Source organism: Pteronotus mesoamericanus, unplaced genomic scaffold (genome assembly GCF_021234165.1).
Source record: "Pteronotus mesoamericanus isolate MK-2021 breed Mesoamerican mustached bat unplaced genomic scaffold, CSHL_Meso_final contig_84, whole genome shotgun sequence".
Classification (NCBI taxonomy): domain Eukaryota; kingdom Metazoa; phylum Chordata; class Mammalia; order Chiroptera; family Mormoopidae; genus Pteronotus; species Pteronotus mesoamericanus.
The window spans coordinates 1,620,261-1,681,208 of record NW_026555267.1 but is presented as its reverse complement, the minus strand read 5'-3'; the positions used below and the strand labels follow the sequence as shown (position 1 = coordinate 1,681,208).

Below are 60,948 nucleotides of genomic sequence, written 5' to 3'. Positions count from 1 at the left end.
GGGCCCTTAGGGAGGGGCAGAGTGCAGGCAGCTACCACATTGAGATATGGGGTAGACGTCAGGAGCAGCTCCCAGGAGACTGGTCTGGGCCTGGGGGCTCTCAGAGGAGCTTAACTGAAGACCTGCCTCTGGCTGTCACCAAAGGTCACAGCCTTAGGGAAAATTAACAGAAGGACCTGCGCCACAGTTTAGAATGAAGTCATGGGAATAGCAGCCTTGCTCCCTTCCCTAGGCCTGGAGGGACAACCTTAGCACAGCGGAGGGAACGGAGGACTCGATCCAATGCTGTGTGGGGACCAATCAGCTCAGTACTGATGCACCCCGGGGGGGGGGCGCGTTTCCAGAGGGACTAAGGCTCCAGGCATTCCTACCTGGAGGCTGCAGAATGGGACTATGACCTTTCAGTCCTTCCAGCTAAAGAGTCACTTGGTCACCTTCTGATTAACTATCTACTCACCATGATACCTGTAGGCAGTGGTGGACAGTTTGAGACAGAAAAGCCAGTCTTTACTGGAATTCAGCCACCGGACTGGGACTCTTGGCTCCCCACCCCTGCACCCAGTCTTCCTCCACCGTGGTGCAGAACTACCTGTTACTACAGCACATAGTTCCCTGTCTCCTCCAGACTCTCTCATCACCCTCTCCCCTCCTCCTCCCCCAGAGCCAGGTCCCTCGTCGCCACTTTCGATTCCATCCCATCTACTCGGGTCTCTCCCCTCATCTTATGTTCTGCATTTCAATTCCCTGTCTATGATCAGCCCTTAGACTGGGGCATCCCTGAGAGCAGGGGCAGGTACCTGCTCCATAGATCTTCACCCTCCCAACGTCTAAGGCTCCTGCCTCAGGCTTTGTCCACCTGGGGGTCAGCTAGGTGTCATTTTTCCATCAGAATGAATGACCGTGGTGAGGGGTGGAGGCAGGTGCAGTGTGTACAAACTGGGAGCTGTTTATTGGTTGATGTGAGAAGCCTATGTACAAAGAAGGCACAAGGAGGGAGAGGGAGCTCCCCTGCTACAGTACCGTGGAAAGAGTGGGGGGCCCGCCAGCAGGCAGCGGGCAGGAGAGGGTTTCTGGAACCAGCTTCAACTTCTAGAATGGGCCTGGGGACTCTGCCCAACGGGGAGAAGGCAGAGCCGATTGGTGATGAAAGCCAAGGACAGCCAAGAACTCCACGTCTAGGCTTCTAACCCATGGTCGGTGGGGAAAGAGTGGAGTTTGGCCAATAGGGCAGGGACAGGGCTCCCTCCCTGTCCTACATTCAAGTGTCGCTCCCTCTGTGATCTCTCCAGGCCCTTCAGAGGCCAGGATGATAGTGGTAGGTGAGAAGTGGCATTTCTTCTGGATCCTTCCAACATCTTGGCCCAGGACCAGTCCCCTCCTCTGCTGAGGATTCCACTGTGCTCCCAGGGCGGTCCCGGTGCAGCGTGTCCTGGCTGTCTAGCGGTTTGTCCGTCTTTGTTCCTTTAGGCTGCATTCCCCACTAGTGCATGTTTGGCTGAGGAAAGAGGTTTCGCAGCGATCCATGAAACAAAGCCATCCTGAGGACCTTCCTTCTAGTTCATTCTGCTCTTGAGTCTGAGTGTGCCAGGTACTGCAAACATCCACTCGGACAAACTCAGGCAGGACCCCTACGCCTGTGCTCTGGCATGGGTGCCAGGAACTACAGCTGGAGGCCTAGAGGGCTCTTCCTTGTCAGTAGTTTTATCTCGAGAGCAGAGTCCATCCAGTGACTATGGCTCAAGATGGGTCCAGTGTAAATGGTGGAGGTGTCACCACTTTGGAGGCCTTTCCCTCCTGGCTCTGGCAGAGGCCTTTGGCTTGGTTTTGGCATAGGCAAAGGCGGGGACACGCATGTCCACACCATCTGTGGTGCACAAGCACAGCCCACAAAGAGTGGGGCCCACTTTTGTCCACACGTGTCCCCACACACAGGGCCGCGGCGTGCTCGGCATAGCAGGGCCCACAGCCCCCGCCCTCCTGCAGGGAGAAGCCTGTGGCCAGATGGCATATGCATGTACTTGAAGAGGTGTGAATGCCGGAACCTACTGGTGCCAGCCAAAGGCAGTGGCCCCTGTGGACTGTCGGGGCATAACTTATGACAAACAGAAGAAGGGGACACTGGGGGCGTAGGGGTGGGATCTGGGAGGACATCAGTAGTATCGATCCCATGTCTGCCAGCTGGTCACCCAGTGCTTCTTGGTGGGCAGCGTCCCCCCTGGAGGTGGGTAGCGTTCCTCCTCCCGGATCCGCACTGCGTGGTACTTGGGCATGATCTGGTAATAGCGGGTCCGCTTAAAGAAGTCACACTGGAGTTGGGGGGAGAAGAGGACAGACATCAGCATCTGGCTCTGGAGCCAGTGAGAAGATGTGCCCAGCTCCTTCCTCCCCCGCCCAGAGGTCCTCAAAGCCAGGACCTCTGATGCAGACACAAGCCTGAGACAGGGAGGCGAGGTTCCGCACCCCGGACCCCAGAGGAAGGAGGAGCTGAGGGAGAGAGGAGTGGGAGAGGCAGATGGAGGTAGGGGGCCGCCGCCAAGGTTGCTGATGGGATGGCCAGGAAGGGTGGTGATCTATCCTGGCCGGTGTGGGGAGGGGTCAGTTTCACCCTGGCAGGGGTTCCCCAGAGGAAAAGTGATGGTTCCCAGGAGGAAGGACTCTACTAGTCTCCTGTTTCTCTGGAGGTGGGAATGGGGGTGTAGGAGCACTCTGGAAATTTGCCTTGTGAACGACAGAGATGGGGCCTAGCCTTGGTCCTGACACTTTTCCATTCCCAGAATGCACGGGGAGGGTTTTATGGCTACCTTTTGGGGTCTCAAGTCCTTGAGGAGCCCAGTGGGGAGGCTGGTCAGAGAAGACACCCCAAGCTCTTAGGGCATGGAGTGGAAGCAGACAGAGTGGCCTGTTCTTTGCAGTGGTAATGGGGACAGAGTGAGGTACAGAGAGGTCCCATAAAGGAGGATGAGCAGACAGGACAGAGTCAGAGGCCCTGGCCAGCTGGGGGGCTCAGGGAAGAGGGCCCAGAGGCCAAGTTACCCAGGTGGGGTGGGGGCAGGGGCTGCCCCCCTCAGTAGTCTTCGGTCAGCCTCTCTGTCTCTGACGGCTGGCTCTTCATCTCCGCCTTCTGCCTCTTAGCTTCATACAGGGCGCGAGTGCGGGCTCGCTTGAAGAAGCCGCACTACGGAGGGGAGGAGGCGGGGAGGGGCCATCAGGGGGAGCTGAGGGTCCTTGCCGGCAACACTCATGGACGGGGGGCTTAGGGCCGGGGAGCCTGGAGCCCTGGGTTCCAGCACCAGCTGGGTGGTGTGGCCAGGAGCCAGAGTTCCTGGATTCCCCTTTCCAGCTTGCAGGTCCCCCCATCAACCCAGGCGGAAGCATCCCAGTGGGTGAGGTGAGAATGGGCAGGGGGTGAGACTAAAAGCTGGGGAGGTGGGAGGGCCTGGGAGAAGGGTGGGGGTGAGATAGATGTGAGGGATGGGATGAAGGGAGAGTCGCGGAGGGTCTGCTGGCAGGAGGTCCCAGAGCAGTCCAGGTCGGGGGCTGGGACCCTGACCTTCCACAGCAGGAGGATGATGATCCCCAGCAGCAGCAGCCCGGCAGTCACAGACACAATCACCAGCCACAGCTCGATCTCGGCCGGCATCTCCTCCACCAGCTCAGAGTCAATGTCCACCGAGAACTGGAGAGGGTGAGAAGGGGCTCAGCTCTGTGTCTGCCGCCTGAGACCGCAGGTGCATCCTTCCTGCCCCAGCTTGGTCCCCAACGCTGCTATTTGACCCATGGCCAGTAGGGGGTACTCGGGGATTGGAAAAAGCCCTTGTCTGACCACTGAGAGCCGTAGATTCATCCGTCCTCTTGATTCTCCAAAGCAGCAGCCTCAAACCTGGGAGGCAGCCTAGAACCTGGGTTTGTGACCCACACATCCAGGATTGGGTACCAGCTCCACCCCTGACAAGCTGCGTGAACTTAAACAAGTAATTTCACTTCTTTGAATCTCAATTTCATGGTCTCTGATAAGGGGATCATAATGCCTGCTTCATAATATGGACACAGCCGAGTGTCCAAAAGCATGTGTGGAGCCAGGCTACCTGGGTTCAAGTCCCAGCTGTGCTATTCACTAGCTGTGTGACCTTGGGTAAGTTGCTTAACCTCTCTGTTCAACTGTAAAATGAAGATTAAGATAATAATACCTACCTAATAGGTTGCTGGGAGGACTAAATGCATTCAATATGAGTAAACTACTTTGAGCAATATCTGGTACACAGCAAGCAGTCCATAAATATTTACAAAAAAAACAAAGAATGCATAGCATATAGTACCCCTTTTTTTCTTCCTCTATGATGGAGATATATAAAAAAAATATTTATACATTACATATATTATGATATATTTTATATATAAATAGAAAGTTTTTTCTGACTATTCATTTTTTAAAAATTATTTTGGTATTTTTCTAAATACAGGTTTTTTCTCTCTTTCTCTCTTTCTTTCTTTCTTTCTTTCTTTCTTTCTTTCTTTCTTTCTTTCTTTCTTTCTTTCTTTCCTTCCTTCTTTCGTTTTTTAGAGAGGAGGGAGGAGGAAAGATAGGGAGAGAAGCTTCAATGTATTGTTGCCTCTCACATGCCCCCTACTGGGGACCTGCCCCACAACTCAGGCACAGTGCCCTGACTGGGAATCAAACCAGCGACTCTTTGGTTCGCAGGCCAGCACTCAATCCACTGAGCCACAGCAGCCAGGGCTAAAATGCAGATACTTTAAAGAAAATCAGATTCTTAGTAATTTTACCCCTAAGAAATAACTATCTTCAACATTTTAGTGAATCTCTTTCTATATCTTTAATGCATATGTTAAATATATATATTTTTCTTCCACATAAATGGGATCTATGCAGACTGCACACGCTCTTGTGCGACCTGCTTCCCTTTTCACTTAATATCATTATCTTTTGATGCCAATTAATAAAGGTCAACCTAATCTCTTCTGATAACTGTATAGTCATTTAGATATGTATCATAATTTATTGAACCAATCCACTGAAAGACACTTAAGGTTGTTTCCAATTTTATGCCATTATAAACAATGTTTTAAAATATCCCCATATATTTATATTCACATACTTGTCCTATTAGCTCCTTAAGATATATTGTCATGTGCTGGTCAAAGGAAATGGGCATTTGAAATTTTAATAGATATTGACAAATTTATCTCCAAAAAGAATGCATCAGTTTATACTCCAATCAAAAGCATTTCTTCCCACCTCATCAGTACCAGACATCATTACTCTTTCTCATATTTTCCAACCTGATCGGATAAAAAGTCTTGTTGATGTTATTTTTATTTCTTTACTATTGAGTTAAGCATTTATATTTTATATTATGTACAATGCCTGTTTGTTTTTATGTTGCCCTTTATGTGTTAAATATATATCAATACTTTGTTATATGTGCTATAGATTTCTTTTTTAAAGATTTAACTTATTTTATTTTTAGACAGAGGGGAAGGTAGGGAGAAAGAGTCAGAGAAACAGCAATGTGTGGTTGCCACTAGCACGCCCCCCACTGGGGACCCACCCGCAACTCAGGCACATGCCCAACTGGGAATTGAACTGATGACCCTTTGGTTTGCAGCCGGCGCTCAGTCCACTGAGCCACACCAGCTAGGGCTGCTGCAGATTTTTTAAAAAGCAATATATCACTTGCACTATGAGTTTCCTTACTGTCTCTGTGCTGTACAGACATACTTTATTTGCTTGCGCTTCATGTTACTATACTTTGCAGATATTGCATTTTCTTTACAAATTGAAGGTTTGTGGCAACCCTGCATCAAGCATGTCTATCAGCACCATTTTTCCAATAGGCTCCGAAGTTGGTTAGCATTTTTAGCAATAAAGTATTTTTTAATTAAGGTGTGTACATTGTATTTATAGATGTAATACTATTGCACCCTTAAGAGATTACAGTATAGTGTAAACATAACATTTATATGTACTGGGAAGCCAAAATATTCATGTGACTCACTTTATTGTGATATTCACTTTATTGAGGTGGTCTGGAACCAAACCTGCAATAACTCCAACATATGTCTGTATATAGCTTTAAAATTTCATATAGTCTAGTTTTTCAAATTTTCCCTTTGGGACGTCTAGGTTTCATGAAAGAACTCCCTCTCCACATAATTAAAGATTATCATTAAATTGTTTTCTGAATTTTCTTCTGGTATATTAGGTTTTATTTCCTATTTTAAATATTTAATCTAATTCAAATGTATTTTTGTTTATGGTGTGAGGTAGGGGTTTGTCTTTACCTTCCAAATGTGCTCTCCTAATATGACTTAATAATCTACCTTTCTCTACTGATTAAAAATGCCATCTGTAGCCCTGGCTGGTGTGGCTCAGATGATTGAGGGCCGGCCTGTGAACCAAAGGGTCACCGGCCGATTCCCAGTCAGGGCACATGCCCGGGTAGTGGGCCAGGTCCCCAGTAGGGGGCATGCGAGAGGCAACCACACACTGATGCTTTTTTCCCTCTGTTTCTCCTTCCTTTCCCACCTCTCTAATAATAAATAAATAAAAATTTTAAAAAATGCCATCTGCATAATAAAATAAATTTCTATACTATTCCATCAATCTTTCTGGCCCTTCCTCCAGTACCTTAATTTATTTTAGGAAATGTACCATAACATATTTAACCAACCTTCCATTCGTCTTCTATATGTATTTCCTATATATCTACATTTACATCCTTTTCATAACAAATTATTGACAACTTTGTCATATTTATTCTTCCAGATATAACTCAGAATCAAATTTGGGAACTTTTTTTCAAGTTGCCTTGGAGACAGGACATCTTCATGAAGATGTCATGTGGATCAAATGAGCTCAAACAGAGGTTCTCAACCATGGCTGCCCTTTAGAATCAGAGGAAGGGAAGCTTTGAGACAAGCCAGTACTGGATCCCACGACCATAGACTCAGATTTCAGTGCTCAGGGTTGTGGTCCAGACATCAGAAGTCCTCCACACACACACTGATTTGCTCTTCCACTTATGTACGCATTCAGTGGTTGCAATGTACTGCCGAGATTGAGAACCACATAGCTAAAGTGTGTGAATGCTCTGAAAAGATGCCCTGCGCTCCCTTGCCCTGGCCAGTTAACACACTCACTCACCGGCACAGTCTTGTTCTCCATGTTGATGGTAGGGACGCTGGTTCGGAGGAACAGGGTGGCCCAGCTGGATACCCTGACTCGGTCAAAGTCTTTGTAATCCTGGAGGGAAAAGGAGTGTGTCAAAAGAAGCAGCTGGGCCTCCCTCCTGACCCTAAGCTTCCCCTCCCCGCAGGGGACCCTCCCACCACACAGCATCCTAAAGCAGCACACAAAAAGGTCTCACAGCCAGACCTCCCTACACACAAATGGACAGCATTCATTCATGCATGCATTGGATCCTGTGCTGGATGCTGAGGACAACAGAGACAGTGAAGGTCACAGTCTAGGTCAGGTTTGTGGGCTAAATCTGGCCCACCACCTGCTTTTTTGTTGTTGTTGTTTTAATGTATTGATTTGCGAGAGAGACACACACATTGATTTGCTCTTCCACTTATGTATGCATTTGTTGGCTGATTCTTGTATGTACCCTGACTGGGGACTGAATCCGAAACCTTGGTGTGTCGGGACGATGCTCTAACCAACTGAGCCACCTGGCCCGGGTCCACCTTCTTTTGTAAATAAAGTATTTTGGGCACACAGCCACGCCTGATTACTGACTATGGTCTATGGCAGCTTTGTGCTACAGTGGCAGAACAGCTCAGCTGCAACAGAAACTTATGGCCCACAAAGCTGAAAAGATTTATAATCTAGGAGGAGAGATCATTTTCAGCCAGAAAAGGCCTCGCTGGTGGTGAAGCACCTGAGGGAGACCTTTAAAACTGAATAGGAGTTTGCATGCAGAGCTAAGGGAGGAGTCTGGCATTCTAGGGGGAAGGAGCAGCACGTCAAAGACCTGCAGGCGGGAAAGTCGTGGACACATGCAGAACAATGGACACACGGGAGAAGGTCATTTTGGCTGGAGACAAACATGTCATGTCCACACAAAGGCACACAAACTAGCACAGCACAAGTCACAGGTGTATAACCTGTCATGCACAAAGCACAATGCCGTTCCCCATGCGCGCATGCGCACCGGAGACCTTGCTCTGACCCTGGCCTCACCCTCTCCCTGTTGTTCTCTCCACTCAGATGGTGGCAATGGGGACCGCCAGTCCCAGGCACTGACCTCAATGAAGGTGCTGTTCCACACTCGAGCCCGCACTGTCACGTTGGTGATGACGGGGGCATCAGGAATGGGGCACTCCAGCCACACACAGTGGGTGTGGACACTGCCGCAGCTCTGAGGTAGGCAGGGGACACAGGACGTGAGACAGGCTGGGCCTCTAGATTCTTCATGCTTTGCCCCTTACCTTTGATGCCTTCCCTGGCTTTGTCTTACCCATGGCTGGCCCAAAGGATCCTGACCTCGTCCCTTCAACTCAGCCACATGCCCCCACCCCCGTACTTACACATTTAAGGCACATTCTTTGGGCCTAGTACATACGGATGCCAGGGACATGGATAACATGAAATCTGATCCCTGCTCATGGAAAGGGGGCCCCGTCCGCAACCTCCCCTTCCCAGCTCCCTCCACCTACGATACCGACTGCCTCCTACCTCTCCATGCAGCTAGGCCTCAACTTACTTCCCAGGCCTCTTCCTCTCTCGCTTTGTCCTGCCCTTCCCCGTTCCCCAGTCCTAATGTCCAAGGCTTTGAACAGCTATGTCACCCCAAAAGGTTGGGGCTCCTGCTGGGGACAGAGCCAGTGTCTCTTCCTTTGGTCCATTGTATTGGCTGCTCCCAAGGGCAAGGGCAGTGAGAAGCGATCTGGGGCAGGAGATGAGTCTGCCCGCTCTGACTGGGGGCTCCTGAGGGCAGGAGGCACACCCCCTCATCAGGTTGGGGTCTTCTGGTGAGTAGCCCCTAAGCCCCTTGCTTTGTGAGCCTACTGAGTGTGTGGACATAATCCTCTCCAGCCTGGCCACTCACCAGTTGGGTCTCAGACTTGGCTTTTTTGGCAGCAGCCAGAGTAACAGGTGAGGGGCCCTGGCCTCCCCCTGGGTCCAGCTGCCGCCGCCTGCGCTGTGGAGATGGCCGTCTGTCCTCAGGGACCTGAAGAGGGAAGAGGAGCTTTGCTGGGAGGAGGGAATGAGAGCAGAGGTGAGGAGAGAAAGAAAGGGCGAGGGGAGAGGCAGGCTCCCTAAGGGTGTGAGGGGAGGGATGGGAGACGCTGGCCTCTCTGCCCTGCAGCATGCAAATGGTGCAATGCAAATGCTATGCAAATAAAAGATCCCTGTGGTGTCCTTACGGAGAGAGTGAGGTTGAGAGGGTTAATAAGGTCTCCTGGTGGTTGGCAGGGCCAGGACCCATTGCCTTGGATGGCGATCTCCGTGGGGTACAGCAGCCACTTGCCATTGGCGACTTCATAGGGCCATTCCAGCCCTAGGACCAGGGTCCCCAGGGATGCCAGCCCTTCTCCCATTGGGCCCACCTGTGGGCACAAAGGGTGTCAAGGCTACTGTATCATAGAAAACCCCCTCCATCTCACCAACCCCCAACCGTCACAGCCTGAGACCCCAGACCCAGAAAGAACGTCCCATCAGCCTTCCCAGGAGTCTCCAGCCCAGGGTTCCAGAGGTCCCCTTACCTGGAACTCATACTTGAGAGGGCTTCCCACGTCCTCCACAGTTTTCATGCCAGACTCACCCATCACTGCTCCTCCAAAGTAGCTTTGTAGCCGGTGACTCACCCTAACAGTAAGAAAGACACTGGAATCATAGGAAACAGGAAGGGCTCTGGCAGAGGGTGTGGGCACCAAAGTTGGTTAACTACCTCTGACATCAGGCAGATCTGAGATAAATCCCAGCCCTGCCATAGCTGTGTGGCCCCAAGCAAGTTATTTATCAATTTTGAGCTCCAGCTTCCTCTCTGTAAAAGGGAGTTAATAATCATTGCTATATCATGGGCTGTGGCAAAAAGTCAATGAGATGATGTACCTAAAATCTTCAGCACAATGAGCTGTCAAGAGATGGTAGGTCCACACTAACACCTTATTCCCCAGAGTAGCGGATCCTCCACCGCTGCCAGCTTTACAGGGGGAATAATAACAACAACAAGAATGACAGCGATTGTTGTCGTTCAGGGGAGGGAAGACCCAAGGGAAGTGGAGGCCTTGGGATACCAGGCCAAGAGAGGTGCGTCAGCGAAGCTTGGGGGCTACCTCGAGGACAGCGATGCCCTAGCTCAGGAACAGCAGACTGGCGGGAGGCAGGGGGTATGTGTTGCAGGAGGGAGTACCCACATGCTGAGTGAGGCCTGGAGCGTGTAGTCCACCAGCAGAGTCAGGGTCATGGGCCACAGGTTGTCCTGGTGACTTGACCTGGGAAGGAAGTGCAGGGAGTCAGCAAGGAGATGTGTCAGCTGAGGCTGGGACTGGGGAGGCCCCAGCTAACCTTAACCCCAACACAGACTGGCTTTGCAAAGCCACTTACGTGGAGAGCTGCAGCTGCGCCTGGAGTTCCCTTGTGTGCAGGGTCACCCCAATGACCTCAAAGGCGATGAGCAGCTCCATCTGCCATGAGGGCCGGTGAGGTCGAGAGGGGTGTTTGGGGCCAGGCAGGGGTGATGCGATGGGCCCGGGGGCGCTGAACGCTATGCTGGAGAGTTGATTGTCTGGCCTCCTCTTCCCCCAGGTCTGGGTGAGGGGTCTCCACCTCCCCACCTATCTCCATTATTTTACCTCCCCAGTCTCATCTTTGCTTCCATTTTCCCCTCCTCTGTCAACGACATCTTTATTACTTTTGAGCTGCATGACCTTAAGCAAGTTGCTAAAACTTTCTAAGCCTGTGTTTCCTTTCTGTAAAACAGCATCTACCAGCTCAGAAGGTTGTGAGAATTATATCATATAAAAGAAGCAAAGTATTGGGCTTGGGGTGTAGCATATAGTAGGTGCTCAGCAAAATTGGTTTCCTCACCTCCACCTCCTCTCACTTTGTGTATGGCTCCCTAGTGGCTGCATTTTTCTCAGCCTCTGGATCTCTCCCCACCCCTTATTTTATCTCCTCCTCCCCCACCCACTATGTCTCTTTGCTTCGAGAAAGGCTAGGACATAGGCAGGCAGAAGCAAGAAGAATAAGGAGTAGTCTGGGCGGGTGTGGCCAGGGCTTACCCTCTGGTTCCGTTTGAAGGGATTGCCCAACTCGCAAAGGATGGTCTCGTTGGCCTGGCAAGCCCCAGGCTGAGGAAGGAAGATAATCAGGTCTGAAGGGTCAGAGTAGGGCTTGCCCCGCCCCTTCCCTTTGGCACAGGGTCTGTCTGGAGCTCTAGAGGCTTAAGAAAAGGACTCCCCTAGCAACAGAAAAGCTGTAGGCACATGAAGGGGCCCAGCCCAGAGAAGAGGGAACACAAGACAAATGACAACACGTGTCAATGACATGCATATAAGGATGTAAATACGTGGTGGAGCCCGGATTGGGCACTCACAGGGCGCACTGAGGACAGCAGCAGGGCCGGGGGAACTGCCAGGGTGAGCAGCGCCTCGTGGGCATCTTCCCCAGCCCGCTCCCTGCTTGGGGCGTTGGTCACGTTGATGCTCAGGAGCAGTTTCCTGAGGTCTTTGCTGTACTGGAGCCTGAAAAGAGAGGAGCCAAGGACTGAGCCCAGAGCCCCACCCCGGACCCACCCGGATCAATTAGGCCCCACCCCTCAGGTCCACTAGGTCAGGAAAGCCCCTTCTCGGGACAGCCAGGCCTCGCCCTCTGGTCTCACCTGGTGGGGGAAAAACCCCGTTTCTAATCAATGAAGGTCTCACACACCCTACCCGGCCAATTAAGGTCCACTGTCTCAGCCCCGCCTCTGCCTGAGGCCCCGCTCCCGGCCGGTGAAGCCCCACCCCACAGATCTCCGCCCCTCCACTCCCATTAGCCAATGAAGGCCGCCCCACCCTTGGCCAATCGGTGCGGCCCAGAGTGCACCTGCTCATCTGCTGCCCCTGCTCCGACACGAAGGCTGCCTGCATCTGCAAGTTGCTGTCGCACTTGTTGTCCTGCCCGCACTCCTTCTGGAACTGGACCTGGGGTGGCCAGAGGTGTGAGGAGCCCACCGCCCGCCCCGCGGCACCTTCTCCTCCCACCGCCCTTCCGGCCCCTCCCTGCTGGTCCCGGCCTCACCCACCTCAGTGTGGTTCTCCAGAGCCTGTGCCTGGTTAAGGATTGGGTAGGCGTCCAGGGACCGCAGCCCCAGCCGGGGGCGCTCCGGGAAACGCAAAGGTAAAGAGTAGTTCATGGAGATCACAATGGGGTGGAGTTTGTCACGGATGTTGTCCTGGGAAAGACAGCAAGCTGAGCCCATCGCTGCACTGCCCTCCCTGCCGACTTGAATCCTCACACCACCCTGAGCCCCCAAGAAGGAGCTTAGGCCCCTCTCCGCCTTGAAAGCCCCCCAGTACGGCCGAACCTTTTCTTGTTCTATTACCAAACTGACCTCATTCCTACCACCTTGATCCACAAGTGAGGAGATGGGGGCTCACCCTCCCCAGATCTTTCCGGGGAGGTTTGAGTCTCCCTTCATCCCAGGTATCCCCAGGTTGAACTCTCCCTTTCCACTCGGATGTCCCAGAGAGTGGCTAAGCTTGCCCCCCACTCATGGACCCTTTCCCCCGAGAGCTGAGCTGAGGCTCACAACCCTCATTCTTCTCAGAGGCGAGGAGCCCTTTGGCCCCATCCCCACTCCAAGGGTCTCTGTCTCTCCTCTACCACATGCTGGATGCTGTGTATTCTGCCCCCTGGAGACCTACGGCCTCCAGGCAACCTCCCCCATCTCTTTCACTGGGGAGACTCCGGTCCCTCGCCCTTGACTTGGAGGGATCCTGGCTTTGTCTTTGAGGGATGGCTCCCTCACCATCAGGACCAGCTCTAGCTTCTGGCAGCGCATCTCAGGCATGGAGAAGAAGCCATGGAACACAGGTGACTGGCTCTGCACAAAGCGAAGCCGGGGTGGGCGGCGGTCCCGGTCGGCCTCCAGAGTGTAAGCCAGGGCTGCAGGCGGAGGATGGGGCGGTCAGCAAGTGCGTAGGTGAGCATGCCTCCCCCACCCTACACCCCGCACCCCAGCACTCACTGATGTTTCGCTTGTAGTTGGGGTTCCCAGCACTCTGTTGGTAAGCAAAGCACAGCTCCACCTGCACACTGGTGAAAGGGGATGCGGAGGACATAGAGGGGGTCACAGTGTGACCCAGATATCCAAGCCCTAGCTTTTGCTCCTTTTACTGGGCAAGGGGACACAGGGCCCTTGAGGGGAAAGGCAGGGCACAACTGGGGAATCCACAGTCCACAGAACTGGTCTGGGGGTTCCCTGGCTTCTCCCCTCCCCACTCCCATCAGAGCCATAGATAATAGGGAAAGAGGTCCCAGGGGGGGAACTAAGGCCCTGAGAGCAGAAGGAGTTGCCTAAAGTTGTGGCGCAGCCAGGATCTCCAGTCCAGATCTCCTCGCACACCCCCACGGCTCTGCCCTGTCTCCCTCGGCCTTCTAATCCAATATCCTCATTCACAGAAAGACTTTGAGTCACCATCTCAGCACCTAACATATTTTGAGCATTTAGGGTATACAGGGTGCCATGCTAAGGGCTTTTTGTACATTATCTCATTTAATTAGCAAAACAATCCTTTTAATTGGTTATTATTAACTTTGTTTTATAGGCAAAGAATCTGCCCTGGCTGCTGTGACTCAGTGGATTGAGTTCTGGCCAGCGAACCAAAAGGTCCTCGGTTCGATTCCCAGTCAGGGCACAATCCTGGGTGGTGGGCCAGGTTCCCAGTAGGGGGCATACGAGAGGCAACCACACATTGATGTTTCCCTCTCTTTCTCCCTCCCTTCCCCTCTCTCTAAAAATAAATAAATAAAATCTTTTTTTAAAAAAAGAATTTGAGACTCAGAAAGAGTAATCGTTTGCTAATAGTGGCTCTCTTCTTCCCTACATCCAATGAAGTGTCTCCCTCGTTCCTCCTCCCCTGGGATCTCAACTGCCCAGGGCCTACCCGTACCCCTACAGCGGGCGCAGCTGTCATTTGGAGCAGCCAGTCCAGAGCTCCCACTGCTAACCACCATGCCCTGCTGCCCCCTCCCCTCTTCATCCACTACCTCCTGCAGGGAATTTTGCTTTTTAATGAGGTTGGGTAGGCTGAACAATGCTTACCCCAAGAACCCACCCCCTAGTGGTAGGATCGCAGGAGATGCCAGGGAGAGGTTTGGGAGCCAGGGCCCCTCCTGGTTTGTCTACACATGAGGAGGAATCGGTGGGCAGGGCAGGGACTGAGAATCTCACCAGGAGGTGGCTGTGCAGAGCACAGGGTCCAGCACAGATGGCCTGGCCTCCAAGGTCCTGTGAAGGATGTTGATGACAGGCCTGGCCCTGCATAGAAAACATGCAGATATCAGCACCTCCTGCCTGCCCCAGGCCAGGCAAGGCCAGGGCTCAGGCTTGCGTGGACCTGGTGGTGAAGGTGGACAGAGATGGGGCTCCACACAGGCAGGGTCGGAAGAGAGAACGGGCCCCTATTCGCCGTCGCCTTGGCTCACCGCAGCAGCACGATGCGGTCTGACAGGCTCCCTACTAGCAGGTCTGGGTAGAAGTTCTCATCCACGTCCATCTTTCCGCTCAGGGAGTAGCCAAAGGACGCCAAGCCAGGTAGTCCCAGGTTCTCTCCATGGATTACCTTGGGGCAGGGGGAAGCACGGAAGACAGGCTCTAGGGCAGGCTCCAGGGAGCAGGGCCCATGGGAAGGAAGGGGGGCTGGGTGAGCCAAAGAGGGCAGGTGCCCTTCCCTGGCCATTCCTACCTGCTGGGGCTGTTGGAGGAGCGCCCTGGAGCTGCCGTGGTAGATGTACACTGCGCCCAAGCCCTCAAATGGAGCTCCCACAGCGACGTCTGGGGAGGAGAGGCAGAATGGGGTCATCGCGGGGGCTGTGGGCCCCACGCCTCCCCAACCCTGTGCTCCAGCCACGGAGCCCAGCATGGCCTTGACCTCACCCTGCCAGGTAGTACTCAGACCATCAGGGAACACAGCTCTGTGCCTCAGGATTAAAACTGGGACCATCGGTCACCCACTTGCCTCCTTTTATATGTGGGGAAAGTAGGTCCAAGGGAAGGAAGTGACTTACTCAGTCACATAGCAGCTTAATGTCTCAGGTGGCCCACACTCCAGATTCCTGACCACTGGCTGGTGTTTATTTTCCCTTATTATGGTGCCTGTCATGTCCCCAACCCATCTCCCCTCCAGACACCTGTTTATTCTAATGTCATATGCAAGCAGCGTCACAAAAACATGTCCCCCATTGGTGACTTTGCCAGGTAGTTAGCAAGTACTCATCTCATTTAATCCTCACAAGGGTGCTGGCAGTAAGTACTACTGTCCTCACTTTATAGATGAGGAAATAAACTCAGAAACCCCAAAGTCACACAGCCAATTAGTAGAGGAGAGGATGCTGAAGCCCCTGTATGTCTAACTTGGGGGGCTGGGATTTTAATCAAAACACTATAGTGAACTTTACTAATTAAAATGTCCAGGCTTCTAAAATTCTAACCATTATTTCCACACATGAATCCAAAATGTTTTAGCTTCTTAAACTTTACTCAACTCTTCGTCTGCTGCTTTTGATCTGATAAGGCCTGAGTAACCAGAATGCCAAGCTTGTTAGAAAAGTATGTACGGGAAGAATAAGTAGGCCCTAAGTGGAAACTGGACGACTCACATGTCAGTAAGTGCTTTAGGCTCCATTAGCTGAGCTTTCTGTCACCTGTTTTGACTCTTAGAGGCTCCTTAGCCTTCCTTTTGGTTTTCAGCTAAGTTCTAGGGTACTGAGGATGCCAGAGAACTGACTTCCAGACCAGCCGGTGCTCGCATGACAACCAGGCTCGACCCCTTGATCTGTCCCTCTCCCTGACACCCAGGTCTGACTGGTCCCCAAGTGCTGCAGAGTTCTGATGACATCCTCTATATCCAGGGCTCCCAACCTTGTCTCAGCTCTTAACTTCCCCCAACTGATACACTACATCCTTGATTTTAACACCCCAGCCTTGCTCCCGACATCCATCCCACACTTCCTTCCAGAATGATCTCTCAGTGTACCAAGGCACCAAGCTATCATATCATATCCCTGCCCCCAAACCTTCTCTGGACACCCTTTTCCCATTACCCACATAGAAAGCCCTCGTTCCCCTGCCTGGCTTTCAAAAACATCCATCCCACCCTCACACTCCTTCTCTAGCCTCATCTCTGAAGTGAACACCCACTAGATTTGGGCACACTAGGCAGGTACCCCATCCTCACATTGTACCCCTTCTGCTCCTCTCTACCGGGCACTCAGCCCAGCCTTCGATGCCCAGCAGTACGCTCCCTCCTCGCCTGCGGTGGCTCTCTTCTCGTCCTCTCTCCAGTACTGCTCTAGCTCCCTGGGGCCTAGGCCCCACCCCATCTCCTCTTGGCCCCTGTCAAGCCTGGTATGCAGCTGGCACTCATTCAGTGGGGGTGCTGGGGCGATAATGCTAGCTCATACCCTGGAATCCATCCTGGTTGATGTCACCAATGCTGGCCACGGAGAAGCCAAAGGCAGAGCGACTGGGGCCATGAAGAAGGAGGGAAGGGTGGGCAGGGAAGGAGGTGCCTGCCTGGTTCATGAAGACGTAGATGGCACCCCCTACCTCCTTCTTCCGCTCAAAGTAGTAGGGGGCACCCACCAGGAGGTCCTGCCACCTGCAGAGGAGAGAAGGAGGGGGAAATGGGAATGTGAGGTGAGCATGCAACATGCAGCATGACTCTTGTTTAGCAGGCACAATTGTGCCAGGGCACACGACTCTACAGATGGCACCTCCGGCCATAGGTCTTGGGAAAGCCATGGAAATGCCATGACCTGGCATGACCTGTCTAACAGAAAACACAAGGGGGAAGCCATGCAGGTACAGATCATACCCAAACAGCCCATATCCACTAGAGCCATAGGAACAACAGACATAGAGATGCAGGTGTCATGCAATTGACATGCAAATACCCAGAATCCCATAGAATCTGATGGCAAATCAATGGGCACAACTGATTTGCAATCCCCGGGATAGCATGCAAACAAATGCACAAAGGCAAGCCTCCATTCCTCTGCCTTGGCAAGCCTGCCCCCCTCACCATTCTCCCTGGCCCCAGAGAATGTCCCTGGATTCTCACCCATCATTGTTCAGGTCTGCCAGGGCAATGGCGCTGCCAAAATAGGCGCCCACCTGTGTGCCCTCCAGCACCTGCCTCCTCCGCAGGTATCCACCTCCCTCCTGGCTCAGCAAGAAGACAGCGCCTATATGTCGGTGCCGTGGGGCACCTGCCACAATGGTGATGTCTGTACGGTGAAGGATGGCGCTTCCCACCTGCACCGTGTACCCTGGGATGGGGGGAAGGTGGTCAGTCAAGGCCCTAGTACACTTTGTCACCTTCTACTCTGGACCCACCTCCGAGGTTCCCCACCCCCCTTATCTTCTCCTCTGTTCTAAGCTGGGCAAAAAAGTGGCTTCTGGATGCCCATCCCCAGGCCTCTCTGCACACTGGGCTGTGAGCGCCATGAGAGTAGGATCTTTGCATCTTGGTGCTCATTAAGTTGCTCGTTGAACTTAACGCCACTATTCGCACTTGCCCCCTGGCCTCACTGTTCCACCAGGCACTGAAGGTGAGAGGGCCAGCCTGCCAGGGACTGAGCACCCCCTCCCCTTCCACCCGTTGGGCACCCGCAACTGGACTCACCAATATAGAGGTTTCCTTGGTCTCCCGGGTCCTTGTAACCGTATTCGGTTAAATCCCAGTCCTTCCGCTGAATCATGTAGCTGTTTCCTTCACAAAGATTTGGGGAGAGGGAGTGTAAGTCCCCACCCCTGTCCTCTGCCATGTCCAGGCCTCTCCCCAGAGAAGGATATTAATAACCTTTTGAAATATTTGTGAGCACTTTGCCATGTGCACATCATTTCCTCTTTACTTGAACGATTCTGTGAAGTAGAATGATGACTCGCATTTTGGAAGTGAGAAAATAAGGCTCGGGGACAGGGAGCTAGTTGTAGAGACGTGGCTGGAATCCAGTCACCCAGGCTCCTGGATACTAGATGACACTTCTGCCACTCGACACTGAGGCCAGACTTCAGGCCATTATCTCCTCTGGGACCTGCACCCACACTCGGGCTGCCTGCCTGGCCCCTGCTCCCTGGGGCTGCTGCTGTCTAGTCCCTGCCACTCCGCCAAGGTTCTGAACGACCAGGCAGTGGGAGGCAGGACACTGGAACAAGCAGGGGCCTCAGCCTCAAGTGAGCCCAGAGCTGCAACCACATCCGGGTCTGGAGGGAGGGCGAGGCTCTGGGCTCCTTCTGCCTGTTGATTCTACAGCTGAGTGCAGTAAGGGGTTGCTGTCGCTGCAACCCCTGCGGTGGAGAGAGGCAGAGAGGGACGGGGTGTGGGCCCTCAGGCTCCTGTGCTCTGGTTGTTACAAGCAGGGGTCTTGATACAAGGAAATACTTTGCAGCTCTCAAAAAACTGCCCTATAAGCACTGGCATGAAAAAAATGCCCACAGTTTATTAAAACGTGAAAAGGGAAAGTAGAGCAGCATGTTTAGCGTGATTCTCTTTGTGTGTGTTTTAAAGGTACCTATAGAAATTCTAAAATAAGTCTGGATGATCCACAAGATACAATATACACTGGGAAACTGATGAGGAAGATGGGGGGGAGGTGGCAGGGAAGAAAGGAGGGGCACCTTTACTCTTTATTTTACCAAATCCTACCATACCATTTAGCAGTTGTACCAGGAACATGTTTTACTTTCTAAACCAGTTTTTAATGGTTAAACTGGAGTCGGGTGGACTTGTGTTCTAATTCATGTTTCATAACTTATGGTTGGCTTGAGCAATTCACTTCTCTGAGGCTCAGTTTTCTGTAAAATGGGTATAATAATGCCTGCCTCATAGAGTATTTTAAGATTAATAAAATGATATGTGTAAAGCCTCTGGCACATATTAAGTGCTTTAAAGCAGTAGAAGTCGTGGTGGTTGCTGATATGGGCAAAAAGGCCCTGTCTCTTCTGCCCTCTAGCGTGGAGGGTCTCGGCCAGCTGTTCCAGTGGCTACCTGGGGTGGGCAGCCTCTGCTCCTCGTCTCCCCCCATGGTCCTCACCTCTCCAGTTGTAGGCACCGGGAGCACCGAAGTACACAGTGTTCTTGGTGAAGCCACCGCTGGTGCCCAGCTGGCACATGCCAGTCTCCAGGTAGTCAGTGTTGCTGTTGCACATCTCGTTGTGGTATGTCTGCCAGTCATCATTGGAGTCCAGCTCTAGGTTGTTGCCCCGCACATAGCACTTGCCCACCATGCGCCGCTGGTCCTCTGACCCCGACCACAGCACCTGGGTGTAGCGGTGGGCGCAGACCTGGGGACCCCACCCCAACACACAGCCTGAGCCTGCAGCAGGGACCCAGGACTGGTTGTCTCCTTGGCCCTGTGCACCTCTGGCTCTGCAGGAGAGGATTTGAAAGGGGCCTCCTTCTTTTTCTTTCTTCCCCCAGTGATGCCTGGACCTGCGTCTCCTTTCCAAAATTTAGAAATCTGCTCTGAAAGTTGGAAATGCTTTGTGGGAAGACGGAAGTTACTGGATTTGAGAGTGGCTCAGAGATCTTGGCAAAACAAAATGGGAAAGGATGAGGGAATATGGGTTCAGGCTCTCTGGTCTAAAAGGAGCTGGATACCAAGTAAATTAAGGAACTTGCTTCTCTGCTGTCCCCCAGTAACCCTGCCCTCTTTTTTTCTCGTAAGCTTTATTTATCTTTTAGAGAGAGGGGAAGAGAGGAATCAGTTGCCTCTGGACACCTGGTCAGCAACCTGGGCATGTGCCCTGGCTGGGAATCGAACAAGCAACCTTTCAGTTTGCAGACCAGTGCTCAACCCACTAAGCCACACCAGCCAGGACACCACGTTGCCCTCTTAATGAAAGGACCACTAAGAACAACAACAACAACAATAATAATAGCAGTTAAAACTGAGTGCTTACTATATGCCAGGCACAATTCTAAGCTCTTCACATATTAGCCCTTTTAAGCTTCCTAACAACACTGTGGAGTAGGGACAATTACTTTCTCCATTTTAGACAGGGAAACTGAGACACAGAATAAGTCTCTCTGCCTAAGATGTCTCATCTAGAGAGAGGCAGAGAATGTTCACACCAAGGCTGTCCGGCTTGAAGTCTAAGCTGTTAAACACTGGGCTGTGCTGCTTCTCTTGCAGCTTTTCCCAGCACGCTGGAGGCACTCAGTAAATAGTTATTGGGCAAATCAATCAGAATAGGGTGTCTGTAGAGCAGTCACGGGCCAGGAAAAATCCAGAACCAGGTCTAGTTTTTGTTGGCTTACTTTTTTTGTCCCTTCCAACTGCGAGCTTCACTCCCACCAGCCGAGCCTGACTTGTCACCACTAAGTTCCTAGTGCTGGCACCGTGCATGGCACAGAGTAGGTGCTCACTAAAAACTTGTCGAAGGAATAGGTAGGGGGGGTGAGCTGACAACACTGAAGGACCCTGGACCTAGAACTGCCTTCAGTGGGTCCTAGACGCACACCGCCACAACAGTGGTCTGAAAAAGGTCTATGAGCGAATCGATGCAAACCTGGAACTTAAAAGTGTCCAAATGTGACAGAGCACAGCAGTGATGGCTGTGGGAGTGATGATTTATTGAAAGGGGGCACATTGTCTAGAGTGATATAAATATGCTGTTTCGCTAACGGACCTTGGTTACACAGGTGTGTACTTTTCAAAACTCATGGAAATTTAAAATCTGTACATCTCACTGTATGCAAATTTTACATCAATTTTTAAAAACTGTCTATCTGGAACTCAGAAATTGAGGTGCTGCCCCCTCCCCCGCCCAGGGCCAGCACTGAAGAATGTGGGCAGGAGGTAACAACTGACAACAGCAAGTGGCCCCCAAACCCAATCTAACTGAGCTGGGGTCAGCAGGATTATGCCTCTTCAGCCAGGCAGCCTCCCAGGAAGGGGTGAAATCAGGCCACATTGCCCGAGGCCGGATCTGCCCTTTTCTCTTGCAGATCCAGCAGCTCAACTGAGTTCCTTCCCACGAAGGGTGAGCAACTCAAGGGGTGGCTGGGGTGGGGCAGGGAGGAAGTGTGATTCAGACGGACCCAGGTCATGCTGGGTCTTGGGAGTGTGCCAGACCCGCCCCTCCCCAATAAAGGCAGGATTGAGGGACACAGTTAGCCACAGAAATGGACATTTGCAAACCACCCCCCTTCATGCACCAAGGACCCCCTCTATCCTCTGCTTTCCCCCCAGCTCCAGGGAGATGAAGGAGAGGGCCAGAGCCGGGGGGGGGGGGGGGGCGGGCGCGCAGCCGACTTGAGTGCCCACTTACCAGGACTCTGCCTGCAGGGCCCTGGCTGGCCACAGTCACACCAAGCCACATGTCCTCAATTATGTGACGGTCAGGGTCACCTGTGGGAGGGATCATGAGCCACGGCACCCCACCCTCCCAGTGCCTAGAGCCTCCAGAGGGCCGGGGTTGGTCCCTCCCCGGTCCTCCACTGCAGCAGTGCAGCCGTCCCTACTCCCCGTCTCCAGCCCCCGCCCCCCTGTCGGAGCTCCACAAATCCCGTGTGGTCCCGCTCTAGGACCCCCTCTTCTCATTTGTTCAAGAAGTGACTAGAAACTGCCCAGGGGAGCCTTTTATCCCCTCCACGTTTTTCCTCTCTCGGCCACCCCCGCCCCCGCCAGGCTCCCGACCTGGCAGTGGTCCCCGGCCCCTTCCCCTCACTTTTCTCTGTGATGTCAATCCTCTCACAGTCGTCCTTGTGGGCAGTGAGTGGGCACAGGTACACAGCACCAGTCCGGTTGGTAGAGCCATCAGGCATGGCGAGGTCCCGGGGGGCACCAACCAGGAGCCTGGGGGGCAAGGAGGCAGGGGGCCTGGGCTCAGACTTTCCACAGCCCACTTCAAACAACTTGCTGTTTCACTTGTATTTACTGAGCATCTGCTCTGCCAGGCTTTGTGCCAGGCTCTGGGGTTGGGAGATAAACGGAGCCCAGCTGCGGCTCTCCAGGAGCACCCATGCGGGGGAAGGCAGGCCAGGAAGCAGACCTCCGCAGTCGGTGCCTTGTGAGAGGAATGCAGAGAGCAAACCAGCCCAGGTTCTGTGTGAGGAGCAGTCAGGGAAGAGGGGACCTGGCCTGCGTCTGACAACCAGGGTTCACCAGGTGAGGAAGGGAAGGAATGGCACTTCAGGCACATGAACGGCACGAGAAAGGGCCAGAAAGCATGAGCCAGCAGGGCGACTTAGGGATCTGCAGGGCCCTGATACAGCTGGAATCCAGGAACTTGGGGAGGGATGAGAGGCCGGGGTGGGAAGAGCCATAGGGGAGCCTTGGAGGGATATTAAGCAAGGGCGTGACAGCGTCAGAGCTGGGTTTTGGAAGGAATGCTTTGGCCTCTGAGATGAAGATAGACCAAAAGAGAGCATGACTGGGAGAACCCTGGTGCAGGGTGCAACTTCCGGGGGGCCCAAGGGGAGAGCGTGTGAGGAGAGGGCTGGGGTCTGTCCTTGGGAACCTGGGTCCTGCCACTCTAAGTCATCTGAGGACTTAGATCGAGACATGGACCCCTAAGTGCTCTGGGCGATGTTTCCCTGCCCCGCCCCCCGCACCTTAAGACAGGCACGCAGGTATTGGGGGACTGGGTACCTGGCATTTTGAACAATGTGGCCCCAGGGCAGTGATCTTGGAAGGTGGGCACGAGAGTGGGGATGGGCGAGGACTATCACCTGGTCCCCAGGCTGCCCATCTTCAGGGACACTGGCTACAAGTTCCTACAAGGATGCCTAGGGTCCTGGCAACCCATCTCATCCCAGAGAAGTGACCAGAGGTCAGAAAGGGGATCAGCCTTGGAATAATAGGTCTAAAGAGTCCTTAGGCCACCAGCATCAGAAATCCCTGGGATATGTGTTAAAAAGGCAAATTCTTCAGCCCATGACAGACCATCTGAATAGAATATGGGTGGAGCTCTGGAATCTGCATTCTTGGCATGTACACCCAGTTTGAGAACCCAGCTCTACCACTCTTTGCTCTCCCAGCATCATGTCACCTCTCAACAGCCTCTGGACCTTCTGCCAGGACTGCCTCCCTGATCCTGGTGGACCCAGCCTCCTGGGTGGCAGGCACCTCTGAAGAACCCCTCCATCTGAGCCCAACAAAGCTATCACCACGAGGCTCCCAGCTCAGAAATGGGGCTCCGGGCCACTTGCCAGAGTCTGGAAGTGCAGAGCCATATCCCGCCTGTGGCTCCTGCCTGGGACCTGGGAGGGAAGGCTGCAGGGAGTGGGCAGGGCGGGGGCCTGGGCAAGCCAGGGCCTGGGTACCTCCGCCCAATGGGTGTCAGGAATGCACTGCCTGCGGGTGCTGGAAAGGGGGCGGAACCTCTGCCTGTTCCTTACACCTCATCTCAGACCTCACTCAGGCCTGGGGAAGTGCTAGGCATGGCTAGGCAGAAAGGCTGGCGGGGGGCCAGTGTGGCAGCCAGGCCCACTTAGTCACCCTCTTCGAGGTTCAGGAGGGTGCCTGGTGAGTGGCTTCCTGACCACCCATGGATGGCCACCCCTGAGGCGCCTGGCAGGTGAGAGAGAGGAGGCCTAGGAAAGAAACATTTCAGCCTGGGAGCCTAAGGGCTTGGTTTTAAGGTTTGTTCTGCCTCAAGGGGCACCTCCCTTTCCCTCTCTGAGCCCTGAGTGCCTCATCGGTAACAGGGGGACAGCAGCTGTCCCTGCGATCTCCAGGGTTATGGCGGGGAGGGGAGGTTCTTTCTTTCAAAGGGGCTTTCTGACAACGAAGCTATGGCCAACAGGAGCGCTGTCATTCCGATCCCTGAGACACCAGGACTGGCCCTAGGCACATCCCTAGTCTCGCCTCAGGAACCCGCAACTTTCTACTCCAACCAGGTTAGGAAGCCTGAAGCAGAGGGCAAGTGGCCCAATAGTCCGGTTATGTAGATGGAGCAGAGGGTGGGACACAGAAGCACTTCCAACACCTAAGGAGAGGAGACCAGGCAGTCACGAAGGGGGCCGTGGGGCCCTGAGAACTAGAGCCATTCTACGGTGGGAGCTCAGAGATGGCGGGAAGGAGAAGCCAGAGGCTTGTGGGCCAGAGGCGCCCAGGTTGCTTCCCAGGGTGTGCAGTGGAATGGAGGTGTCGTCGCTCCCACTGCTGCCTGCCCAAGATGTCCGAGGCATGGGCTGAGGGACCCCTCCTCTTAGCCTCCTGGGGAACCGAGCAGGCAGAGCTGCACACAACGGGCAATTGGACTGAAATGAATCCCCTTACCACCTATAACCTTCCCCGCCCCGCCTTGTGCCTCCTGATGGGCAGTGGGGCAGGGCCAATGCCCTAATCCCAGGCCCACATCCTAAGCCTCTCCCTTCCCAGAAATTCCACTGGGAGCCCCCACCTCCACCCCCTGGAGTATTTTTAGCTCCAACTTGGCCTGCTCGGAGGCCCTTTAAAGCCCTCTGGCTCCCAGCCCGGGATCCAATGGGTCTACAGCCAGAGGACTGGGAGTAGATTGGGGGGGAAGATGGGTGTGCAGAGGTTCAGGTCCAGCTGCCTCCAGCCATAGCCAGGTGTGGGAGAACCCAGAGGGTAGGAGAGACCTTACTGATATGAAAATTAATATGCAAATGAGCACGTAACTGTCTGCTGTCCGACCTGGTCCAGATCAGAGAATCCAAAAGCTGACCCCCTTCTAGACCACCACGGAGCCCATCCTCCCGGAAGGAGTCAGAAGGAAGGAGGCCAAGCGGGAGGCTTTGCCCAGCTCTTGGAGCAAGGAAGAAAGATCAGACCAAACCTGTGCTGGAGGGAGGCTGAGCTGGGGGGTGGGCAGGGAGCCCCTCTGGGAGGTTGGTAGATGGGTAAAATGACCACTTAAGGGCTTTCAAACAGCTAGCTGCCTCCTCACCCTCTCCTTTGGCTCCAGCCAGGCAGCCCCTCCTAGACTCTGGGGAGCCCACCGAGCTCCAAGTTCTGGAAAAGCACTTCCTCACCCTGACCCATGACTCGGTTCAAAGCTAATGGAACAGCCAAGTAGAAAGCAGGAGAATGGGAAGGGGCCAGGGTGCGAGGCCCATGTGGGTCAGGGCACCCAGCTGGCTCATCCCAAAGAGAAGGAGGCCTCCTGGGGCGGGGTGATGCTCAGAGACGCAGCCAGTCGAGTTAGCTTCCCAGACTCCTAACCTCAGGGGGGCGCTGGTGTGGCTCCAGTAGGAAGATTTCAGTTAACCTGGAGAGGGCCACAGGGTCCCCTACTCAGGCCAACGGGCCCCCATGCCTTACTCTTCAGGGTTCCCTTCCACCTCAGGATGGGCAGCAGGTTGGGGAAGGGGCTGCCCCAGCTCAGAGCCCAGGGGTAGGGGCGAGGGGGCAGTTCTCAGAAGCCTGGATCCCAGCTCTGTGCCAATCCTGCTGCCCAAATTAGCCATCTCCCTAGAGGCTGCTCCTGTGGTAGCTGAAACTGCAGCCCTTTCTGTCCTCCCCCTACTTCTTATGCTGCCCACCCAGCCCCCTCCCCCTCCGGTGACTCAGCCCTAGAACTAGAGCAACAAGCTAGGGAAAGCGATAGAACGAGAGAGAACAGGAGAAAGAGGCCTTGGCCCAAGCCTCAGATTAAAAAGAACAAGGCCATTTTTCTCATTTCTTCTCCCTCTCCCTTGCTCTGTAGTATTTTTTCCATATTTGATCCCTTAGGGCATTCTTCTTGTCATCTAACCTCAATTCCTCTTGCTGCAATGGACACGCTCTTCCTCCTTTGTGTAGCTCTGACCAAGCCCCTTTCTTTTTCTATGGGATCAGGCTTCCCCTGCCTCCTGCCTGATTCAAAGCTCCTTGGCCCGGACTGGTCATTGGAGAGTGTCAGAGGAAAAGGACACTACAAATGCAGGCCTTCTGCCTGCAGCCACAGCTGCTGTGTCCGTTCCCTCTGGCACGAGCCTTGGAGGCGGTCAGGTGGCTGCTCCGCCCAGGGAAACATGTTTTAGGAGAGCACATCAGGTAATCCTGATTCCTGCCTCCCTCGGGTATGACCTCATCTTCCAGGAGCCCCAGCCGCCCCCACTGCAGACTTCCCAGAAACACTCATTGTCAGGCCTGGGTGAAAGGGAGAGAGGGCCCCCGAGGCATCTCCCATAGCCCACGAGGTCAGGCCAGACCAGGGCACCTGGATTCCCGGGAGGGAATAAAGAGCAAGTGCCGGGGGCAAGGGAGCCAGTAGCCATCTCCCTGAGGAACAGTCCCTCTGCTTCCCCAGGGGTCCTCATGCATCTCACCAAGGAGCCCAAAGCACTTCGTCCTCTGCCCTGCTCCTCATCCCTCACATCAAGAGACAGAAATTGTGGCCTGAGTTGAGGTAAGCATCTAATGTTGCGGGCAGGAAATCCTGGTCCAGAGATGGAGGTATGGGGAACAAAGAAGGTCCGCACCTGGTCTTTTAACCATTTTTGGAATAAGCCCTTCTTTGAGGATATGGCGAAAGCTACACTCTCTCCTGCTCTCACCCCCCAGAACAACGCACAAATACGCGTGATATTACACCTACTTTCAGGGGTCGCTCCACCTCCAGAAAACCTCCTATGAACCCCAGCCTAAGAGTTTGTTCAGGACCATGAACCCTCGCTCTTTTCCAAAGGGACTTTGAGGCTAGCAGAATATAAGACTGAGACTTGAGTTGCTGGTTCCCCTGAGCTGTGCACTCAGGCAGCTGTTCACATCTGGCTGCACAGCTGGCTGCAGCTAAGCCCAGCTGGGTCACTTGGCTCTCCTAAAGGGCCAAGGAGCAGAATTCAGTGAGATAAGCTAAGATCTAGAACCACCCCCTGGGAAAGGCTGAGGATACCCAAAAGAGTAACCCAGAAGTCTGTCTAGATAGAACTGCCCGCCTCTCTGAGGTTCCTCAGTTTTAGAACTTCTGGGCTCTTTTCAGGCCTAATGCCATCTCTAGCTGCCTGGGAAGAAAAGTAGAACTTCTCTGCTCAGCCACCTTGGGCGAGGCCCGTGAGTAGTGAGGGTAGAGCCAAGTCCTGGCTTTGGTACAAGAGCCCTCAGCTGTGCCTTGGCATATGCAGAGTATTTTACATGCATTATCTCACTGAAGTGCCACTATCACCCCATGAAGGAGGTGTGTTCTTCCCCTTTCCCTGGCATGTGGGGAAATTAAGGCTTAGGTATTAGTGACAATTGGCAATGGAACTCTGTAGGTCCTTCTCTCTCCACGATGCCAGGGTGCCTCTTATAGGGCCACAGAGGCAGGAAGGAGCCGACAGATCCAGGTCCAATCTCTCTTTGGGGAAAACTGGCCCAGAGAAGAGAAATATCTTGCTCAAGGTCACAGCAAAACCAGGACCCCCCCCCCGGCCCCCGCTTTCCTCTTGCCTTCCTGATCTTTTCTTTACACTATGTTGCCTTAGCATAGAAAATCTTTTTTCTGGAAGGGGGCAGAAAGAGCACCAATAGAGAAACTTGTGTTGATGGTTCCTTAGAGCCTCCAAAAGGTGGAGGATTGGTCAAGGCCAGACCGAATCTCCTGGGGCCAGGCTGGGAAGGGTGTGGTGGCCCTGGCCTCTGCAGAAACTAGATGGAATTGAGGCCAAGTTCAGGTAGGTAGACTGAGTAGGGCTGGGCTGGCAGGGCAGGAGCTGAGTTTGGACTTTGGGCATTCCAACCTTCCTCAAGTTTCTGTAGGCCCCAGCCAGAGCTGGGCGAGGTTTCAACACAGTTTTTCTGACCATGTCCTCTTGCTCAGCGGGGGTCAGACACCAGTTGGGGGCAGACATCTGGCAGGTCACCCAGCTCAAAGTGACGGGGCCGGCCTGACCTGTCCTAACCACCTTCCCTCCAGGGGCAGTCTCACCTCCCCCAGTGTCCTCTTCCCGAACTGCTGACCTCATGAGTCTATGCAGAGAAATATCTGAAACCTAGACATGCCCCTGCGGGTACAAGTGTGTATGATGGCAGTAGGCGCAGGGGTGGGGGTTGGGGGGGGGACAGGACACACAAGCAGCTGGATGCAGTCACCTTCCCCTTTCTCCCTATGCCTAGCTCTTCCCCTCCTTGCAGCTGTTGGAGGAGAACAGAAGAAAAAGAAAAACACCATTTCCCTCTTCAAACCAAACAAACATACTCAGGGTTGAAGATTCAACATGAATCTGTGGAATGCAGGAAAGCCATCTGGTGGGAGGGTGTCTCTGCTGGGCTGGAGGGGCAGGAGACCAAGCAGGATTTGGGACAGCCCCCCCCCCCCATCTTTAATTCCTCGGCCTCAAGAGATCAGAGGGAGCCCCTGGACAGCTCCGACACACAGACCACGGACGACACACAGACCACGGACGCATCACCTCACCTTCCAACCACCAAGAGGCTGAGAAGAGCCTCCAGTCTGGCTCTGCAGAGGGTGTGGCTGACGCCGCCGCAGACTAAATGCGAGGTGTAAAGGGAGAGGGCTTAAATGCATGGGCCCATAGGTTCTTCCCGGAAAACGAGGAAGAGGGAACCACTAAGTGTTATCTTGCAGTTTTCCCAGCTCCCATCCCTGGAGAGAAGAGGTACTCAACTCAGAGAATGGAAGGGGGCTTGGAAAGCGGGACCCCATTCTGCTCTCCTGAGGGGCTGCGTCTAGACAGGTTCTGGCTGGGTCAGCACTTGCCAATGGTTACTGCCCCCCTCCTCCCATGCCTAATCGCTCCACTTCCCGCCAAACCTGGGCAACAGGAGGGCTGCCCAGGTCCCCGCCCCCTTAATCCTCGCTCACTGTAGCCGGCGGCCCTAGACTCACCTGCGAATCGTCACCCAGCACACACACACTCGTTCTCACCCCACCCCCGCCAGCCTCACTCACAGGTAGCGCAGCTCCTGCTCCGTCTGCCGATGGAGGGCGACCGAGTAGCCGAAGAGGCTGCCCGGGTTACGGGCCTCCTTCACCACCAGGAATCGGGTGTCCAGATTGAAGGCGAAGGCGAAGCGACCGCCAGGGGCCACCATCAAGGCGATCGCGCAGAGCATCGGGCGCAGGACGCGGATGGTGCGGCGGAGACTGGGGCCCATGGCTGCGAGCGGGAGCGGAACCGGGGCGAGAGCGCGTGAGGACGGGGAGCTGGGAGTGAGGACCTGTTCACCTGCTCTCGGCCACACTGGAAAACACTCTGGCCCGCCGCGTCGTTAAGCCCCGTAACGCTGATCAGTTTCTGGCTCCCAGCCCTGGTCGGTTTCACGTCTGCTCAAGGTCTGCGCTCTCAGATTCCCCTCCGAGATCCGTGGATCTATTCTCCCGCCAGCCCCGCGTCGGGTCACCGCGCCCCTGCCCCGGACACCCTGCCCAACAGCTCGTCCCGGCCGCGCCCCCTTGGCCGCACTGTCGCCTTCGATCCTGGCTCGGTGGCGGATCTGGCTGGGCAGGCAAACCGGTAGACCGCAAGGAGCGCGGGAGGGAGGGGTGCCCCTCTCGCGCCCCGCCTTTCCACGCCCAGCTCCGCACCTCCCCACCTTGCGCTCCCAGCCGCCGCTCCGCTCTCCTTCCGGGGAAAAAGAAAAGGTCCGGGCTCCGCCACCGCCTCTTAAAGGGGCAGCACCGCCCCTCCCTCCTCATCCTCCCCCAAACGGCTCCGCCCTCTCCCCCAAACACCTGTCCAGAGCCCCCAAAGGCTAGGATTTCCCATCCCCGCCCCTTGCGTCTCCCGAGAAGCGTCGCATTTTTTAGCAAGATGGATTGGACGGGCGGAGCCGGGGTTGGGATTTGTCCAGACGCTTTGCTGCGGCAGCTACTGCTGCTGCAAAGGCCGTTCCAGTCGCGGCCACCTCTGCCCGCCTGGCTGGAGAGCGCGGGCGAACTGAGCTTCGCGCACCGCTGCCTGGAAAGCCCTACTCGCCTCTGCCGTGCTGTGAGTCCCTGGGGGGAGGCTCACGGTCTCTGGGCATTCTTTCTGGCTCGCAGCCCCTTCCTGTCCTCGTCGTTTTTTTTTCTTCTGCCCACCCGCCCCCATCCACCCTGATCCCAGGTGGGAATGGTCCCTCAGCAAAGCCAGACTGATATTTAGCAGTAGTAAATAACCAAGCATTCTTAGTATTAGCAACAAGACAGCGTTTTCCCCCAAAAGACTGCGTCTTCTGGTATCTCTTATAAGCCTATCGATGTGGAAATGAATCCCTTCTCCTAAGAGTGCCCTGCGTGACCAGGGAGCTGGACCCAGACAACAGCCACTTCTCAACCACCCCTGCCTCCAGGGACTAGCCCAGCAGAATCCCGAAGTTGCTCTTCTCCCACCCAGGCTCAGACTGAGTGGAGGCTAGGCGGGGATGCCAGCCCCGACAGGTGTGTGGTAGGTGGTGCCAGTTGGAGTTCGGTGGGCGGCGCGTAAAGGTTATTCGCAGATGGGCGGTGCTTAAAGGTTATTCGCAGAAGAACCGACTGAAAGGGAACGTCTAATGGTCACCGTGCGGTTTAAGTCAGGTTTCCGTTACAGCAGCACAAAGACCCATTTCCTGAGAACATTCTTTTCACTAAGCTAAAGGAGCTTTCTTATTTGGTCCAGGGAGTTCAGCCCTCAGCGCTCACTCCCTTCAAATTCAATTTAGCGCCCCTGTCTCTGAGAGTTTATAATCATCAGAAAACTGCCGCCCTGGCCGGTGTGGCTCAGTGGATTGAGCCGACCTGGAAACCGAAGGGTCACTGGTTCAGTTCCCTTTCAGGACACATGCTTGGGTTGCGGGGCCACGTCCCCAGTTGGGAGTGTGCGAGAGGCAAATGATGGGCGTTTTTCTCACTTTCTTTCTCCCTCCCTTCCCCTCTCTCTGAAAATAAATAAGTAAATAAATTTTGTTTAAACGTCAAAAATAAAAAAAGAGGAAACTACCATGTGGTGTCCTTATACAGCCGGAACTGTGCTAACTCCTTTACAAATATTATCAAATTAAATCCTTACAACAATTGATTAGATGTTATCTCTGTTTTAGGGTGAGAAAACTGAAGCTCGGGGAGGTTAAGCAACTTGATGAAGGCCACACAGCTCAGATTTTAATCCTGTGTTATCTGACCACAGAGCTTTCCTCGGCCGCTTCAGCTAATAATTAACATTTTTGTATAATGCTCTGGGCTTGTACAATTTGGAGCTCTCTTTAAAGAAAAGAATAAAGAATTAGGAGTACGAAATTAGATTCAGAGCTTGGGAAGGGCCAGATCCACACTCGATGACTCATGTCACACACAGCCTCTCATTTCACCCTCCCAGCCTCCCTGCGAAGTCAGGATTATCATCTTCGTGTGATTTATGAGAGAACCTGGATGTCCAAGATCATAAGGCTCATGGGAGGCAGTTAGGACGGGAAGCCGCTTACAGCAGCTGTGTCTTTGAGAGGCAAACTCCAGGCAGATGTTGATCAGAGAGCCAGATATGCCTAAACAAAAGCAGCTGAGATAACAGTGTTCTCTGAGTTTTTGAGGTCCCTGCCTGCCCTTAGGAGAGCTTTTGTTCCCAAGCTGTGACTCCCAGAGCCATCCAGCCTGTCTCCACGGTCCACCTGTGGCCGAGCCTCCAGGCATTAGGAGATATTGAGGGTCAAGGAACAGGAAGCTGACTTGGCTAGAAGTTGAACCATTCATTTTCTCTCCTCTTGCCTAGCTGCTGGGTCTTCCACCTTGTCCCAAGAGAAAGGGTTCAGCCAGGGCCAGGAGCTCCGGGGCCAGGGTGCCCACTCCGCGTGGGTAGGGGTCCTGCCTGAAACAGCTTTGAGACTCCTGTGATGACATAGAAGGGCTCCATGCCAAGCGTTATCTCTTTGGCCATCCCCAACAGGAATGACCAGCATGTCCGATCCCAGGGCTGGGAGCAGGAAAGGGATGAGGGATGGTTTTTCCACTCCAGGGGAGTGTCCAGAGGGAATGTGGGAGCGGGAGCTCGGGCGCCTGCTAGGGGGAGGGCCGAAGCTCAGGAATGTGGGGGAGCATCCAACAGATCTGAGGAAGATGGGATGGTGGAGGGAGGCTTGGAGACTGGAAAGGCCTCTGGGCTGGAGCGTTCATGCCTAATACCTAAAATGCTCTGGTTTCGGTGACATCAGCCACAACCTCATCTGGTTCCTCAGTTGACTTCATCCTGTCAACTCCTCCCCATGGAGAAGGGACTCATCTAGAAACAGAGAGAGCGAGAAATAAAGAAAGGCCCATGAATAACATGTGTAATGAGGAATCTGAGTCCAGTTTTTGATGTTTGACTGCTGACTGCTTTTAAGCCATCACCTCTCCCTCTTCCCCTTGTGCCCACACCTGGAAAAGCTGATGTGCCCTGGGTGCTGCGCTCCCCCCTTTGGCATCCATGGGAGGTTTGAACCCCGCAAGCCCTTCCCACACGATTGGTCACCCTGACCTCATTTCCTAACCACAGTCAAAATCCTGGGCCCATCTCCTTTCTTGGCCCTCTCGGACCATTTAAAACCTGCTCGGGAGGCCAGCCCCGCTCCCCCAGAGACCTCAATTACATAAATAAAACTTGTCATGCACTCTCGGTATGTATGTGGTGTCATCAGCCTTGACACTGAACCAAATCTTTGGATGGGGTCTCTCTACCTCTGCAGGTGACCACGACAACATGCCACTGCGGATTCTGCTGTAGGCCAGGGAGGCTTCCTGGCGGAGGAGTATCCAGACAAGGAAGAAGAAAAGGACTAACAAGAGGGAGCTGCAGGAAAAGAAAACAGAAGAGTGGGGGGCCTCGTTTGGGATGAAGTTTTCCCAGTTACAACAACAACGTCAAAATCCTATAAAGGCACCTTTGTTTATTCAGAGCTTGCCGTGTTCACGGCAGCCTTCCTGTGCCTGCCTCCCCGCTTCCCCGCATCTTGCTCTCCCAGAGCCCAGACCACACCACTTGTGCACACACTCCTCACAGGAAGGTCAGGGCATGGATGTGAGGTACACGTCAGTTAGCGAATCGAACAGATAGTGATGGAGTGGAATTGTGGTGCCAGGGGCGTTAAACGGGGCCTGCCTTCTGCCCTCTCGCCTTGGGCGAGCTACTTTCCTCCTCTAGGCCTCAATTTCCCCATCAGTGAGTGGAAAGGGCTGGAGACATTTTTTTTTATCATTTCTTTAACGGTATCCTGTGTGTCCCAAGGCCCCTAGTATTTGTTGAATTAAGTGGACCAAATAGGGCCTATTGAACTAAGACTCAGGTCTCTATCTCTGCCTTCAATTGAAAATGCAAATAACTGAGGAGATAAGGAGGAGCTGTGAAGCTTGAATGGGTTTATCAGATTTCCTTTTTCCAGTGACCCAGATACAGGCCTGGGGTGGGTGGGGCAGGTGCCTAGTCCTGGCAACTTCCCTGGCTCAGAATCTGTCAGCTTCAAACCCTCATTGACAAGCTACTATCTGTCAGCAAAGAGGCTGGGAGCCCCGAGGGAGGTCAGGGATGAACCTGGGCACGTTCCAGAGGCTGGGGTGTCACCCTGGCCTCGCATGCTGAAAGCTCTCAAATGTAAACCGGCCAACCCTGCATTGCATTGTATTTTAGGGCTGGTGCTCATGGGGCAATGGACAGCGTTAGAAAGAGCATTTTGGCTATAGCATGGAGTCGGCATTGCTAAGACGGAGCCGGCAGGAAGGCGCTGCTGTAGTAATTTGGGCAAGGGGAAGAGGGAGAGAGTATGTGTGAGCTCCCCAGGTCACAGATTTGACTTGTACTTCAGGTGCAGGTGAGGTAGGGCATGCTGAGGCGGGAGAGGGAAAGGGAAGAGGGGTTCTGGGAATGAATAGGCAGTGACCCCCGCAGGGACCTGGGGTGCAAGCTCCAAACATCAGTAAACCTCCCTGCCAGCCAATAGCTGAGTTGTTCCCATTATTCAGGCATTGACTGGTTGATTTTTGCCTGTGCCCTGACTGGGGATCACACCTGTAATCTTCGCACATGGGGATGATGCTCTAATCAACTGAGCTGCCCAGCCAGCGCCAGGTTCCAGCCTTGATGTTCAGTTCTTGTCAGCCACTTGGCTGGCCACCCACAGGCCCCTCAGATTCTGTGTCTAGAACGGGCTCAGCATCTCCTCCTGGTCCCCACAGCCCCGTCTCCTGTAACGGCCTCTGTCACCAGCACTTCATTTCTAGCACGATTCCACGAACACATCGCGGCCAGTCATGTCACTTGATCTTTGCACATGTTGGTCCCTCTGTCCGGAGTGCCCTTTACCCCCTTGTCTACTTGGAAAATACCACTTGTTCTTTGAAAATTTTCAGGAGTTTTCCTACTCCTCCCTCTCCCCTGATCCCTGTATCACCCCCGCCCCTTGCATGTAGTGCCTCCTGAATATTCCAGGCCTTGCGCTGACTTGTAACCTGGACTTCTAGTGTGATTGGAGGCTGGCAGGGCTATGACTGTGGACAAATCCTTTTGCCTTTCTTTGCCTCAGTTTCTTCCCTGTAAATTGGACCTAAAGATACCAGACTCACAGGTGTATTGAAAAAGAGAACTGGGACCCAGTAGTTACGCTCATTGTTGATTACATCTGGATTTCCAGCACCCATGACATGCCCTCATGCACAGTAGGTCTTCAGCCATTGTGTGCCCAGCCGAATTCAGTTGGCCACGTACTCTTTATGGTCCTAAAAAAGGAACCCAGTGGAGGTGAGCTGGAGGCCACCTCTGCCTTGTAAATAACTTCTTGCTCCCTTCCCCTCCCCCACCACGGGATCCTGTTGGGACCAATGTCTTGGCTCAGTGGGTTGAAAAGGAAAATCAGGATTCCAAGGCATGAATCGCTGTGCCCACTGACTCACTTCCTCCTCCCCACCTGTTCCGGACGGACGGATGGGCCAGGGCCCTGAGTAACACAGGTTGTAGCTTCCTCTCTGCCCTCGCCCCTCATCCTGGCAGCCCTTCCCTGTGGACCTCACCTCTGAGGGGCCAGCAGCAGAAGGGGAGTAAAGCCAGTTACCACTGGTTTGAAACCTGCTGTGAGCTGAGTAGATTACAGGGCAAATGGGGACGCACCAGCTCCACTCTCTCATGGGCAAGCTGGGCGCCCCTCTGGAATTTGATCTTTGGGGGGCAGCAGAAGTTACCCCTTCCTTTCCTGCCGGGATCACAGAAGTTCTCATGGTTGGCCAGCCCTGCAGCGTTTAAGGCTTCCTCTCCAGAATGCTCCTGTAAAAATGCAGGCAGCCCTACCTAACAGGAGCGGGGACACTGTAACAGCATCACCCACAGAAACCAGGGCCCTGGGGGGGTAAATGACTCAGGCAGATGTGAAGGTGGGGGCAGGGGAGGAAAGGGTGCTGCGGGAAGAGCTGGACAAAGGATGACTTAATGGAGGTGGGTGGGGCGGGCAGGGGTTCCAGATGAGCCCCTGGCACTGCCCTCTCCAGTTAACTGTTAGCAGGAGGGTGTGATGATGAAGGACATTTCACTTGCCTGCAACACAAGCCCCCAGGGTCTTGGCCTTTTCCCCTGGGGGTCCCCATCCCCCACCTTGTCCTACACGCAGGCAGGGGTTCCTCCAAGAGAAGGAGTCAGGGGGATGGCGAATGTCAGGCCACTCCTTCAGGGGCAGAACTGCTCCGGGCAGCCCAGGCCAGGCCTGGCAGTGAGGCAGTGTGCGGGGGCAGCCCACCACCACTGCTGAGAAGGGAACTCGGGGTGGGGGGGGGCGGAGGGGACGGCCAGATCCACTGAGAGCACAAGGGGGCAGTGAGATGCAAGGGTCGCGGGGGCAGCAATCACAGCATGGTTGGCTGCACAGGCGCCCAGGGAAGCCCCAGGGCCAGGAGCTGATGCTTCAGCTGCTGGCCTTGGAACAGAGGGAACTGACGGGTTCACGCCCAGGAGTGAGCTGATAGCCTTCGTGGGTTCAGAAGCTTTCTCTGGTTGGAGCCAAGGAGACCCACCTGGGCACAGATCTGGGGATGGAAATGAGAAGGAGGGAGGCCTGCCCCGTTGTGGAGACATAGATGGACGTGGGAGGTATGTGGGAGAGGGGTGGGGGCAGGCGCCGGGGGCTGTGGGAGGCAGGGGACAGGTCAGCATCGAGGACAGCCAATGAGTCTTGCGACCTCTAGGGCCACCAGGGTCGGGGTGCAGGTCTGGCTGGTAACTGCCTGAGTCCCCAGGACAGGGGTGGTCACAGATAAGGAGGCCAGAGCCCAGGAGGGATCCCAAGGTGGTGTCCCTCCAAACCCATTAGCGGGAGCACCAGCCTTGGCTTTGATGTTGATCAGGACATACCAGCCTGGCTCCAGATCAGGCTGGACCCCCAGCAGGCTCACCCAAGAAAGCCCCCTGGGGCCCCAACCGCCGTGGGCTGCTCACCACCTGAACCTGGGCTTCAGCCCCTCAGCTCTGCCCCGTCCTTCCTCCCTTCCTTCCTCCCTTCCTTCCTTCCTCCCTCCCTTCCTTCCTTCCTTCCAGCCCCATTGTTGCCCTAGCTTTTTTGGTGACACAGATATAACCCCAGTGGTTCCACTTAATTCACCGCATGCTCATCCTCTTCTTTGCAGCCTCAGGTACACTGAGAGGACCTCACAGCAGCACTGTACACCCACCTTTGGTGCCAGTGCACAAACATGGCTTGGGCCCTGACCCCACTCCAGACAGCAGGGTCCCCCCACCTCAATGACTCTAACTCACCTCTGGTCAGATCTGAGCCTCAGTTTCTTTATTTGTAAGGCATTGATGATGGGGCCCAACTCTGAGAACTGTTGGAAGGTTAACTGAGACTGTACAAGGATGCATCAGGCACCAGGCTGCACGCTGTGCCCTCCCCTTTCTTTCCTTAGACGATCGTCGCCCGGCCCCAGGGGCCCCTCCTACTTGCCTCTGATCTGACTCCACCCAAAACCCAACCATGGATGCCTAGGCCTGCTCCTTAGTGCAGGGCTCGAGGCCCTCCGTGACTGCCTACTTACCTTCAGCCCCTGCCCTCCGCGCCTGCGCTCTCCCCACACAGCCACTGGGTGGGCCGTCATCCCCCAAACGTCTGCTGGTCCCTTTCTTGAGGACTTTGCCTGCAAACAACGCGCCAGCTTCCTCCTGCCCCTGGACAGCTCCCCTTCCATCTTCCCAGGTCCTCAGGACTCAAAAGATGCTTTTTGCTCCAGCATAACCCTGTTTCTCCCTCTAATAGAGCGTTTGTCACATTTGGCGAGATGTCACTTATGAGCTCTAAAAAAGTTGCTTAAGCTCTCGGTGCCTCCGTTTCGCTATCTGTAAAATTGAGGTAAATATTGTACCCTAGCCCTGGCTGGGTGGTTCACTTGGTTGGAGCATCGTCCTGTACACCAGTAAGATTGCAGGTGTAATTTCTGGTCCGGGCACACACCTAGGTTGTGGGTTCAATCCCAAGCCAGGGCACACATGAGAGGAAACCGACGCATATTTCTCTCTCACATTGACGTTTCATTCTCTCCCTCTCTCTCCCTCTTCCTCTCTCTCTAGAATCAGTGAACGTATCCTCGAAGAAGGATTTAAAAAAATTTTTTTATTATACCCTAATCATAGCGTCATTATGGAGAGAAAATGAGAAGCTGCACAGTGCCTGCCACATAGCAATAGCTCAATACAGTTGTTGGTTTGTTTTTTTTATTGGACTGAGCCGTAGCTCTAGAGAGAGCCGCCACAGCCCTGTTCTCCAGGAAAAGCAAACTCAGACCCCCTCTCTCCACTCTGCCAATAGCTCCCATTACAGTGCTCTGCTTGGAGTGGAAGCCGGTGTTTTGCATCAGATTGAGTCTGGTCCATTGAAAAATTGATGAGTCTTTCTGAGTCCATTGAAAAATTGATCAGTTTCTGAAAAACTGATGAGTCCCCTTTGGTCCCATTCACCATGGGACATGGGCATGTCTATGTCAGGGAAATGGACGCCAAGAGCTAGGGGAAGTGTCAGCACCTGGGGAACCCTCTAATATTACCCCCATCCCTGGTGTCTCCCAGGGTTCACACTGGGACCCAACACAGGAATGGGAGACAGGGAAAAGTGGGCATCCTGGAAGACTTCCTGAGGGAGGAAAATGGGGAGAGCTAAGCTGAGAAAAAGGATAACAGTTTATATTGGGAGTCTCATTACGCCAACCCTTTTATGTAAATTATGTCCTTTATTCTTCATGACAAGCCTATGAGGTCAGTCTATTATCTCCTTTTCCAAAGAGGAAAGAAAGGTCCAGACTGGCAAAGAGACATGCCCAAGGTCACACAGCTGCTGAGGGGAGCAGGACTCTCATCCAGGTCTGCAGGCCCCAGGGAGAGGGCCCAGCCGAGACACAGCTAAAACTGAGGGTGGCGGGGAATTCCAGTCGTAGGCGAGCTGCCCACTCAGCCAGAGAGGCCGTGGGCGGGGCGGAAACAGCCACCAGAAGCCAGGGGCACGCGGCAAACAAGGATGCCAGGAAATGAACCCTACCCAGGGCCCTTCCTCCCGGCCCGCCCTGTGCCCCTGGCTGGCTGCTGGCCGCCTCCCATCCCCAGCGCTCCCTCCAGGGGAACAGAGACACCCCTGGAGCTCAGAGGATGGCCCTCCATGGGAGATGAACCAGGAGGGTCTTGAAGGCCAGGAAGACCCTGCCAGGCCCGAGCCTGCTGTCCCTGAAGAGAGAGGCAGGGCAGGGTTCCAGGGCTCTTGTTCTGTTTGCCTCAGACGGAGCTTAGATTGGAGCCTGGCACACAGAATGTACTCAATAAACGTGAGTTGAATGGAGATGCAGCAGGCGTGGTGTCGAAACTGCCAGGCGAGAGGAGAGGCTTGGTTCTGACATGGTCTCTGACCACCTTGCGGCTTTGGAGAAGTCACGGAGCCTCCCCATCCATCAGATCGAGTTGTTATCTTGGAATGTACCACTGCTTGGGTCCCTTCCAGCTCCAACAATGCAGTTCTATTAATTCTTTTACTCACTTGCGAACTTGTTATTTCAGCGAAATACACAGCAGCGCTCAGTAAATATATTTTGGTACCGATGAAGCAGTGAGCAGAGTGGAAGTGAAAAGCAAAGGTTGACAGGAAGGTAATGATTCATTAAGAGCAGGGACACTGGCCTCAAGTGGCCAAGTTCAAATGCTCCCTCCATTACTTGCTAACTGTGGAACCTTGGGCAATTTACTTAACCATGTTAAACTTCGACTTCCTCATCTGTAAAATAGGGGTAATAGGAGTATATGTCACATGGGTTAGTTTAAGAATTAAACGAGATAATACAAATAAAGTGCTTATGAAAATGTTCGGTACAGAGAAAGCTATTATTATTCCTTAGAGGATACTGGATTTCATCAGGCAAAGATGGGTGGTGCTAATGGGGAGGGTATGGAACGTTGGAATAGGGCAAGTGTAAGGGACACCAAGAAGCCAGTCCAGATAAACTAGGAAAAGGCAAGTTGGGAGCAGATCTGGCGAGGCCATGCCTACGCTCAAAACATGGGCCCGATCTTGTTGGTTGGCATTTCCAAACTGGTGTTCCATGACATGCTCCTGGATGTTTTGTAAACATACAAGGGGAGGTGGGGGGGAGGGCTGACTATCCACATGCAAAAGAATAAACTTGGTTCTTAACCTCAGATCATATACAAAAATTAACTCAAAATGGATCTAAATTCAAGAGCTATACCTATAAAACTCTTAGAAGAAAACACAGAGAAAAATTTTTTTTAATTTTTATTTATTGATTTGAGAGAGAGAGAGGAAGGGAGAGGATAAGAAATAATGACTTGTTGTTCCACTTACTTATACATTCATTGGCTGATTCTTGTATGTGCCCTGACTAGGGATTGAACTTAAAACAACTTTGGCGTGTCGGGTCGCGGCTATAACCAACTGAGCTACCCGGCCAGGGGTAGGGCTAAATGTTTGTGGTTTTAGATTTGGCAATGGATTCTTAGATATAACACCAAAAGCATAAGCAACAAAAGAAAAAATAGATAAACTGAATGCTATGGTCTGAATGTTCGTGTCCCCTCCAAATTCATATGTTGACGTCCTGATCCCCAAGGCAATGGTTGTAAGAGACGGGGCCTTTCGGAGGTTATTCAATCATGAGAGCAAGGCCCTCAGGATTGGGGTCAGTGCTGTGGAATCTAATGAACAAAATAAACCGATGAACAAAATAGAAACAAAGGCATGAATACGTGGAACAGAGTTACAGCTGTCAGAGGGGAGGAGGATTGGGAGACTGGATGAAAGGAGGGGATCGAGCAAAAAATATATATGTGTGAGATATATATATATATACACACATATATATATACATATACATATACATATATATGTATATGTATATGTGTATATATATGGCACATATATACAGCTGGGGAGAGCCAAAGGGAAAGGGGGTGCAGGGCAGGTGGAGATGGGCAAAGGGGAGACACTGGGGATGGAAAGAGACTTTGCTCAGAGCGACGGGTGTGCAATGCAGCCTGCAGACAATGTTTTACTGAGCAGTACACTTGAAACCTGTATGGTTTTGTGAACCAATGTCACCCCCAATACATTTAATTAAAAAGAAATAGTAAAAAGAAATTTAGCCCCTTCATCACGCTAGGGTTCAACAAGAAGTCTGAGGCCCAGAAGGACTCTCACTCCACCCTGCCAGCCCCTGGTCTTGCATTTCCAGCTTCCAGAACTGTGAGATATAAATTTCTGTTGTTTGTAAGCTATATTTTTTATGACAGCCCAAATGAATTAAGACACTGAACTGCATTGCAATGTAAAACTTTTGTGCTTAAAAAAATAAACTTTTGTGCTTCAAAGGACACCTTCAAAAAAGCTCAAAGATTACCCATTGGAAGGAATGAAATATTTATAGATCATACCTCTGAGAAGGGATTTGTATCTAAAGCACATAAAGAACTCTTACAAGTCAATAATAAAAAAGACAACCCAGTTTAAAAGTGGGCAAAGGATCTGAATAGACATTTCCCCAAAGAAGACATACAAATGACCAATAAGCACATAAATATGCTCAGCATCACTAATCATTAGGGAAGTGCACAACAAAACCACCCCTTCACACCCAGAAGGATGGCTAGAACCAAAAAGTCAGATACGTGTTGGTGCATACAGGGCAAAATTGAAGCCCTCACTCACTGCTGGTGGGAATGTAAAATGATGCGATTGCTTAAAAAAATAGTCTGGAATTTCCTCAACTAGCTAAACATGGAAACACCATTTGACCCAGCAATTCCACTCCCAGGTCTATACCCAAAAGAACAAAAACATATGTCCACACAGAAACTTGTACATAACTGTTTATAGCAGCATTGTTCATAATAGCCCAAAAGTAAAATCAACCTATATGTCCACCAACTGAGGAATGGATGAACAAAATGTAATTGATTCACATAACGGACTATTATTTGGCTATAGAAAAGGAATGAAGCGCTGATACACATTACGATATGGATGAACTGTCAAAACACTTTGCTGAGTGAAAGAAGCCATTCACAAAAGGCTGCATATAGTATGACTCCATGTATAAGAAATGTCCAGGACACACAAATATAAACAGAAAGCAGATTGGTAGTTGCCTGGGTTTGGGAGACATAGGCGGGCATGGGTTGGAAGTGATAGCTAAAGGGTATGGAGTTTGGGGGCAGGGGATGACGAAAATGTTCTAAAACTGATAATAGCGATGGTTGCATAACTTCGAATATACTAAAGACTGTTGAACTGTACACTGTAAATGAGTCCATTGTTGATATGTGATTGGTATCTCAATAAAGCTGTGAAAAAGAAACTATAAGGGGAGGGGTGTAAATTCCTCATTCACTTGGGAAGTGCTGGGTTTTGGAGGGGATTGTCTCAATAAAGTTGTGAAAAAGAAACTATAAGGGGAGGGGTGTAAATTCTTCATTCACTTGGGAAGTGCTGGGTTTTGGAGGGGATTGTACTTCTCTGGGCCAATATGCACTGACAGACTCCTGGAGTGGATTAGAATAGGCAGTATTTCCCAAAACTTTAGCCATAGTTTGACCATGGAACCACCTTCAGGGGAACCTCTCTTAACCTCTCACAAAGGATCGTCCACAAAGCATAACTTGGCAAGTTTGGCTGCGAGCCACGGGGAGCCATCGAAGGTTTGCGCAGGGGAAGGTCCTGGCTCGAGCTGCACTGGGAGGGAAGACCAGGGAAGACAGGCTGTGGTGGGGAGGGTGACCGGGAGGGGGAGGCCCAGTGGCTCGATTCCAGCAAGGTGGTTAAAAAGCGTTTGAATAGACATTTCTCTACAGAAGATATGTAAATGGCCAATGAGCACTGCAAAAGACGATCAACAGCTTTAGTCATCAGGGAAATGCAAACCAAAACCACAGTGAGATCACTTCATACCCACCAGGTATGCAGGCAGGGATGGCAGAGGTCTGGACATGGACTTTGGCGTTACCACCCCGCCCCCTCTCTCCATAGCTCCTGGAAGGGTGCTTCGCTCCTCCCTGGGGTCTATGACCTAAGACCCAGGAACTAACTCCTAGCCTCTCTCCCTGACCGAGACAGCAGCCTGGCCACCCTGGTGCTTCCGGAGAGGATGTTGGGGGCTTTGGCCCATCTGAGCTCTGTGAGCTGTGTTTACCTCCCTCTTCCTGGAAGTGGGATGGCACCAGTCTGACCAGGCTGGAGGGAGGGGGATGGGCCCATCAGAGCCCAGCGGGGAGGGTAACGGAGGATGGGATAATCAGGGCCAAGCAGGTTGCAGCAGCAAGGGTCTACCTGGTCAAAGTTCATTGTTTCCTACACATCCTTCCTTCCCCCAGGCCATGAGAAGCACCCTCAGAGTTCAGGCTGAGAGGGCTGTAAAACTTGACCTTTAAGTCTTGAAAGCCTTCGTCATAAGCGTTAACATTTATTAAGCACTTACTCTCTACTCTATCCCATGCTAAGTGCCTTGCATACATCATTTCATCTTATCCTTAAAACAGTCCTGTGAAGTAGGTACCACTATTATTCCCACTTTGCAGATGAGGAAACTGAGCCCCAGAGGATCACAGTAACTTCTGATATTACACAACAAGCCACAGGAACTCTCGTGAAAAGAGATTAGCTATGCAGTTGTAGAGCAAGGAGCAGGGTTGGAAAAGTGGGCCCAACTGCTTTCTTCCCAGCCCCAACCCTCGCTTCCCTGCTCTACAGCCTCTCCCAAGGCCCTAGGAACGGGGGCAGAAGGCTAGCTCAGCCATCCCCCTGAAGCGGGCGGCTCGTGGTTCCCTCAGATTCCCAGCTTCCTGGTGTGGGGGCTTCCTCAAAAGACACCCTTGTTGTCTTAATCTGAGCCAACCAGGAGAGTAGAAAAATTAGGGAAGGTTAAGGGCCATGTGTACCCCTGCAGGCTCCTGCTGGGGCAGGGAAGCAAAACCCCAAGGACTTTTGGGGCATCCGCCCAGAGCTGAGTCCGTTCAGAATGGATGACAGCCGTAGACAGCGCTCTAGGAAGGGGCACAGAAGAGCAGGGTGAGGACCACTGTTAACTTTCCAAAAGCCAGACAGGGTTTGTTTCCATCCCGATGCCAAATAAAGGGGTCCCGCAAGGACAAAAGCTACACGGCAGAAAGAACTTCCCTCAGGATCATTCTATACCCAAAAGACAAGGCTTGGGGTCCCCAGGCTACAGCTGACACCAGAGGTAGGGGAGTGGCTGAAGTGGTGTTATCCTGGGTAACAAGAAATGGTGTTCCTTTCGGTGGCCAGACCTGGCTCAGGGCCCAGCAAGCTGGATCCCAAGATCTTTGATGCTGATCCCAGCTCTGGAGGGAGGCAAAGGGATGGACGTCATGGCCTCCTCCCCGCCCCTCCACCCCCTGCAAGCCTTTTGCGGCTGCAGGAAAGAGTCGGCTGTGCCGGAGGGGTGGCACCATGCACTCCCCAAATATTTACGGACTGTTTCTTGCACTGGGCCTAAAGCCAAGGCCCTCGGGTCAGGCCCTGGCTACATCCATTACTCTTGTCTCACTCAGGCAAGCAGGCCCTGGACACAGGGAGGGGAGGCGGGAGGAGGCGGGGGCCTGGCTCACCCTGCCTGGGGGATGGGCAGTGCAGAACAGTAGCCGTTGCCTGCTGATCCCTCCCACAGCCCACCCGCCTGGCAGGAATCTGGCTGCATCCCAAAGGCTCAAGCCAGCTCTCGGAGGAGAGGCTGAGAAACTGGAGGCAGGGAGGAGCCCTCCCGGGCGCCCACGATGGGGGTGGGAGCAGTCGCTCCTCTTTCCTCCTCTGGCTCAGATTATCCAGCCCCCCAAGAGCCGGACTGCCCCAGGTCCGGGCTGGGTCAGACAAGCTGTGGCCTGCCTTACATCCTGGGCGGGAAGCAGTCCCTGGAGGCTGAGCCGACAGGAAAAAATAATCAAGGAGCTTGACAGGGGCGGGGGTTCTACTCTGGGCCCGTCACTCCCTCGCTTGACAAGCAGCCGCCTCCCAGAGCACACCATCACGTTACACACACAGCAGTCCTTAGACACACACCCAGACTGCCCGCGGGTAGAGTTAAGATACCGTTCTGGGCAATGTTCAGGGGACAGCCTGTGTAGCTCCCTCCCTCTGGACCAGGACAAAGGCAGCCTGCCCGACTCCCAAGGCCCTTCTGGAGGCTTTTCCCTTGCCCCTTCCTCTGCTTTCATCGTCCCACGTCTGCCCCCTCGTCCTGTCTCCCTCTGTCTGTGTCCTCTCCTTATCTTTCATCTCCGAACAGACAGGCTGGGACAGGAAGGAATCCAGGTGCTGCCCACCTAGAAGCAGTTTGGTGGGAGGAGGGGGTCTGGGCCGGGAGAAGTGGTGGGGGTCCTCCTAGCATACTGAGAGCCCCATCATCAGCCTCCCCTGTCCCTTCCAGTCCCCGCCCGCGCCCTGAAAGGCTTGGGGCGGCAGCGTAGGAACATGCCGTGTTTCTCTCCCTCTTGGTGTGGTTTAAGTAGCTAAGCTCGCTCTCCAGCCAAGCCTCTCCCAACCAGGTAAACATCTGCTCCCCTCTCCTCCAAGGCCACACTTTCCCAGCAAATGCCCCTGAGGACGGTGGGGGGAGCTGCCCCACCCATCCCCTGCGGGCGACTCCGCACTGCAGCTCAAAGCCAGTGTGAGGAGGGGCTGCGGGCCTGGGGTGGGGGCAGAGGGCGCTGTAAACAGCTCCCGCAGAGGATGGACCCTCTGTCCAGCCATGGCCTCTCCTCTCCCAGACTTGGGCTTCCCTGGCTGGGACTGGTCAGAGGCGTGGGCTGTTCCTTCCACACCTTTTGGGGGTTCCCAGCCAGGGTAGCAAGGGCACCACACCTAGAAACAGGGTGTGTGGTGCGAAATGTGGCTATCCTAGGAGAGCAGAGCACTTCTTCCCAGCACTAAGCCCCCTCTTTTCTTTTTTTTGAAATTAAAAAAATTATTTTTATGTTTTTATTCTCACCTGAGGGCCTGCTTATTGATTTTAGAGAGAGGGGAGGGGAGAGGGAAACATTGATCATTTGCCTCCCGCAGGTGCCCCTGGCCAACCAGGGACCGAACCTGCAACCTAAGCGTGTGCTCTGACAGGGACTCAAACCCAAGACCTTTTGGTTTACTGGACAACACTCAACCGACTGAGCTACACTGGCCTGGGCTAAGGCCCCTCTTTCTCCTTTCTTCTTCCCCAATCTCTGGAAGATCCTCTCACCTCTCCTGAACACAAAGGCTCCTCCCACCTCCCGTTGCCCGCCCCCGCCCCACCCCCACTATGCCCCCCATCCGAGGGAGTCTTCTAGGAGGAGCTAACCCCTCTCTGGTTGACTCACAAGGTGCTGGCGAGCACTGACTCTGGGCCAAACCCACATCGGGCACTTTGGGGGAAACCCAGCATGGCCCCCACATCGGTTGCACAGATGTTAATCAGTATTAAGTGGGGAGACAGGCGGAACAGGTCCCCCTCCAAGGTGGGGGCTGGTGTGGTCAGTGTTCTGGGAAGTCAGGGGTACGTGCGAAGAGGGGGACAGCCTCTTGGAAGAAGGCATCTGGAAGGGCTTGCTGGAGGAGGTGACTTTTGGAGATGGGCCTTGGTGAGGAGAGGCCTCTCTCTTGGCCTCTAGGTCCGACCTTGGTGGCCCCTCATTCCCGGACCGTCCTGAAGCCTCTGTAACCACCAGGAGCAAAATATGCTCTATGCCCTCCTGCCGGCTCACCCAGGGCACTGCGTCTTCTCTGCAGCCCCTGCCTCCTCCACGACACCTCCCGGCCCGGCACCTGGAGTATGCGATGGAACCTTGCCGAGGCTCATCTGTGTGATAGAGAGAGTAAAACACTGCCTCTCACGGATTTCCTCCTGACACACTGGGTCATGCTACTGACAGCTCCGTGAGGGGTGAGGCCCGCGCATGTGCCCCTCTGTACACCCTGGGCCCACGGGGAAGCAGCAAAGACAGCAGAGGGCTGGGAATTCCAATTAGTGAGAGAAAAATGAGATATTGCAGATAAGTGTCCTTCTTGCCCACTGGCCCTAAGGGACTTGCGACTAGGGGAGCAGTGGGCAGTGGAAGCCCGATCCGGGCTAACCCCCAACCCTGACTCTGTGAGGTTTGGAGAGAAGAGTCTAATCCTTCTCCATCTCTCCCCACTCTGCAGACAGCCTCCTCTTCACCCATCCTCATGGCCAGCTATCGGTCTTTCTGAATCTCCAGACGAAAACATCCTAGGGAAGCATGGCTTGTCCCTTTATCTTGTTGTCCTAAATCCCAGTACTGGGTCTATCACTTTCTCAGGGTTTTGGCTGGGAGGGACACCTCCAACCGTCTCCCTGCTGGTTCTATCTACTCTCGGGATCCCAGGACGCCTGGCTCTGAGGCAGAACCTCATGTTCAGCCTGCCCGCAGGCTCAGAGACGCTCAGAGAGCTCTGACCACAGATCTCTAGGGCGTCTGAGCTGAGGATGCCCCTCCCAAACTTCCCCCCACCCCTGGTTGTTCTCGTCACTGAGGTATCCTCCCCTTTTCTGTTTCATAGTTCTCACCAAGGGCCATGCTCAGTCAACCCTGCCCAAGGACTCCCCACTGGGGTGTCTACTTAAGAACCTGAAGGCTCTGGGACTTACCAACCTCAAGCCCAAGCGCCTGATTTTCTACTGCAACACGGCCTGGCCTCAGTACAAACCGAGGGACCAGGAAGTCAGGCCCATGAATGGATGTCTCAACTATAATACTGTCCTCCAAGCTGACATTTACTGTTGCTGTCTTGATCCCGTACTTAGGTTTAGTTCTCAAGAGCAGACAAGATTCTAACCTTCAGCAGGGATTCTGGGGATTCCAGGCCTCTTTCTCCTAACTATGCCTCCCGTCCAAATTTGCCTCACTCCAACCCTCCTCCTCCCAGGCAGTAAAACACTCTGAACTCCCTCCCTGGAGACTTGGGAGCTGCTCAGTCCTGGGAACAATTGGGCCTGTCTCCCAATACAGAGAAAAAAGTGGCACTTTAAACTCAAGCTGCTTTTCTGCCCCTTCACCTGACTCTTTAACACCTCTTCCTCTTAATGACCCAGATCCACAGGCAGGGACAACTCTCTGTCCACAATCCGCAGGAAGTAGTTCCAGAAGAAAAGACCTTTGTGCCTACTGTCTGGAATCAGAACAGGCCTAGGTCATTAAAAATAAATTTATCTCAAAAACCAGAGTGGGCAATAATAGGACATAAGTCCCTTTTGCAGGCCCTCTTTCCCAGAGCTGGCTGGACCCCATAAAGCATGACTGACCCGAATTGTTTTATGAGCCTTTATCCTCAGGACTAGAAAATTGCTGGAAGCGCCCTGAAGAGGCTCTGGGAACTTAGGGAAGAGGACACAACAAACCACAGCAACCACTGAACCCTGCACCCAAAGATAACGTCAAAACCAACTGCAGCCCAACTGAAACACCCGGCTCTACAGCCGCCCCATCACCCGATAAAAACTCAAAGCCCTAACCAGCCCCTCAGTGCTGCTGCTGGTGCGCATCTCCGCACCCAGCCCTTATCCTCCCTCGGGAAAGTAAAATTTAAAAACTTTGCTCTCTGTACTTTCTTCCCTTTGTCAATTCCTTCACAGTCCCCGTCACCCACCACCCTAACAGTCTCTCCTTCCAGCCTTTGGATATCAGCGAGGTGACTCTCTGTGGCCGCCTCCACCCCCGTTGGCCTTTGGCCGCATGGCCGTGTCTGTCTGGTTGAGAGGGGCTGAGCGTCTCCACCCTGCACCAGTGCAGGAAGGGGCTTGAGGGACGTCCACCGGCAGGGACTGGCCCTCCGCTCTGCCTGATCCCCCGGCTCGCTTTACATGAAACCCCAGGGTCAATCGCCCAGAACCTTGAATTCTCCAGACTTCCAGGCTTACCCTTCCTCTCTCATGTTCAAACCATACTGGGATTTTAAACTTGAGCCCCCACCCCCACCCCCACCCCAAGGGCCCTGGGTGCTCCCTTCTCCCTCTGATGTCGGCTTTTGCTGAATTCCCCAAGTCTCTGCCTCTCACCTGCGGGCTGTTGGCTCTGTGCTTTGTCAGCCCAGGTGTGGAATGCAGCTCCCCCTTTAATTCCTCCCTAAATACCATTCACCCAAGGCAGTGAGACTGGAGGATCATTCCTGAGGGGTGGGGGTGATGCAGGAGGGGGAGGCCCATTAAATAGAAGATACCCCTGACCTTCGAGTCCCACAGCGGCCCTGCCCTCTCAGGGCCGTGTTTCTGTCTCCCCCTGGTTGCTTACCATCTCGCCGCCTCGTTGGTGCTCAGACACACACTCTCTCTCTCTGTGTCTCTTCTCCACACCCCGCCCCTCGTCCCACATCTTTTGTCAAGAATTCTCTCCCGAAACCCAGAGTGCTCCCAGGCTATTAGCTGGAGCCACACTTCTCTTCATTTCAAATCCAGAGAGAGCCCAGCAAAGCATTTTCCCAGGCAGAGCTCGCCCCCTCAGCGGAATCCTGCTGCCAGCTCTTACAAAAGCAAATGTGATTTTTTTTTCTTCTCACTCCGCTTAGATGGGAAAACCGAGCCCCCAAAGAGAAAATGACTTGCCAAGGGCCTTACAGAGTGAGGAACAAAGCAGGAATAAGAATCTAGGACTTTTAACTGCCTGTCTAAGAGCGGTGTCAGACTCTAGGCAAGTTAATGAGTCTCTCCGGACCACGATTTTATTTTATTGTGCTGTGCATGTTTTATTGAAGTGTCACATACAGACAGAAAAGTTAGGTGAGTTTTCAGAAAACAAACACATTTGTGTAACCAGATCCAGATCGAAAAATAAGGTATTTCTAGTGTCCCCCGAATCCCCTCAGGCCTCCTGCCAATCTCTACTTTCCCGGAAGGTAACTACCATTCTGGCTTCTACCACCATGGAGTAGTTTTGTGTGTTTTTAAACTTTCTATCAACAGAATCATACAACATGTGTTCTTTCGTGTGTCCACAGAGCTTGTGAGATTCATCTGTGTTGTTCTTGTAGTTGCTGTCTGCTCCTTGCCATTGCTGCAGAGTATACCGACATCTGACTGGATCTCCCTCTATTTATCTGTTCTACTGCTGACGGACATCTGACTTTTTTCAGCTTGGGGCTGCTGACCACAATGCTGTGGTGAACATTCTCATGGGTGTCTTTAGAGCCCGATGTCTGCTTTCTTGTTGGATGCACGCCCAGATTACGTAGAATTGCTGGGGCATGGGTATCAAATCTGTTCAGCTTTAGCTTATGTTGTCATAAATTTTCCAAAGTTGTGCCAACTAACACTCCCACCAGCTGGGTACAAGAGTGCTACAAGCTTCATATCCGTGCCAATATTTAGTAGTGTCAGTCTTTTTCATTTTAGCTCATGTGGGTTTTGCATTTCCTTAGTGATTGATTATGTCACGTATCTTCCCATATGTTTGCAGGTTGTTTGGAAAGCCTTATTGGTGAAGTACCTGTTCAAGTCTCTCCCCTGTTTTCTGTTGGATTGTCCATCTTATTCCTATTGATCTGTAAGAGTTATTTAGATATTCTGGATACAAGCCCTTTGTATTGTAAACATCTTCACTCACTCTGTATCTTGCCTTTTACTTTCTTTTTAAATATTTATTTATCTATCAGAGAGAGGGGAAGAGAAGAAAGAAGAGAGGGAGAGAAATATCAATTGATCGCCTCTTGTCCCCGAACCCGCAACCTAGGTATGTGATCTGACCAGGAATTGAACCAGCGGCCTTTTACTTTGCAGGGATGATGCCTAACCAACTGGGCCACACCAATCGAGGCAGATTTTACTTTCTTTTTTCTCCTTTTCTTTTGTTAATTTTTTTTTACCTTTTACTTTCTTAATGGTAGTTTTTGAAAAGTAGAAGTTCTTCATTTTAATGAAGAATGATTCATCACATTTTTTTTCTTTCGGGTTAGTACTTTTTGTGTTCTGTTTAAGAAATCTTTGCCTACCTCAAGGCCATAAAGATATTTTACATTTTCTTCTAGTTGTTTTATCATTTATATTTAGATCTAAATTGCTCTGAAATTATTTTTGGTATGGTATGAAATAGGGATCAAGAAAACTTTTTTCCATATGAGTATCCAGTTGATCCAGCATCATTTATTGAAAAGAGAACATTCTTTTCCCAGTGTAGCATAGCAGTATCATCTATGTCAGAAATCAAGTGGCCATATTTGTATGGATCTATTTCGAGGCTCTCTATTTTGTTCTACTGGTCTATCCTTGAACTAATACTACGCTGTCTTGATACATAATGCTAGAAATCCTCCAGTTTTGCTCTTCTTCAAGGGTGTCTTGGCTATTCTTAGTCTTTTACATTTCCATATCAATTTTATAATTTATAAATTGTCACTACAAATTTTTCAAAATTTAGAATTTGTCAACTTCTCAGTACATACACACATGTGCATACATACACACAAATTACTGCTAGGATTTTGACTGGAATTGCTTGAATCTATAGATTGATTTGGAGATAATTAACACATTTATAATATTGAGTCTTCCAATCCATGAACATGGTATGTTCCCTTTATTATTTAGGTATTTGAAATGATCTCTCAATAATGTTTTGTAGTTTTCTGTGTACTGTGTAATCTTGTACTTTTTTTGGTTAAAGTTATTTCTAAGAAGGTATTTGATATTTTTATAGGGTATAAATGGTGTCTTTTTAATTCCTTTCCATAATTGTGCATTGGTAGTATGTTGAAGAACATTTTATTTCTTTTTAAAAAATATTTTATGTTTTATTTTAAAGAGAGGGAAAGGAAGGGAGAAAGAGAGGGTGAAAAACACGGGTTGGTTGACTTCTGTACGTGCCCTGGGGGACTGAACCTGCAACTCAGGCATGCATGGGAATCTGAAAATGAGGAGGGGTGGTGAGTATTGGGAATCAAACCTAGCAAGCTTTGGTTCAAGGGACAAGGGATGATGCTCAACCAACTGAGCCACATTGGCGGAGCCACACTGGCTAGGGCTGATTTTTTTTTTAATATTTTATTTATTTATTTTAGAGAGGGGAGAAGGGAAGGAGAAAGAGAGTGAGAGGAACATTGGTGTGTGGTTGCCTCTCACGCACCCCCCACTGGGGACCTGGCCCACATCCCAGGCATGTGCCCTGACTGAGAATCAAACTGGAGACCCTTTGGTGTGAAGGCTGGTGCTCAATCCACTGAGCCACACCAGCAGGGCTGGGGCTGATTTTTTTATACTGATCTTGAATCCTTATATCTTACTAAATTTACTTATATATTCATTTTTTTTAGATGTTGACATTTTAATTTCATTTGAACATAAGTCACTTTTTGCAAGCTAGGAAACAATCAAACTAAGGTAGTCTAGTTCCCTAGGTATCCAGACTAAATCTTGTGATCTTCAGCAGAATGACATCATAACACAAGGTGCTAACAACAGGGTTGTAAACTCTAAATGATAACCACTTATATGCATTTTTCCTTAGAAAACAGCCAAAAGTCCAGTCCTTAAGAGTGTGATATACAGAACACCTTAGCCTGTATTGGACAGAATTACCTTAACCTGTAGTGGATAGAATTACCCACATTATATGGTGAACCAGATCAGAGCTGACCAAGGAGTGATGAACAGAGAAGGTGTCTACACTTTGAGAACTTGCTCTGAGGTTTTAAAATTCCTGATTGCTCTTAATAAGAAAGCAAGTAAAAATATATTACAGATGCATCCACATTAGTATTTGATTTGGCCAAGGTCTTCCACTAGAACATGAAGTTAGAGAATAAGGGATAAGATAGATATTTTCCAAATAAATTACTCAGTAATAAGAAATGTGACATACTGCATTCTTCCACTTGCCGCAAGAACAAACTGACAATAAAGACTATTTAAAATAAATGCTCAACTCTAAAAAGAGTGGTCACAGCAACACTTCCCCCTACAGAATAACCTCCGCTTTTCCATACGATTAAACTACAGGTTGAATTAAACTACAGGTTGATGCGGAAAAACTTGTCAGCTTTTTGTCAGGGCCAGGTGGTGAAAAACAGAGCATGCCTTACTTAGCTAATTGTAAGCTGTTAACGTCTTCAGGATGAACCCATAAAACCTGGCCATTGTTTTGTTAAACATCTGCAAACCACAGAATTCCTCAGCCTTTAGCCATAGTTTCTGCCCAATATCTTAAAACTGAGCTCAGTCTCTGCTCCTCAGGCCTGAAGCAGGTACAAGTCATCAAAGTCTGGAATGTCATCGTAGGAGTAACCCTGGGAGCCTTTGGATGCGTAAATGATGCACACGCAGGTGGTAAAATCCTGGCAGGAACAACAGGATGCCAACCATCAGGAAGGGAATGGCGGTCTGCCCCCCACCCCTTCGCTGAGATGGCCTCCCAGCAGGAGGGAGTCTATGATAATGAGAAAGGCACCAATCAAAAACAGCACTGTACCAAGCGATGGCTTTATGTGGGTCCTTAGGAGGATGGCTTTTCTTAAACTGAAGGTCAATGTAGCCATTACCTGTGCTGGAGAACCTTGAGTATTTCACTTTACTAATGGGGATTCCATTAGCCAGGCTGGTATGAGATGGCATCGTAACACGCTGACACAGCACTATTCGGAGCACCACGCCAAGTCTCTGGCGAGCCAACAGCTCTCTCACTGTTGGAAGCGGCGATGTTCCTGACTCACCTAACTGCCACCGCCCCACCCTGCCCAGAGCAGCTCAGTACCAGAAATCCACTTATTTATTCTAACAGTTTTTTTATTTTTTGGATTTTCTCTGTGTACCGTTATACCATCTAAATATTGACAGTTTTATTTCTTCCTTTACAATGCTCTTAACTTTTTTTCTTGTCTTATTGCTCTGTCTGGGCCTTTCATTATAGTGCTTTGCGGATGTGGTGATAGAGAGATCCTGGTCTAGTTCCTGATCTCAGCAGGAAAGCTTTCTGTATTTCACTATTAAGCTTGATGTTGACTCTGTACATGTGTGATATTTGGAGATACATTTCATATACTACTTTCTTGGACACACTGTTCTAAAAGAATGTTCTGAGGAGCACGGGGCGGGGTGGGGGGACCCCTGGGAGGGGCCTTCTCCTCACTCAGAATACAAAACAGAATTGTCTCCAAAGAGGGAACAACTCTATGATGACTCTGTTCCATATCCTCCATCAAAACTTCAATCCAGTACACAGGTCACTGGGTATGTCTCTTTGGCTCGAACAAGAGACCAGCAACCTATTTCTGTCATTCTTCAGGGAAATTGAAACTTAGATCAGGATAATGACTAATCTTAGTTCACACAGCCAGTTAGTGACAGAGTCAGAATTAGAACTCAGGGTTCCTGGGTCCCAGCCGCTCTTCAGCCACTGCTCTATGGTCAGGATTCGGGAGATGGCCAGAGGGCAAAGTAACGTGCATGTAAGAGTTCTAAGAACTGGACAACTTTGTCCAAGTACTGGGCCCGGGACCCACAGTTTCTGTGTAAAGAAGGTGGGCAGGCCACCCTCCTTCAGCTAGAGAGCAAGGGTGCTCCGGGCTCATGGCAGTGGGAGGCAGGTGGAAAAGCTGGCCCTTGTTTCTAGTCCTGTGCCATTTAGAAGAAGGCCTTGGGGAACTTTCTCCAAGTAGGACTCAGACCATCGGCCTGTAAGGGCCTTAGAGGTCGATCACTTGGACCCCAGGACCTCAGGGCTCCAGTGGGTGGGAGGAGCCCATGGCCAGAGAGGGCAATTCCTGGACCAAAGACACACAGGGTGGAGGTGTGGAACTGGGGGCAGACCAAAGCCAGAGTTCGTGGATGCCTAGAATAGAGACAAAGTCCTGGCACAGAACGCTGGCCTGGTCTCCCCACTTCTTACCATAAACTCTAAGGTTACAGAGAGGAGAGGGCTCAGAAGGGAAAGAGAACATGGAGAGAAAAGAGGAACAGAACAGACTCGAAAAAGCAAGAGTGAGGATTTAGACATGAGTCCAAGGTGCAAGGGCCCAGGAGGTCCATGGAGCGAACTGAGCCTGGGGCCTGGATCAGGGTTGGGGAGAAACAAGCAAAGTGAGACACAGGATATCCAAGTCAAGCAGCATTCTCCTCTCTGGCCACCCCTCCCCCATCCATGGAGAATGTACGGAATGTGATGAGCTGATAAGATTGGGACTCCCACTCCACCTGGCACCGAGCACTGAACACTGCGAGTGGGGTGCTTTGCCACCCCTACTTATTGGAGGGGATTACTGAGGGGTGGTGAGGAAGTTTTCAATGGCCATGTCCTAAAGGAGGAATTCATGGAAGGTCTGAGGGAGGGGTGCCCTTCTTGCAGGGCAAACGGGCCAGCTGCCAGGGCCACGAGCATGGCCAGATGCTTTCCAGCTGAGCTGCACTGTGAGTCAGAGGGCGCGGGGCCCGGGTTGAGGGAAGGGGTTCCTGATCACCAGGGCAGCTGGGGCAGGAGGAGAGGGGAGAGGGAAGGAAGGCAGAGCAATGGCTGGCACTCTTCCAGAGGACAGGGCTCCACGGCTGCTGGGCAAGGAAACCATCTGAACCCCTGTCCAAAGAGTGACCCCTGTGGGTGCTGCCCCACCCCCACCGGGCCTGAAGTTCCGGTGCCTATGAAGCAGAGTAGGGCTCCTGCAGTCCTCATTGAGGTGGCATCCTCCAGTTCAATCCAAGTTACTTGTGCACATGGACACTGTCAGATGTGTCCTTAGCATCCAAGCTTCCCCCTGCCCGCCCTGTCTTCCCGTGGCTCTGTGGTTTTCCTCACCTCCACTGAGAACTTCAGCCCACGCTTGTTGAGGCCTACTTCATACTAGGCACTGTGCCAGGCCCTAGGGCTTTGATGGTGAACAAGGCGGCTGTTCTTACCCTCTTGAGGCTATACCTCAGGGGACAGAGTAAACAGCCAAGGAATGGATGCTTCCAGCACATGCTCCGGCAGGAAACACCGGCGCTGGGAGCCCAGAGGAAGCAGGGAGGGGAGAGAACAAGGCTTGAGGAAGGTGGAAAGGGTACAGCAGCCTCAAGTCCTGTGGGACCTGGGTCTCCTCCAGGTTCTCACTTTTGGCTCCCTGGATGGACATTTCTGAGACAGGTTGCCAGAACAGAGCAAAGGGGAAGGAGTATGGGGGAGGCAGGGGTCTGCTGGTTTGAGGCTGGACGTGTTTGGAAGAGGAAAAGATGAGGAGAAAACCTCAGACCCAGGGATCACTATGTGGCTACACCTGTGACCCGCTGCCTTTTGCCCTGAAACCGAGTGGGAGGAGACCCAAACCTTGCTGAGGGCCCACTGCCTGTTGACTCTCGCTCCAGAAGGCAAGGGGCACCCTCCAGCACAGTTGCAATGGGAACAGACCCAGGCAGCAGCCTGCCCGGCAGACGCCGGCCCTCGGTTTTGGACCCTGGCCTGGGCACAAGACCCACCGCTGAGCAGAGAGGAGTTGTGCTAAGGCCCTAGAACAGAGACCACGTATTGGCCACTTTTGTTTCTTCTTCACAGCCAGCACAATGCCTGCTGGCCCATATAAGGAGTCCAAAGTGCTTGAGGAATAAAAACCATGAATGAATAAATAATGCGTGAATAAACAAATTCATCAGCCAATCCGAGTTCTCAGCAGCCAGAGTTCCCCTCTGTTGGAAATGGGCATGCCTGCCACCTGGTGGCGATTGGGATAACTGCAGCCCATGGTCAGGGCCCTGCATCGCCCTTCTCCCCAGGGCTAACCCCCTAACTAAAACCATCAATACTGATCCAGAAAAAGTAGTGGTACATACATACAATGAGCTGTTGCTTGGCCATAAAAAAGAATAAAATATTACCCTTTGCAACAGCATGGATGGACCTGGAGCGTTATGTTAAGTGGGAAGTAAGCCAGTCAGAAAAAGGCAAGTACCATATGATTTCACTCATATGTGGAATTTAATGAACACAGTCAACTGACAAGCAAAATAGTGACAGACTCATAGAGAGAGCGCAGGCTGGCAGCTGTCGGTGGGGGGCTGGGTGGGAGGTGTGAAGGGATGGAGTGAAAAAGAAAAAAAGGGAAACTCAGGAACACAAACAACAGAGTGGTGATTGTGGGATGGGGGCAGTGAGTGGTAAAGGGGGGTTGAGGAGGGTAAAGGGGAGATGAATGGTGATGGATGGAGACTTGACTTGGGGTGGTGAGCACACAGTTCAGTGTATGGACGATGTGTTGCAGAATTGTGCGCCTGAAACCTGTATAATTTTGTTAACCTCACTAAACTCAATAAAAAGGAAAATAAAAGTTATTTTTAAATTTATTTTTAGAGAGAAGGGAAGGGAAGAAGAGAGGGAGAGAAACATCAATGTGTGGTTGCCTCTTGTGCGCCCCCTACTGGGGACCAGTGCCAGGCATGTGCCTTGACTGGGAATCAACCCAGCGACCCTTTGGTTCACAGACCGGCACTCAACCCACTGGGCCACACCAACCAGGGGGAAAAATAATAAAAATCTTAACCATCTGTGACAGCATGGGTGAACCTAGAGGGTATTGCTAAGTGAAGTAAGTCAGACAGAGAAAGACAGATACCATATGATTTCACTTATATGTGTAATCCAAAGAACAAAATAACCAACCAAACAAAACAGAAACAGACTCATAGATACAGAGAACAGACTGATGGTTGCCAGAGGGGAGAGATGTTAGGGGGCTGGGTGAAGGGAGTACGAAGTACAATGGGTAGTTACAGAACAGTCATGAGGATGTCAAGTAGAGCGCCGGAAATACAGTCAGTAATATTGTAATTATGATGTCTGGTGCTGGGTAGGTCCTTGAAATATTGGTGGAATCACTTGGTAAAGTATATAAGTGTCTAGCCAATATGTTGTACATCTGAAATGAATTCAAAATGATACTGAATGAGGAGAAGAAGAAGAAGAAGGAGAAGGAGAAGGAGAAGGAGAAGGAGAAGGAGAAGAAGAAGAAGAAGAAGAGGAGGAGGAGGAGGAGGAGGAGGAAGACAACAACGAAGACAACGGGGGGGGGCGGTGGAGCAAAGGCTGATGCAGGCACCACCTTGGCCTTCTTTTGTCGCCAGGCCATGCCCCCTTGTTTTCCGGCACACTCAGGCAGTTTTCTTTCTTTTTTTAAAAAGCCTCCAAGGAAAGAGATTCCTCCCTCACCTTTGCTCCTTGTTAAATCCCACCTGTGGCCTTACCTTTATGTTTTCCTCCTATTCTTTCTTGTCCTCAAGGCAGAGAGAGAATGTGAGGGCTCCCCTCCCCTGGCTCAGACAGGAAGGTCAGCCTGAGGAGGGGCCAGCCCCTGGCCTGGCAGGAATTCTGTCTGTCTGTCTGTCTGCCTGCCTGCCTGTCTCTTCTCCCACTTATAAATATATTAAGTTGGTTGGTTTGTGTCAGGATGGGTCGTTCACATCTGCTTGTCAATTAATGTGAGGAAACTTGACCCCTTTCTCCTAAGAGGAAGGAGGACAGATTCCAGGCTGCTCTGAGGAGCCTAGACAGCCTGAGTGGGCATCAGGGGTCCAGAGCCACATTCTGCCATTCACCACACAGAGCAGGACACTGTGGGGACCCAGGAGAACCTGCGGTGAGCTCAGCAGCTCTAAAACAAGAAACGACCGGCCTGGAGAGGGACTGAGGCCTGGGCAGGGTAGGGCAGTGGGCAGGGAAGGAAGGGGGATTGAGAGGCGTTTGGGAGGCGGGATCAGTCACACTTGGGGATTGACTGATTGTGGCCAATGACAGGGTAGTAAATTGAGTAACTGATGGTGTTGTTGCTGAGGGGGAAGGAGTGGAAGAGAATGTTTAGGGATAAAGACGGCAAGGTCAGTTTCCAACAGATGGTATTCCAGCTGCCTGTGGGACATTCAAGTTAGACCATCTAGAAAACATAGGATTACCAGCCCTGGACTCAGGGGAAGGTCTTTGCTGGAGCTTTAGCTTTAAAGGCCATAAGCGTGCAGGGAACGTGTGAACTGAGAGCAAGAACAGGGACCCAGGGCATCCTGGGATGCCCTGGCTGAGCCCAAGTGCTGGGGAAGGAAGAGGAATCAGACATGGTCCCTGTCCTTGAGAAACTCCTTGTTCATCAACAATAAGAGAGGCATGTTAATAGATCATCTCATATAATATGGGAAGTGATAAAGTGGATGCATGTTTGTTTGGCTCTAGGGATCTGGCCAAAAACAATTTAGCAGAAAGCACTTTGGCTCCCTGCCCATGGGATAAATGGACAGCTGAGGATGCTTTTGCCTGCACAGCATCTATTCCTTCTTCTGGTAAAAGCCCCTCTTTAAGGACCCACTTCTCCACCCTCTCAACTTGTGTTTGAGGGACTTGGCTCCCTGCAGCCTCGCTTCCATCCTGGGTTGAGGGCAGGACCGAGGTTTAGTTTTCCCTTTAGACACAGCAAGGGGTTCAAGGACAGGCATGTGACCCGAGGGCACCAGCTAAGACTCACACCCAGGCCTGTGTCTCAGGAAGTGCTTTCCTGGCTAAGGCTGCCGGGTGAGCTCAGGCTGGGAGGGAAGAGCCACAGGAAGCCGACAGAGGCAGAGTGGCCCTGATGACATCATTTGAATTCTGTGAAGTGAGTCCAGGGCCCTGGCTTTCTTTAAACAGTGAAACCCCTCCCCCGCTGTGATGAACTGTTTTTCAGAGGGCCAGTCTGCTGCAGAGCCATACCAGACTCACACACACGTAAATAATATAGCGTGTAACACATAGCTGTTTTAGGACTTTAACATAAAAATATGAAAATAGGTACTTATATGAGCTTATATGCTATTCTCTATTGCTTTTCTGGTCCATATATGCTGCTATTTAAACAAAAGAACAATAGGTTATTTAAAAGAAACAATTAGTACTAATGGATAGTAGGACTAATTAAAATATACGTGTGAGAAAAATATAACAGTATCTTTGTAACATCTCTTTTTGTCCTCTGATACAGTTTTGTAAATTTATTTTAACTCTTTTAAAATTTATTTTTAATTAGAGTTGACATACAATATTATATTAATTTCAGATGTACTTCATAGTGATTCAACGTATTTTAACTCCTTAAAATTCTTTGTTGAATATTAAAATCCTGTTGGCTATATTAGTTTGTATTCGTAAGGTACATAAATACGAGACTGTTAAAAAAGAGAACATAAAGCCCTGGGCGGGTTCGATCCTCAGTCAGAGACATTCAAGAAGCAACCAAGGAATGAATCAATAAGTGGAATAATAAATCGATCTCTCTCTCTTTCCCCCCTTCCTCTCTCTCTAAAATCAATCAATAAAAAAGTTTTAAAAAGAGAACATAAACATAATAAGACAAATCAAACAGATATTACCCACATTTGATTTTTAAAAAGCGCCATGACCCGTTTCTTTCTGACCCATGACATGGCAGGATAATTTGACCCTTTCTGTGTTCTCTCTCAATAATACTCTCTGAACTACCCGCAGCCTTTGCTAGGACAGCCTCCTTGCCTTTTATGCAGACAGTCACACTTAACATTCATCTTGACCTACAGCTCTGCTCTTATCCAGCCCACGTGCTACTGATTCCTTGTGTCAGTCCAGTGTGATGACATCAAACGAAATAGCCTCTCCACAAAAACAGTAGAGCATGAAATACTTAGGAGTTTACTTAGGGCAACAGCAGGCCTTCAGGCTTGTGGACCTTACGGCTCTTCAGAAATGTCGGGCCACTTTGTAGCTGCAGGCCAGCTGCTTATCAACCGGGTCCTTTGCATCTAGAAACTCATCACGTACACTGTCAATGTCTAAAATATCCATCATTTTTAAACACTAGAATGTTATCAGAAATGTAACTTCTTTCTTAGGGAAAATGGTTTTAAAGCACAGAGGTAGTTTGAACTGCTGAAACGGAACATGGAACCTTTAATGGTTAGTCTTAGGTGTCAGCCGGGTTGGGTCACGGGGTGCCCAGGTAAGTGGTTAAACTTTATTCTGGGTGTGTCTGTGCAGGTGTTTCTGAATGAGATTAACATTTGAATCTGTGGACTGGGTCAAGCAGGTCGCCCTCCCCAAAGGGGGCGTGGGAGGCTCATCCAGCCTTTTGAAGGCCTGAGTATCAGATGTGAACTAGAACTTACACCGTCAGCTTTCTGGGGGCTCCAGCTTGCTGGCTACAGGTGTCAAGACTTCTCCACCCCTGTAACCACGTGAGCCAATTTCATATAGTAAACGCACGTATATATCTCCATCCTGTCGGTTCTGTTTCTCTGGAAAACCCAGACTAATATAGATTTCAAATAAGGTACAGTGTTAATAAAAAATTAAGAAAGTCTCATTTAACTTGGCGGTCCTTTTCGAGTAAGAATTTTTTTTTTTTTTTTTTTTAGTTCTACAGAAGTCTTACTTCCAAAATATGTCTTTTTTCCCCTCCTGCATCAGTTTTTGTCACAGGCTGCCCATGAC

General features: G+C 51.8%; 1 protein-coding gene and 1 pseudogene across 2 annotated transcripts; both read right to left on the bottom strand.

Moving 5' to 3' along the window:
- Positions 1-938: 938 nt before the first annotated feature.
- Positions 939-29,699, bottom strand: ITGA3 (integrin subunit alpha 3). 2 transcript variants are annotated; one of them, XM_054585383.1, is made up of 26 exons: positions 29,669-29,699; positions 29,025-29,232; positions 21,909-22,036; positions 21,510-21,589; positions 19,271-19,520; positions 17,860-17,946; positions 17,296-17,503; positions 16,637-16,833; positions 14,920-15,008; positions 14,660-14,796; positions 14,406-14,492; positions 13,200-13,267; positions 12,981-13,117; positions 12,255-12,404; positions 12,056-12,153; positions 11,565-11,712; positions 11,251-11,319; positions 10,574-10,653; positions 10,384-10,461; positions 9,730-9,832; positions 9,391-9,573; positions 9,072-9,194; positions 8,268-8,381; positions 7,163-7,261; positions 3,551-3,676; positions 939-2,306 (listed from the first exon to the last, which is right to left on the bottom strand). In XM_054585383.1, the coding sequence occupies exons 2-26, from the start codon at positions 29,228-29,230 to the stop codon at positions 2,151-2,153; spliced, it is 3,201 nt and encodes a 1,066-aa protein (XP_054441358.1). In that variant the 5' UTR covers positions 29,231-29,232; positions 29,669-29,699; the 3' UTR covers positions 939-2,150. The 2 variants fall into 2 exon arrangements, with proteins under 2 accessions (XP_054441358.1, XP_054441359.1); XM_054585384.1 differs by lacking the exon at positions 29,669-29,699 and adding an exon at positions 3,034-3,175 and having other exon boundaries at positions 2,176-2,306; positions 29,025-29,550.
- Positions 29,700-52,741: 23,042 nt separating this feature from the next.
- LOC129080194 (transmembrane protein 230-like) lies at positions 52,742-53,123 on the bottom strand (annotated as a pseudogene).
- Positions 53,124-60,948: the final 7,825 nt, after the last annotated feature.

Coding starts and splice junctions, on each gene's coding strand:
- ITGA3 (XM_054585383.1), bottom strand. CDS start 29,230: ATGGGCCCCAGTCTCCGCCGCACCATCCGCGTCCTGCGCCCGATGCTC. Junction 11,713..12,055: donor CAGGGGCAGCAGATGAGCAG/GTGCACTCTGGG, acceptor CTCTCTTTTCAG/GCTCCAGTACAGCAAAGACC. Junction 9,574..9,729: donor CTCTCAAGTATGAGTTCCAG/GTAAGGGGACCT, acceptor TTGTGCCCACAG/GTGGGCCCAATGGGAGAAGG.